The sequence below is a fragment of the Epargyreus clarus genome, unplaced genomic scaffold (genome assembly GCF_041222505.1).
Source record: "Epargyreus clarus isolate Ecla_fem2 unplaced genomic scaffold, WU_Ecla_fem_2.2 ptg000017l, whole genome shotgun sequence".
In the NCBI taxonomy this organism is placed as follows: domain Eukaryota; kingdom Metazoa; phylum Arthropoda; class Insecta; order Lepidoptera; family Hesperiidae; genus Epargyreus; species Epargyreus clarus.
Genome location: NW_027332225.1, coordinates 2,769,013 through 2,841,101, shown reverse-complemented (window position 1 = coordinate 2,841,101; position 72,089 = coordinate 2,769,013). Strand labels below are relative to the sequence as shown.

The following is a 72,089-nucleotide window of genomic DNA, read 5'->3' as shown; positions in this document are numbered from 1 at the left end:
TGGCTACTGCCGCCCATGAACATTTGTAATCAACCCTAGATAGGATTAGATATTCCTACCTGATGTCGGCCACAAATGCGCCGCTACCCCTGAGGACTAAGCTGGAACGCCTCGGAAAAGTATGTCTCCCTTGCCACACCCTTCAAACCAGACCACAGCAGCGCTTAACACTGCTGTTATAAGGCAGAAATAGGTGTGGCGGTGGTGCCGCCGGAGTCGAACCACAAAGGGTTCTACCACCTCCTAGTGATAAAAATATGGATAAAATCGTTTTCCAACCATTTCTTATTGACTCTGATAGATACAAACTCAAGTGTTTTGATCAATATTTCCAATAACACATAAGTAAGTAATAAATGTCCCAAGGGTTTCATTTTGCACTATATGCTACATTCTCATAAATATTATACCGAATGAGGTCAAACGCGGTCAATCTAAGCGTGGCTTATTGAATAGTGAACAGGTGTCGACTATAGCGGTATTGATTGATAGCGCCTAGCACTAGCTACGCGCTACCGATGTGTAGTGATTGTTCCCTTACAAGGTGTATAGATAGATAAATAGAATACTCTTTATTGCACACTTACAGATGAATTTAAATAATAGCAAAATACATACACAGGTCAAACAGTATGCAATAGGCGGTCTTATCGCTAAGTAGCGATTTCTTCCAGACAACCTATGCATGAAAAGAAAAAAGAGACAAGCGGAGGAAGAAGGTTAGTGTGCGCGAAGTTAGAGAAGGAATAGGTTATGAAGGACAGGATACATGTAGTATATTAGTGTTAAAACAATAAAATGTGAAATGAAATGTGAAACAATTAAATACAAGCAACAGAAAATGATAAAAAAGCACACATACAAACTGATATATAGTGTAAGCCATACGCGATACGGTGCACCGGAGAGGTCTACCTGTTCAGGTATGCCTGCGCGAGGTACACCTGACTGTGTGTGGGAATAGACCTTGACAGTTTTTTGAACCTGTACTCGTACAAGGGAACCTGTGCAGGATAACTCTCCGGTAGACTGAAAGCAATACACGTTCTACCGGTTTACCTGCGCAGGTTTGCCCGTAGGTACATGTCAACCGCACATCGGTAGCGTCTATGGGGACGTTCCGATGTACCGTATGGTGTTCAGTTCTGTAGCGATGGCATCGATTAAAGACGATGACACGCCGTATGGTGTCACAAGAAAGAATTGATTTTTGATCTTGCGCCGGTCGCCTGCACAGGTTCAAGAAACTGCACAGGCCTATTCACACACACAGTACGATCCACCTGCGCAGACATACCTGAACAGGTTGACTTCTCCGGTCCACCGTCATGTGTATGGCAGGCGTAAGGTAGCTGTTGTAACATTTATCTTGTGTTGAATGAAATACGATATTTATTATGATTAAATTATACAGAAAGATGTAGCGTATGGTAGCGTAACAGAAAAATATAACAAAGTGCGCATAGCCCCGTTTGTTCTGTAGATCTTTACCGATCTACAAAGTTTAACTATATGGCCGTGGTTAGTTGGATGGGTGACGGGTAGTAATTAAATTTTATGCACGTTCCTTTGTTTTGGAGGGCTCGTTTAGTTGTTAGGTCTTAGGGCTCGAACACAAAACTGCGATGCGACGCGATGCGAATTCGCAACGCAGAAAATTGCGATGCGAATTGCTGCGATGCGATATCGTGCGGCGTAGCGTCTCTCAGGGTGACCAACAACAACAACCACTGTGCGATGCGAATCAATTCGCAAGTTCTTGCGATGCGTCGAGGGAGCTCGCAGATTTTTGCGATGCGACGTCGCATCGCAGTTTTGTGTACGAACCCTTAGTTGCTATGAAAGTATAGTAGTCGTTCAACCTTTTTGGAAGCCTTATAGGCGGTGTGAAAACATCTGATACGAGTTGTCCACTAGACCACTAGGCTAATACGCATGTAAGCAGCATTATGGAGTCTGCCCTATCTATGGGGAGAGACGCTTGCCCACATGGTACATAAAAACTTACCACCGAAGAGGAAAAAGTGCAAATGTCAAAATATATAGAAAAATGAACGAGTTATTTAATATACGCTAAAGTCATTTGTTAAAGGAAAATGGGTTTCATAGAAGCTTGGTCAATCAGGCTTATTGAATAACGTACAGGTGTTGCCAGCGCCGACGTTGATTAATGGAGCTTTGACTTACCATTGATCTAAACTAAACAGTTTTTATATAAATATTAGGTTTTAAAGCGACTTTGCTCACGATCAGAGGTTGATTACAATAGTTGTTTTTATCTATCTCCGCAGAACAGTACGTATTTCGGGAGAAGTTATAAGGATAAAAGGTCTTTTCTGGGCCCCTGACAACGTGTGTACAAAATGACATGACAATCGGTTTGGTCTTTGAGACCCGACAGCGTGGCAAACAAAAAATCGAACTCATTATCGGATTTATAATAAGAAATATAATAACTGTTTATGCCGTATGAAATTAGTCCTCTGAAGTAGCGACCTATCTAGTCTTTAGACTGAATTCGAAAAAATTGCGATGGTCGTAGTATGACACAAAACAACTTTCATTAGTAACATAAAGCTAAATCAAACAAAGAGCAATGAAATTCTTATTTTAACATACTACAAACTTCAGACATGAAAATAAAACTTAACTACCACACACTTGAATAAATTTACACATTTAAACCTTACGTCTAACACGAAAGCGAATTTGGCCAAAATTTTCACAAAACTCACAACACTAAAAACTTTGCAGCTCACAATCAATTCACTGAAATGCGATCCGGTGATTCCAGAAAATGGTTGATTATGGAAATGTGAACAAATCCAACGTGAATAGCAAACGAACAGGTGTCGATAGACCTGACCCGTTGATTGATTGCCAACTGGTTCACGAGCGGTTACACTAATGACTGTTTTAGTTCGAGAGTTCGAGAGTATTGAGAGAAAATGAAAATAGTAACGCAAAAGTCAAGTTTCTAAGCGAAGTTTGTATTTCTAGTTTTTACAATGTGAATGTGAATTTGTTAGTTGATAGTGTTTATAAAGAGGTTATTGGAAGTAAAGAAATGTAAATAATATTACTTACCTTATTTTATTATCTACATTAAATAACCAACCAATTAAATAAAAAGGTATATTCTTGTTTATTAAACTGAAGTAACAATAGGGCGTACAGTTTACCGGACGGTATGTGGCCTGTACCGCTAAAGGACCACAAATAAAGTCTCCACCAATATCACTCACAAGACTTCCACCAGATTAGGTCGATCACAAATATTGTGCTGTCCCTGATTACAACCTTACGATACTTTCGAACCAGAGCAGTGCAACGATTACCATTTAGAGTATTTTTTGTGACAATGGTGCCGCCATAGTGCCAACTAGGCATAAACCAAGGTACCAATCCAATGTGAATAGCAAACAAACAGGTGTCGATAAACCTGACCCGTTGATTGATTGCCAACAGCTGCTTCACGAAAGGTTACACTAATGCACAGATTAATAAATAGACTAATGACTGTTTTAGTTCGAGAGGGTTCGAGAGTATTGAGAGAATGAAAATAGTAAAGCGAAAGCCAAGTTTCTAGCCAAACTTATTTCTAATGTTAACGTTAACTGAGTTTAAACGGAGTATGTGTTTGTAGATAATGGAATATCAATCTCGTTTTTGACAAAGCAATGTAAGTAGTAGATATACCGACTTCACATCGTGTTAAGGGATTGGGACATATTGGTATTGTGGTGACTTCCCGCTACTCGTCAAGAGATGGCGCTGCACGTGTGAATCACGCTATCGAAGTTTTCTCAACATCGTGTATACAAGCTCTGTACCCTTACCATGAGTTTTCAAAACAACCCACAACTTTACGTTAGTTTTACTTAATCCATCATTTTGTTCCGTTTACTTCATTAGACTGAGTAAACGTAACAATAAGTAAGTGCTCAAGTCTTTTTGTCTACCTCACACGTTCGTAAAAAAGAGAGACAAAACATAAAGCGCCATTTTGTCAATTTAGACATTTAATGTAACGTAACAAATACCAAAACAGCCATATTTGTCAAAGCGTAAAAACTCGTAACGTACAAAGGTGGTAGAACCCTTTGTGGTTCGACTCCAGCGGCACCACCGCCACACCTATTTCTACCTAATAACAGCAGTGTTAGGCGCTGCTGTGTTCCGGTTTGAAGGGTGTGGTAATGGAGACAGACTTTTTCGAGGTGTTCCAGCTTAGTCCTCAGGGGTAGCAGCGCATCTGTGACTGACCTCAGATAGGAATATCTAATCCTATCTGAGGTTGATTACAGATGTCCATGGGCGGCAGTAGCCACTTACAATCAGGTGGACTGCATGCTCGTCTGCTACTCCTATATTATAAAAAAAAAAAAAACTCATGGTAAGGGTACTGAACTGAGACTGCCGGAGCACGGCCGCTCCCCGAGCATGATCACTTAGCCCACAGGGAGATCTCCCTTTACCAAGTATAAACTATTCCAACAGCTGCTATTTATTAACAATCTACAGTTTAAGCTTACATCATCATCATCATCAACCCATTACTGTCCCACTGCTGGGCACGGGTCTCCTCTCAGAATGAGAAGGATTACGGACGCGAAGTACTTCACATACCTTGGATTTTTTTTTAGTCTCTCAGGTATGCAGGTTTCCTCACGATGTTTTCCTTCACCATTTTTTAGCTAGTGATAATTAATTTCTAATACGCACGATTATTTTTGAAAAACCAGAGGTACATACATGCCTGGGATTTGAACCTCGACCCCCCGATCGAGAGCCCGAGTTTCTTAACCACTAGGCTCCTAAGCCTACATAATCAACCTCAAGTAAAATTTGAGTCTTACCTTAAGTTACGTTACTGCCCCCTAATGCTTAGGTTAAAAGCATCGTGTTTATCGTATGACCTTTAAATTAAGACACAGCTTTTAAAACTTCCTTCTACAAAAGGTTAATGATTTATAAAGACTTAATGACTAGTGGATGGATCCATAACCATATGACATGATGATATACTCATACCATGAAAACAGAAGTACAAATTTATATAGTTGTATGTTTATTATTGTTGGAGTTTACTCCTTAAGAAACGATTTGAGTTATAAGGCCCGGTACGGAAATTTTATGAGGAGTAAAATCAAGTGTAACACGAAAAGTTGAGGCGTAACGTAGAAAGAGACAAACATATATATCTGTAGGATTGAACGTGTAAAAGAATGAGATGGAATACATTACACAGCGTATCTCATTCTCGGGGTCTCCTCTTTGCGCGATACTTCGTAGTCTCACTGTACAGTTCACTACCTCCAGTCTGAGAGTTGAATGTGTGCGTATGTTTGTACGTGTGTGTTGCGCGCCTGCGTATTACGAAGTTCTGCCACAACTAATTCAAAGTGAAAGAAATCAATCATCCTAAAATTGGATTTGTATAAATTGAACACAATTATTATTATTATTTATATTATTTTGTAACATACTTTATGTAATACGCATTATTGAAGTAATATAAATAATCCGAATAATTACAGATATATGTTTGTTACACTTATCATTTTAGCAGATGCGTTCATTTACCCTTTTTTTCTATTCGATATATATCATAATTATCGTTCGTAAGGAGTAAACTCCAATCGTGCGTCGTAGCTGACACACACACACTTTTTTTTTATTTATTTACATTTATATAGATATAGTAGTCATGGTTATCTATTGTATAATACTATTTTTAACTTATTGTCTTTCGATATATTTTACGTTATACATTATTTTCTTTATTGTTTCGTCTCGAAATTTCCTCAGCTTCTTCAATGGTATCTGGTAGTTTAACGTTGATCGTTTCAGGCAGTTTATAAATAAGTATGCTGGCGATGAGAGCAACGCTGCCGAAGAATATTGCTGGTAAATTATCGTAGTACAGACCCTGTGAAATAAAACATTCATGATTATCATTAACCCTTTATTGTCCTAATTCGCTGGCATCTTAGAGTGAGTAAGGTTTAGGCAATAGTTCTCCACGCTTGTCAAGCGCTTATTGATAGACTTCACTTATTATATTTGAAAACTATTTTTAAGGACTCTCAAGTATGAAGTAATGTGAAGAAATAAATAACTCTTCTTTATATAACGTCGTTAAAGCAAATTGTAATGAATTTCTATGTAAAATCAAATGTGCCTGCTTGAGATTTGAATCCTGGATTCGCAGAGTATGACTCCAAAATGTTAACGATTGCTTATATTTTTACTAATAAAATGTTATTTTCATAAAATTAGAGGAATAATCTACCATCATGTACTCAGCTTAGAGGATATTAAATCCTGTAATCTTCTTACGTTGGTTTAAAACGCATATTATATTGATGTATGAACTTATTGAGAGTGCCTATTCAATTTATTGTACAGTACTAAATTATTTTATAATAATATGCTCCAATAGGTATTTTTTTTATTTACTGGAAACTTTCTAGGGTTCCGTACCCAAAGGGTAAAAAAGGAACCCTATTACTAAGACTCCGCTGTCTGTCCGTCTGTCCGTCTGTCACTCTATCTTTTGAACCGACGATATAGATGGACACTTGAATTTTTTATTTTTTAGCAATAATAACAAATACTAAAAATAAAAACCAATACAACTAATGTGTTATTGTGATAAAACTTTACTTACAAGCAAAGGTGTTAGGGGTGCCAAAGTGGTACCAAATCGTCCCATCGTCGAACAAAATCCCAGAAGTGATTGCCTCACGGTGGTAGGAAACACCTCCGATACGTAAATATAGGTAGAGCTGTAAGTAACTGTGATGCAGAACTTTCCACTCAGATACAATACAAATGACCACCAGACTTGATCTGCAAAGAATCATTTAGTTAAATTTTTAATGGTAATACTTGGGGTAACATGGGGTAATGCAATTATTGAAAGATGATCGGCACGTTCATCTATTCGTTTAGTAACGTGTAATGTTTGGTCAAGTTTTTAATATAGGTTGTGTGATCTTTTTAAAATATACAATACAACTAAGAGTAATAAACTTTATCATTTTTTCGCACCTTTAGGCAATGTTGATAAGCTGATGCACAAACATCCACTCAGCACGTATGTGACCGTGATCACTCGTTTCCTCCCAAACCTGTCCAACACTATCAGACACATTATGTTCGCCGGGATTTCCACCATCGCTACCAGCATGAAATTCAAATACTTGTTCCCGGCGAGAGAAACCGAATTAATTGATAATCCATAATAAATAAATGTGCAACTCATCCACATGTACGAACATATGACTAATCTTGTTACTATTATTCTGGATTTTATTACTTGCATAAACAGAGATGGTTTCTTTTCTATTTCGTCCTTATTATCACTTGTTTTGGTATCTTCTTGAGTATTCTTAACAAAATTTTGGGGTTTTAGCATTTCTTCTGGTATGTCAACTCTGTTCATCTTAGCTGCGTTCCTTAAAACTGCAATGGCTTCTTCATACCTCCCTTTACTAATCAACCATCGAGGACTTTCTTTGAGAAATAAGAAGTAGGAGACAACGAAAAACGCTGGCGTGAATATTACTCTCAGGAGATGCCTCCAATTCTGTAAGTACCAAGCCAGGCCAGCGAGGGTCACCATACCAGATACGTAGACAAAATTTATCATCGTGTTTCCGAAAACCCTTCCCCTTGGACCCACTAACTCCATTGCTGAAAATTAAATCATAGTTACATATTAAAATTTACCATATACGGAAATAAATAACATTTACATATTTAATGGAAATGTTCAACGCTGCTAAAATATAAATAATCATCATCAGTGTTAAATTTTTTTTTTTTTGTTAATCGAAGGCAGTAAATATATATTTTTGAAGTTTTTTACTTACCCATCACGAAAGAAGTTGTAAAATGCCCCGCACCCAGCGACGCTTCCAGAAATTCAAAAACCAGCAACATTGTATAACTGGTTGAGAACGATCGGGCGATTCCAAATATTCCATTCATTAATGACGCTATTGATAAGGCGATTGTCCTTCCATATTTATCGGAAATGAACCCTGTCAGTGGTAAGGCGACGAAAAATCCAGCGTTATGTATTGAGCCTATAAGCGTTCGTTTCCAATTCTGACACCCGAGATCAAACTGAAATATAATATTAATTTATAAGCACATATAGTAATTAATTATAGGCAATTCGTAGATCATCAAGATCTATTATTTTACTATATAGTATAATTAGATGGTGTATCATGCCCGCTATTAAAAATTATTTGCTTATTCAATCCTTACTAATATTATAAATCCGAAAGTAACTCTGTCTGTCTGTCTGTCTGTCTGGTTGTCTTTTCTTCACGCCTAAACCACTGAACCGATTTTAATGAAATTTTGTAGAAAGATAGTCTGAGACCCGAGAAAGGACATAGGATAGTTTTTATCCCGGAAATCCCACGGGAACTAGGGATGGCGATCTAAGGTCGATTAATCGGAGAATCGATCTTTTGGACCCAAAAGTCGATTATTTTAATCGATATCCTTACTAATATTATAAATGCGAAATTAACTTCGATTCGAATCGAAGTGCAATAAATCGATTCACAAAAAAATCGAGGCCCTAAGAATCGATTCTATCTTCGATCTTTTTTCGAGGATAGCGAAAAAAAGGTTATCAGGATCAAACAAATTATGTATCCGTCAGCAAATCCTTACTTCCTTACTAATATTATAAATGTGGAAGTAACTCTGTCTGTCTGTCTCTTCTTCACGGCTAAACCACTGAACCGATTTGAAAGGAATTTTGTACAAAGATAGTCTGAGACCCGAGAAAGGACATAGGATAGTTTTTATCCCGGGAATCCCACGGGAACTACGGATCGATCATCTATCTATTTATATAAAAATGAATATTTGTCTATATATATTTTATATCAATCGGAAACTATGCATTTGATCAAGTGATGATCTTTTGCAAAGTTGTTGTCCAAGAGCCCACGAAGGTTTGGGAGTTGGTAAAACCGACAGATGGCACCACTGTCATTCCAATGAAGGTACGAATTTTCTGTTTTATGTATGTCATATTATATCTTTAAAATGCGGGCGAAGCCGCGGGCACCACTAGTATATTATAATACGCACATAATTTCTAAATATTAGAGGTGCGTGCCTGGGATTTGAACCTCGGACCCCTCGATCGAGAGGCCGAATTTCTTAACCACTAGACTATCACTGCATAGTGGTTAAGAAACTATCACTTTGGTAGACAAAAATTAAATATATTATTAATATTGTCAATTAATCTAGATATAACGTTAAGGGTCTTATCAGCCCTTAGATTATCAGATTTGCTTACGTGTAGATGCAAACAGATGAGTGCGATAAAACCTTCAACATTTGACATAACATGCAAATTTTGACATATTCACATTGTACACGTCTTGATAAGTATTTTGTATGTGATACGAATGTCAAGTTTGTATGCATTGTCATTGCAACTCATCTACTATATTAAAATTGTAAATGAATTTTGATGTTGGTTGATCCAATTTTACTTCGACTCCGAGAGCACCACCGTTACTGTCCCTGTAGTTCCGGGACCAGAATAGGGATACGGTATCCCCTGCCTGTCGTAAGAGGCGAATAAAAGGGGGCTTCCGGGGAAGCGGGCGGCAAGAGTGGAAGCTCGAACCACCGGTCAACCTATTGTATTGCAGTTCTTCCTAAAGATCTTACTTGAATTCGCACCGCAGATTATAATTCGGTTTTTCACTAAGAAGCCGTGAAAGACCGAATTCAATCTATTTCAACTCACCTCTTTAACTACTGATCCTTGATCAGTATAAACATAAGAATCACATTCTTGCACCACCGACGTATTAAATGCACCTGCAGAGCAGCTGTCATCACCATTTATGTACTGGTACATTTTGCACCTCGACAATTCACCCTTTTCCTGGGGTATAGCATTTTCCAACCATAATGTATGGTTGAGACCTTCGCACTCTGGTATTTCACATCTGAAAATTTTAAAGTTGTCACTAAATAATCAGTAAATGATCTTATTGGTGTGTGCCTATTTGGTAGCACTTCTTTTTAAGCGATTGCAGAGGGTAATGTTTTTTGAGCGTATGTATAATAATGCATGCTTGTTGTATGAGTATGTCTCATTTTTTGGCACGCTCTAGATCTCTAACGGTTTAACTTATTTTAACATAAATAAGATGATGTTGTTTTTTTATTATTTTTAAGCATTGAGTTTGTTATTGTGTTTTTATAATAACTGTTTGTTATAACATTATCTTTAGTCCAAAACAAAAAAATGCTCCTCTAGGTACATTTTTATAACCACTTTATCATATTTATTCTTTCGTAGAATTTTGTGGATGTCTTCCTGTATATTTAGATATATGTATTGAGTGTGTAAACAAAGACCCTCAAATGATAAGATTTTTTCATTATATCATTGTTAGTTAGTTATTTTAACTCGACACTAAACAATTACTTACTTTTTATGCTTAATTATTGTTAAAATATTAAGTAACAAAAGAATTAAAATTCAATACTAAAATATTTAAATATTGAAAGAATTATTTACCTGTACTTAATATCCAGAGCTTCGAAATTGTACGCCGATCCAAAAAAGCCCGCCAAAAAAACGGGTACCAACACAAACGCATAGTTGAACACTGTATACCTTCCAAAGGGTCCCAACTTTTTCAACACTTCATCTAAACCAACCTCCTTTTCGTTCGCCATTGTTAAATATTTTTAAAGTTAAATGATATATTTTTAAAGTTAATAAAATTAAATTCTAATTCTATTGTTATTATATTTTTGCGTCATTCTTCGCAATTTTTTTTTTTACATTTTTATTATTATTGTTTAAATCATTGTCATATTGTTCTGTTCAAGTAATTTTTAACACAAAAAAAGTTTTAAAACTTTACAAATTCGAATTTTAAAATTGTATATAACTTTTGAATTGAATTTAACAACAACACCGAATAAATTTTTCAAACGAGTATTATTATTTACGTCCGGCACGACTTTATATCGCCTTATCGTTTCAAAAACGACAGTGATGACAGTGATGAACGTCGCAACGTCACGTGGAATCTAAATTGTTTAAACTTGATGAGTGACCGAGAAACGTGCAAGTGGAACGAGTAGCAAAAGGTTCAGTGGCTGTTCACACGTACCAGACGCCCGACAACTACAACAACAACAACAAAATATCGGCAAACGGTGCTTTCATGTGAATAGCAAAAGTACCTTCTAATAGTTGCGTTGTGGTAGTAGGCGTATCTATGCAATATGGTGGTCACTTATCTATACAAATGCACGGTGTTGCTTGTAGTGGCCAGTATAATCTATAGCCGCGTTTCCCAACCTCTGGTCCGCGGATCCCTAGGGGTCCGCGAGTATATGTATGGGGGACCGCGGTGTTATCTCTGGACCATACATAAATCGCTCCTTAAATGCAAAAGAGTCTTAAAACGTAAAATCAGCAAACCAGTTTTAATAGAATTTTTTTTTTCATATTTTTCATAATAAACAGTTATAATTACCTTTTGTATTTGTTTTTTTTAGTATCTGTAATAACTAAAATAAATACCTAATCCGGTATTTTTGCTGTTTATTTTAAGGGGATCCGTGAAAACTGTGCTTGATTTTCTATGGATCCGTGGACTGAAAAAGGCTGGGAAACGCTGATCTATAGTGTTGATTCGTGCCCATTATTAATAAGCAATTTATCCAATGATTTACAAACCAAAGATCGACATTTAAAAATATCTGCTTTGCAAAAATCAAATATCGATCTTTAGTGAGCAAAAAATTATTATTAATAACGGACGCTGCACAACAAAATGTGACTCACGCGAATAACGCTATTTATTTTGTTTTGTTGATCGTTTGTTATGATCTGATCGTGGTACGTGTGAATAGGCACTACACGACAATGATTCTATCAGAGAGAGAAATGACGGCTCCTGAATACCTCTTTATCCATTAACAAATATACAACTGATTGTGGATTATAACGGATGAAAGGATAAATTGACTAACAATGGAACAAATCAGAGTCACACTGAATCACACTTACTGTTCATGCACATTGTATGCACAAAACTAACACTAGTCACGGTAAGATACTAAACTGTGATTCACTTAACACGATCTTTTGTTATTTTATTATGATTTTATTACTTTACTATCAGAGAATGTTGTGTTTTTTCGACTGCAAATGATAATGTTTTTTTAACATAATATGTCCCTTTCTTTGGCCCTGCAGCCTAAACGATTCTATGTAAATTCTATGAATTCGTTTAAATTATGGGAAAGATATAGATTTTTAAGTTGTCGAATATTTTTTGATTTTGTTTTATCTTTCTCTAATTATGTTATTTGGGAGTTCGAACATTCAAATAAGGACACGTGTTTAAATCATACATTTTTATTTTCATAATTATCAAAAATGTTCTAGTTTAGTCCTTGTAAAATTTATGAAGATATTTCTGATTTTTTCTTTTGGGAAATTTCTTCAGCCTCCTCAACTGTGTCTGGTAGTTTAACATTAACAGTCTCTCAATAGCTAGCAAAAAAATGGTACTAAAGTATTTATTCTTGGCCTATTTAAATATATATATTGATAATATAGTAATTTAACTTACCAATAAAGGTGTAAGAGGTGCTAAAGTAGACCCAATTCGGCCTGTAGTAGAACATATAGCCAAGAGTGACTGTCTAGCATTCGTAGGAAATACTTCTGATACATAGATATAGACTGAACTATAAGCAACAGTAATGGAAAACTTTCCACATAAATACAGTATAAGAGGACCCCATATGTGATCTGTAATAAATATGACAGAAATAATGATATATTTAATAAAGACGATACCGATGTTCTATGAAACTAATTATTAGTTATTGATGAATGAAACAAAAATGCGATTAATTTCGTGGCAAGTGATCACGGTGTTGCCATAGATGCAATCAACCCAAAATAGCATTAAAACCAAAGTCTAGAAACAGACGCATTGTTATTCTTTAGATTAGGCTGGAACGCCTCATGTAAGTGTATCTGCCTTAACACACGTTTTGAACTAGAGCGCAGAATATCTGAAAATGTAAATAACTAATGGTAAACAAAAAAATCCAACCTTTAGGTAACATTGACAGACTTATGCACAGGCATCCACTAAGTACATAAGTTATAATGATGATCCGTTTTCTCCCAAATCTGTTCAATACCAGAAGACATACAGCATTAGCTGGCATTTCTACAAAGCCTACCAACATGAAGTTGAGATATCTGTTTCCAGCCAATGAAACCGAATTTATAGATAGCCCATAGTAGACAAATGTACAAGTAATCCACATGTAGGAACATATTACCAATCTTGTTCTTATTGTTGGGGATTTAATTACTCTCATGAACGTATAAAACGATTTCTTATCATCATTATCTTCATCTGTTTCTCTTTTTATGAAATTTTGTGGATTTAACTTATCTTCTGCTATTGTAACTTTATTCATCTTTGCTGCTTTCTTGAGAATGTCGACGCCTTCTTGTAGACGGCCTTTGCTGAATAACCATCTTGGACTTTCATTTAAGATAAATAAATATGACAGGATTAGAAGTGGTGGAGTGTAAATAATCCTCAAAAGATATCTCCAGTTCTGTAACCACCATGAAAGACCGGCCAGCGTCATGAGACCAAAAACGAACACGAAGTTGATTAAAGTATTTCCGAAGACTCTTCCTTTGGGTTCCACTAATTCCATTGCTAAAAAATGTAAGAAAAAGGAAAGTCAGTATTGAGATTTTCATTCTGAAAGGAGACCAGTACCCAGCAGTGGGACATGAATGGGTTGATGATGATGAATAAAATTAACTAAATAAATAAATTATTCCCTGCATTGTTGATGATATTCTGCCTGGGCAAAAATCGATATCGTAAACTTGTACGGTAACCCAGAGCTACGCATTCATCAAACCGTAAATATTTATCAGTTATAAAAAGAAAAAAAAACAAGAAATATTAAACGGTCTTGTACTTACCCAAAACAAATGCAGTACAATAAGCACCACCTCCGAGTGCTGCCTCAGCAAATTCCAAACCAATAAACATTATATAACTAGTCGAGAAAGACCTGGCAATGCCACATATTCCATTCAGCAAAGAGGCCACCGATATAGCTATTTTCCTGCCAAATTTATCAGACAGGATCCCAGTAAGTGGTAAGGATATAAAGAAACCGGCATTGTGAATTGAGCCCACGAGAGTTCTCTTCCAGTTTTGACAGCCGAGATCGAACTAGAAAACAAAAAGAGTCACATTCGTACATGTTTTTCATAATACTCAAGTGGTAAGTAGTAATGGAGCAAACAGTTCTCGTGATGGTAAAAGATTACTGGCCCATGAACTTCTGTAATTAACTTTAAATAGGGCTGAAGTCAGCCATAAATATGTTCGCTCCGATGACAGAATTTGCATACTTCGTAAAAGTATTTTTTCTTTAGAGACAACCTTCAATCCAAAACACAGCAGGGCTTAACAATTCTTTTACAGAGCATAAAGTTTGTTTGTTTATTACGTAGAGAAGTAATCAACAAACAAATGTGGATGTAATTATTCGTTTGTTTTTTCATAGAAGTGAAGTTTAATAATAATAAAGTTCGATCAAAGTGCAAAGAACCTAGTGAAAAGAATTTAAAGTTTTATCAGCATCATTGAAGTGTAAAACTCAAAATTTATCAAATCTAACTTTAAGATTTTGCACCGCCTATAATCAAGCGTCATAAACGTGAACAAAGTGTGATCCACAAAGATATGCCATTTAAATGATAAAATAGATAAGAGAATTTTGCACTCAATTTTCCTCAAGCTGATAAATAATCACAAATTTACCAACAATGTTGCATCGATTTATAACTATTGGTTGTCTCTACAACCAGCAAATTCCAAATTATTAAAAAAATAAGACCTTTAAATGATCATGCATCAACTAAATGTACAAAATATGTATATATTTTTATATATAAGTTATTCAAGCCTGAATTAAATAGGATTTTAAACCAGGTCATCAGTCTCAAACAAAGGTTTTTATGTCTAGCTGTCAAAAACGTGATCTGTGGTATCAATCGAATGAAATGGTAATCCATAAAGATAAACAGAAGGAAAGATAAGTTTATCTTATTGCGATAAGGATCTAACGTGCATTGTAGTTATTCCACGTGCAATACTGCACTGATAGTTCTCAAGGATGAGACCTTGCCTTATTTAAAATTATAGGCCTTTAAAGACACTGAAGTAGTGAACCAGCATGCAGACCAATTGATGGTAAATGAATAAGATTGGAGTCCTACATGAGACTAGCCACAGATGCATTGCTAAGATTAAGAACTATTCTGGATCCTCTCATGTAAGTATATTTACAGCAATCTACAAGCTAAAACACGACTGCTATTTCAGCAACAAGCAACTGAAATACTTTCTTCTTCCAGTAGGAATTCTGTCTCACTTTAATTTCATACCAGATCTATTAGGTGTATGGTAAAATTTTCGTTTACTACTATCATAATAAAAACTTACATCTACAACCACAGAATCGTCGTCACTATACACATATCGATCGCATTCTCTTATTGTTGATCTGTTGAACGCTTCTTTGGTACATCCTTCAGCACCATCTATATATTGATACATTTTGCACTTCGAAAATTCACCATTTTCTGTCGGTATAGCATATTGTAGCCATAGCGTTTCGTTAATGCTTTCACATTGTGGAACTTCACATCTGATAGTTTAAATATAATACACAAATAAATAATAAATTAGGTTTTAAATTTATTCATATTTTAAATCTTTATTTTTCTCTCTCTAGTTCGCTTAAACGGCCCACTTTCCCTTCTCTCTCCTGTCTACACTGCGCTTTCCTCTTACCTAGGTATTTTTAATTTCATGTATGTTTGTTGTAGCAAGTTAATTACATGCGTAAAAATGATTGTGTTGAATTCATATTGTAGGTAGAAACCTCTGAGGGATATATAAAATACGGACTTAATTAAAACTAGTTAAAATTGGACCTACCATACATTTTAATCCAGAATTAGGCAAATACAGTAATATACTACTTAATCCACAAATATTAAAAGAGAGAGGGATTTTTTATACATATATAAGGTCCTCAAGTTAACTAAAAATTAGGATAATTAATTATATTGAAGTAAATTAAAATAAACATTACCTGTAACTTATATCCAAAGCCTCGAAGTTGAACACTGAACCATACAATGCCGCCAAATAACATGGGAACAACAGCAAGGCATAGTTAACTACGTTATATCTCCCGAACGGACCTAACTCTTTGAAAATTGAGTCAATAGTTACTGTGTCCTTTGACATTTTGGAATCAAGATCTATGTTATCTTCCTAGTGTTATTTATGATATTGAATTTTTCTATGACGATATTAGAATATGTAAAAATTTTTGGCGGTATCATGGCCTCCCATGAAAAAAATTGGAAGCCGAAAATTTATTGAAATAATTAACACTTATGTAAGTAATGGTCTTTGTATTTACTTGTCCCCAAAGTTTATTGATTAAAAAAAATTGTCCTCTCAGAGAAATAAAACTTGTTAAATGGAACACACCAATATATTTCAACGTATTATCCTTTCAGGCATAAACCAAAATTTCTTTCACCGAAATACTAATAACACTTCATATCTGCACTTAAATATTAATTTGTTAATTAATTTGAAACTAATTAAACTTTATCAACATTACCAAAACAATGATTACCAATTTCACTAACTTACACAAGTAGAATGATGTTAAATTTTCCTAAACAAAGTCAATAACAGTTAAGACTAATGTTATCAATAGAAGTAGGAAAAGATACACTTATTTAGACACTGATATCAAAATCATGTTCAAGGAAAACTGTAAACTGTTTCCACTAGGATGAAGCAATTACACAACTAAACTAGCTATCATAAGATAGGACGACTTATGATTTTATCTCACATTGATAGATTTAAGAATACTAACTGAAGGTTTATCTGCGTTTATACGTAAGCTATCATGAACCCTGTTCCGCGTGGTATTTCTGTAAAGCTTGTAACTGGATTAGTTAAGTAGATGACCATGACTTGTGATACTTAGCTCGTGCCTTTTGCTCGTGTTGTGGGGGAACCTTGAAGAGCAACGCTCCATTGCCTCTACTTCTTCTTCTTAGTCGTTCCTTCACGGTTGAAGCTCGTGCCTGCTTTGGAAGTCTTTGGAAGCAGTCAATCTCCCCGGCGTGCCTCTACAGGTATATATATAGCCTCTACAGATATATGTATAGTCTTACGACGCGACTAAGAATTTAAACCAGAAAATGAGATACTTCCGAAATACAATCGGAAGCCATTCAAAACTAAGTCATCAGATATTCCTGAGGTCGGCCACAGCACCATAATATGCTACGGCCATTTCCAACAAAATTCTTTTGCTTTTTCCCAAAATTGTGTTATAAACGTTATAGATGTGGAAACAAAAGCCCTCGTTGTCTCTAAGCGGCGCTGCGCTGGTCAGCAAAGTCAGGAAAAGCCGACCTCAGCAGGTGTACAAAGGCTCGTTAGTCCGATTTCAGGGTTGAGCGGATTTCATGTACACTTTACAAAAATTTGCCTAGAATTTTTAATTTAGCGCTGCTAATCATTTATTTAAGTGTCGTTTGGAGATCAAATTAATATAATATATTCTCCTATTCAGCTCATATATCTTTACAAAGAAGTCTTACGAGCAGACACATATGCTCACAATGTTTTCTTTCGCCACTTAAGAAATAAATAATTATTTTTTTATATACAATTTTATACACATAGGAATAAGTTTGTGGCGTATGCTCCAGATCTCTCGTAAAGAACGTGACGTACCCGTCCCTTACCCGTTTATTCGATTTTCAAAATATTTTCAAAAATTCGAACCTAGTCTTAGAAGACTGAATGCTGCATAGCCCTTTCAAATCGACAAAATAGTCGAAAAAGTCAAGTTTAATAGCGCCAGGGAATTCTCGTAGCACTAACGAAGGGCTTTGTTATAGCCAACGAAATGTTTTTGGTTTTGCTGACTGGTCTTTTCCAAAATTTGGATCTGTCTTCGTTCACATGCACACGAACTTCTTAAAAAATGACACTTTTTTATTAGTTTTATAAATAGGCACTAAATAACATTTATTTTAAAATTTGACCTAAATTACATTGTTTTTCCAATTTAAATCAATGTCAAAAGCAAAGAGACGAACCCTTTTAATTTCTTGTCTGATCTCAATTGAGATCGTTATACGATCCACCGCTCCTGTAACCCAATACATAATAATATTTCACATTTCATTCCATTACGTCTCATTTCGTTTCGTTACGTTTCGATCCGTCTCGTTTCATTCCACTCTCGGTCGTTACTTAATATACTAGTTTAGAACTTACAAGATAGATGATCATTTAACAAAATTACATAATCTGTAAAGTTTTAAGTCGATTATAAATTTTATAGCCACAACTTGTGGTAATATATTTTGAACTACAAAACAACGTTCAAGTTGCGAAAGCTCATTATAGTGGCGATTAATTTGCGGCAAACATCTGCTACAAAATCGATATATCAACAATAACAACGAAATAAAGTGTCCGTTTGTAAATTGCTTAATTTTTAGCAAATATTTTTCGATGTTAATAGCAAACTTTTGAAGGTGGTAGAACCCTTTGTGGTTCGACTCCAGCGGCACCACCGCCACACCTATTTCTACGTAATAAGAGCAGTGTTAGGCGCTGCTGTGTTCCGGTTTGAAGGGTGTGGTAAGGGAGACAGACATTTCCGAGGCGTTCCAGCTTAGTTCTCAGGAGTAGCGGCGCATCTGTGGCCCACCTCAGGTAGTAATATCTAATCCTATCTGGGGTTGATTTCAGATGTCCATGGGCGGCAGTAGCCACTTACCATCAGGTGGCCTGCATGCTCGTCTGCTACTCTAATATTATAAAAAAAAACTTCTATTTATGGGGTAGCAAACGAGCATGAAGTTCACCTGATCGTAAGTGATAACTGTCACCGACGGTTAATCTGTAATCAATACCAGATCTTTACTACCTACTTAGTTTCAGCCAAAAATACATGGAACCCTGAGAACTAAACTAGAATTCCTTAAATGTCTCTTCATGTTTTCAAACTTGCTTTTCTAAATAGAACACAGAACGCTGCTACTATTTCTACCTCTGTTAAGCGCTACTGTGATTAATGATGACTTAATCATCATGGACAAGTGCCCATGGACATCCGGGATCAACTGTGGTTGATCCCGGATGTCCATGGGCAACACTAGCCACTTACCATTTGCTGGATTGCATGCTCGTCTACTATCCCTATACAGGGTGTTTTTTCAAAGGGTACCCAAATTTTTTTACCATATTCTAGACATCAATAATGTTATGTACAAAATGTCAAAACTTTAAAATCCCTTTTAATTATTTAATTACATTAATTCTAAGTTATTCCAAATTCTGCGTACATTATGGACAACCATTGCATAGTACGCGCAGTCATTGATAATGACACTAGCACTAACGCACACAAACTCGTAATACAAGTATGCCGACGCGCGGTTCTTCATTGAGACTGACACGCACACAAGGCCTTAGGACCATAATTAACAAATACACACTACCCACATTACGACTTTATTGTTTTAAAACGAATGTGCATGTTTAATTTTTACGGGGTATTAAAAAAAATTGGAATCAACTATTTACAACAAATTAACTTACCTAATTACATAATTATAGAACTTTCTTTAAGTCCCTTTGTAAAACACACTGGTATTTACATTGTCTACATATCACTGATATTTCAAAAACTGTTCAAAGTGGAGTCCATTTCTCTCAATACAAAGCTGAGCACGCTTTCTAAAATTGTTTTTTAACATTATTTGTGTCTGAACACTTTTCACTTCACTAAAAGCTGTGATTATTTTATTGCGTAGGTCCTCATAACTCTGCACTTCCTTAACGTAAACAAGTCTTTAATTGCTCCCCATAAATAAAAGTCTAACGGAGCTAACGGAGTCTAACGGAGCTGCTAAAATCGTCCTCGTATTAGGTACTCTTAAGTTATTTCCATGCATTTGTTGTAAACGCGGTAAAGAGTTACTTTCATAAAGTCTTTGCGCACCATGTAAACTTTCACCATTTAAAATGTAGCACCGTACCATCTCATAATACTCGCGGTTCGTATAACTTATTTGATTTTGTGCCGCCATTTTCACTCATAAAAAATAGCAAACGCATTCAAAAATCGGTCACGGTCGACTGGCCGGCGGGCGGCGGTTGCGCATCACAGGTGTCTGCGAGGGCGAGGGGGAAAGGGGTTGTGCGAAACTAGGCGATCGCTAGCCGAATATTACCGATATCTCCCTGCATAGTTTTTATGTTTGTGTGCGAGCGCTCAGAGTAGTGTGTGATAATAAATAGCAGAACTTATGAATGAAAGTTTTCGTTGTTGAAATCATGTCCATGAGTTCTGTATTTAGGGGATAAAATGGTTCAATATTTCTTAATATTTTTTTTATTTTTTTATTTCAAAAATCGGTTATATTACCGCTTCTGAACCATCTGTGTCAATTTGGGTACCCTTTGAAAAAACACCCTGTATAAATCCTATGTAAAAAATCTTACTCGTAACCAATATTAAGATTAAGTGTCACGTACCTGGGGCGGTCGCGACTTGTCTTGCAAGAAACGATTGTAAAGTTTGTTGCGTGACCCCTACCAATGTACATTAACTCGATAGCAATGAATGAGCTAATGTATTTTACATATTTCACCTTATCCTGCAATCAAGGACGGCGGTATGTGTGGTCGCATACAGTCGTACGCACCAGACGGTGTGGCGAGCGTTAAGCTCACCTGGGCGGAGCCCGAAGTGAATAAACAAGTATTTCGAATATTTTTAGCACAGAGATGTGGTAAAACTTTTTTACGCAACTATTTCAATTCTCAAAACCAAAAAGAAAATGTAACCAACATTTTCTTGTTAGGAGTGAGTAATCTTTACTAATCTATGATTACAACATATACAACGTGAATCGTGGTAAGGGCCACCCAAAAGTTGAAAACTCGTTCCGAAACTAACTTCCCCGAATAAATGTACCAGAAACCTTTGAAGGTTTAATCGAAAATCGCGGCCTGCGGACTGCTTTTCGAGATAAAGGGAAAATTTTAAACAAGTGCTAGAATACGATTATGTCGAACGCTATTCAAAGTGTCTAAGTAATTCCATTGGAAAGTTTGAGTGGAAAAAATATTTAGACTTTACTCTGCTTATACTTGACAATAATGCTTTGTGACGTAAACTTGATATTGAATATGAAAATTGTTCTTGTATTGTGGCGGGGATTCAGATTTAGTCCATTTTTTCCCAACTGCGTTACGTATGTATGTGTGTATGCATACATGTTTGTGTCATTAGTAATAATTAATTTATCAATATGTACGTTATCATTAAGAGGGAGAGAGTGAGAAGACTATGAGCGACTGTATGTCTGGCTTACTACCATTTTCAATTAATTGGTTTCGCTGGCTATTTACTTTTAAAAAAATTAAAAGGAATATTTATTTATTTAAAATTTGATTATACCTTAGAAATTCGTAAAAAGGCGGACTTAATGCTAGAAGCATCCTCTACAAGTCTACCTATGGGTTAAGCAGAAAAATATGCAAGGCGGCATTTATATGTAAAATAATAATTAATATAAGTTATAGGAATACTACATTCTACGTCATACATTATACGTTCCAGGAATAGGTTACATTTGGTGCTAAGGTCTACGGAAACAAAAAACCTTTGTAACATAAAATTAAAAAAAAAATCTCCATAAATGTCGCGATCACAATGTGCCGTCTTATAAAATGTGCATAGAATTATCCAAAGGAATTTTGCAATACAGTCGCAGTCCCGGGAATTTAATAACATCTGCTTCGGATTCAAGAGATCATCTCCGCTCACATTCTGCAGTTACTGTTATAAAATTTCTTCAACAAGTTTCTAAGTAAAAAAAAAACATTCTAAGTGACATTCTATTTTAAGAAGAATATTTGACAGAATGCCGTGTGCCGTGTGGTGTCGGCCTCGAATAGCACCACACCCTCTCTTCCCGTGGATGTCGTAAGAGCCGACTAAGGGACAATACCAGGAGATGGGCAGCAGCATCTTCCTGTGTAAAAATAACATCTACTGCGGTCACCAACACGCATGCCAGGCGCGGTGACTATGGCAAAAGCCCCCATGATAAGTGCAGAAAAGCCACGGCCCCCAGTCCCCGGCGGCCCCGCTATTTCGGGCTATGGTAGCGGCCAAGGTAACGGCGGAGCAGGGGGTGCTAAGAATCCCCGGAATTTGACAGAATGTCTTCAACCAATTTCGGGCCCATTGCTGGGCATGGGTTTACACTTATAGTGTTTAGATCATGGTCCGCCAGTCATAGGTTAAATGCGAATTGGTATACCTTCACACTTAATTGGTTTTAAGGTTTTCTCAGGATGTTGAAAGAACGTAGGTGCGTGATGCTTAGGTTTGTACTTTAGACTTTTCGAATGAAAAGCTGAATTTCTATCCACTTATCATCTGGTACCATTTCCATAAAATAATAACCTAGATTGACGGTGAAATTATAATTCATTCGTAAAAATAGTATAGGCACCTACCGTAGTATTATAGGAAGAAATAATTCAATGTAATATGTATTATATTGTGCCAACCAAATTTTTTAAGTATGTCAATGTTATTTCTGATTTATTTTTCATCGGAATATACAAATTGTTACGAAAGTTTTCAATCAATATAACAAAAGAAAGGTAGATAAGGTCGAAGGGATAATTATAAATCCCTTAAACTCCCCATAAATCAGTGAAACGTATTTAATTGTCTAACGCGTTTTCTAATTAACGTAACAATGGATATCAACTCAAATTACTCTCGTAATTAACTTGCCATATAATTGTGTCTAAATGGGTAACCTTGAGATGTGTTCGAATCCTTACGATCTTATAGCGGAAGGCGGATTTTATACATGCAAGTGCCAAAACGAAATACATAATAAAGTATTTCGTTTTGGTTTTTAGGATAGTGTGGTTTCGGTATCAAAAATGTATCAAATGTATCAAAAAAATCCAGGGTATGTGAGGTCAGCACGATGGGCTATGGTCTAATCCTAATCATTCTGAGCGGAGACCCGTGCCCAGCAACCCATTCCTGTCCCACGATAGTAATGATGATGATCAAAGAGCGTTTTACTGACTGCATTAACACTGAAAAATACAGGATTTTTCAGTGTCCAAAAGCTGCCACCGGTGCTCAAATGTGTGTGGGGCAATTAATAACCGCCTGGATTTGAAGGTAGTAGAATCCTTTGTGGTTCGACTTCACTACCTCCACATATTCTATCTAACTAAGCGAAACTTATTAGACAGAAACTGCTGTATTCCACGCTGAAGAGAATACAGCAGTGTACTTATTCGTATGTCCATGGGTGACAGTAACTTCTTACCATTAGACAGCATGCTTGATGCTACTTCCATCTTATATATAAAATTCTCGTGTCACAATGTTAGTTACCGTACTCCTCCGAAACGGCTTTACCGATTTTCACCAAATTTTTTATGCATATTCAATAGGTCTGAGAATCGGCTACTATCTGCTTTTCATACCCCTAAGTGATAAGAGTTGTTCACTCTTAACATTTTTTTATTCATATGGCAACACAACGTTTGCCATCAGCTAGTGTTATATAAAATACTAATGATCGAAATATGACATTTACTAGTATGAAGCGTCAGTCAAGTTGCATAAATGCAAAACGTTGGATAGATTGAATATTAATAAGCCGAAGCGTAAAACAATCGTAGCATCGAACGCCGCCCAAATGGCAATTTTTAACGACTCTATCAAAGAACAAAACGTTATGTTCTAGTTTTCCCAAGAAGCCTATAAATAAGGTAGCGGAGGCTAATTTTACGCACAATTTACTTAACACGGTCATCTGAAATCACCTCTTAGGCATATCTCCATCTCATAAATAACTTTTTTCAGAACCATTACTGAAATGGTCTTGTCTTGAAAATATTCGTTTTTATTACTCTCTGCGAACTGTTGAATAGTTTGGGTGGTATAGACTAATCTAGTTGTATGTTGACCCACTTGCGAAGGTTTTTTGGTTTTTCAGCGTATGTGTGTATGTGTATGTATAAGTATATATGTACAGACGTATGTACATAGGTATGTATCTATTTTTTTATAATATAGGAGTAGCAGACGAGCATGCAGTCCACCTGATGGTAAGTGGCTACTGCCGTCCATGGACATATGTAATCAACCCCAGATAGGACTACATATTTCTACCGGAGGTCGGCCACATATGTGCTGCTACCCCTGAGGACTAAGCTGGAACGCCTCGGAAAATGTCTCGCTTACCACACCCTTCAAAACGGAACACAGCAGCGCCTAACACCGGTGTTATTAGCCAGATATAGGTGTAGCGGTGGTGCCGCCGGTCGAATCACAAAGGGTTCTACTACCTTCAAAATTTATTGTGGTTATGGATATATGTATCATTCTATGGCACAGCGTTGGGTGTTGAATGTTGTTCTTCATAAGTTAAATTCGTCTAGCCGTTTGGGCTGCAGGTCGTGCCAAAAAGTTGGACACACATACATACATACATACATACATACATACATACATACATACATACATACATACATACATACATACATACATACATACATACATACATACATACATACATACATACATACATACATACATACATACATACATACATATATCTCTGCTTGACCTAAAGTTGACTGGTAGAGAATGCCCATAGCATTAAGTCCGCCTTAGTAACATATTTTAGGTATATGAAGAATAAATAAATAAATACACAAAAAAATACCCTCCGGAATCGGGTAGAAGGTTATCCTTTACATTAATTGAGTTAATTGGGTTTCTTTATTATGACTTGCAAAGGTTACGTTATGGCATACACTCGAAAATTTGCTTAAAAATTAAATCTTTTACTTACGCACTTATATTTCTAGTATGTGACTAGTTCATGTTATTTTATTGATAAGCAAACCCTTTACGGTTTTCAGTTAGTACTCCCTTTATCTAGAGCGATGCTCGATTGAGCGACTAGTGTAGCTGAACACAGTCAATGCTGCACAGATCATGTGACGTCACGGTGCAAATCTCGCACACAATCGGGGACTACAATTGACGTGCTGAGGCGAGGGACTGTTGCTGGAACCACTCAAACTGTGGAGTTTGACAGTTTTTTAATTGATTTATCAAATTAATATAAGAGGCTATGTCAACCTGTGTGGTTAGACTTCGGCGGAACTACAGCCATACCTATTTCGGCCTAACAGCATGTTAAGAGCTACTGTATTTTGGTTTAAAAGGTGTGGAAAGATAAACTTTTCGCTAAATTTGTTTGGTACAATTTGATACATAAATCAATTGAAACACTATCGTGACGTCATAACACTAATTACGGCTTTCTAAGTGTGTGCTGCATTATAGTCGTAATGTACTTATACCAATCCTATTTTGAGATAAGTTTAACTAAACAATCTAGCATAAATTTTGGTCACTGGCCTTTGCCCACGGCTCCGTCCGTGGTCCTTGGTCGATTACTGCAGTTGTTTTCATTTATCATTTGGAAACAGTACTTTTTCGAGATAAAAGGTACCCTATGTCTTTTTCTGGATCTCTAACAACGTGGGTACAAAATTTAATGTCAATCGATTTGGCAGTTAAAAAGTGAAAGCACAACAAACAAACAAACTCACTTTCGCATAATTATATAATATAAAAATTAGAATTGGCTGAATTCCAAAGCTTACGTGGTCCCCATTCAGTATGGTTCCATATGTTATAGATGTGACCCCGAAGACCTCAATTCGGAGCTAATACGAGATTCCACCATGACATCCTAGAGTTATGGTCCGTGATTTAATATAACGCATAATTGAATCACTATAAGATTGTTATACGAGTAGAATAGGTGGCTATATACTACAGATATGTAGTGCATGCTACATGCAGTGATAGCTTAGTCGTTAAATCTAGATTTCTGAGTCAAGAAGTCCGAGATTCAAATCCTAGGCACGCATCTCTTGTCCCTGTAGTCCCGGGACTAGACTATGGCTACGGTATCCCCTGCCTGTCGTAAAAGGCGACTAAAAGGGGGCTTCTGGGATTGCGGGCGGCTAGAGTGGGAGCTCGAACCGTCCAACAAGCAACCCCGGGAAGGACGGCGGTGTGTGTGGCCGCATACCGTCGTAAACACCAGGTGTGCGGGAGGAGCGTAAATTGCTCCCCCAAGGACAGAGCCCGATAGGGGCATCGCGCTCGGAGGACTCCGGTTGTGTGCCATCGGAGATCCCAGAGTTCTCCGCCAAGCGCTGAGGACGGCTACCGGGGGGGTTTTAGTGCGGTAAAAGTCCCACATAACCCGGCGTCGCTCCCACGTCGTCGGGTACCTTTTGAAGGTTTCCCCCTCGTAAACAAACAAAAAAAAAAGGCACGCATCTCTGATTTATCAAAGTTATGTGCGTATTAAAAATTAATTATCACTTGCTTTAACATTGAAAGAAACATCGTGAGGAAACCTGCATATCTGAGACATCTTAAAAGCTTTCGGAGGTATGTGAAGTCCACCAATTCGCACATAGCCAGCGCGTTGGACTATGGCCTAATCCTTGTCATTCTGAGAGGAGAGCCATGCCCAGTAGTGGAACAGTAATGAATGAATAATAATGATACAACAAGTAATTATGAATTTGAAGCTGTTTTAAAATTAACAAATACTAAGATTTTTAACAGGACAAAAAAGTTCAAAATCCTCTTTATAAAATTGCGTATTATAGTTTGCAGCCTACCTAATAATAAATGGACACTACCGCCCATCGACATCTGCTAAAGCCCCATTTATCAGTATAGAAAACCTCCTTGAAGATTTGTAAAGTACAGGACATAGTAAAATAGTTCATTGTCAAATGATAATAGAACAAACTTCCCCTAGAACTTCGTCCATCATAAATTATCTGCAAACGTTAGTTTTATCTGTTGCTGTCCATAGCTACTTGGAAGGTGTCTTTACAGTGTCAGACTTTTTAGAACACGGATCAGCATCGCATTTCATATAGGGGTTTAAAATGTTTCAATCGAATTTCAAGAAAATAATGCGAAGTATAACATTTCGCTTTGTAAGCTATTTTTAACACGCTTTTATTAGCTTGGGTTGTACGTATGTATGTATGTACGTATGTGTGTGTAGGTATGTATATAATTAAGTAACGGAATCTTTGAACCCGATTTCTATCCACTTTGAACGTTCAGTCTAATTCAAAATTTTGAAGAATTATCAAAATCCGATGACAATACAGGATTTTAATAAATTTGTACCATTGTCCTTATCAACATCCTCAGGATTAACGATTTTCGAGGCGAGATTGTTCGAGCGCCTTAGACAAAATTCATCGCAAAGTTAGATTGCAACAATTATTGCTTTTTAGTTCTGTTATAGCGTGATTTTTAGTTTTGAATATAACAACAAATACTAAAAATTAACAAAATAAATATAGTTCAAAAAACATTAAAATTTGTTAAGAAGATTCTTCTATGACAGACTTAAATTTTAGCATAGTAGAATGTTTTATACGATTTGTACACAGCAGTAACGCTCGGCCGAACATTTATAATTTACCGGCTCAAATAGGAAGAGAATTAGAAACACAATTTTTTCAATCTATGGTGGTCTACTACTGAACTTGGGCCTCCCTTAGGGGAGTATTTAAAGGGGAGTATTAAATATAGAGTAGTATTTGAAGGTGGTTTGAATGAAGAACCCTTTGTGGTTCGACTCCGGCGGCACCACCGCCGCACCTATTTCTACCTAATAACAGCAGTGTTAGGCGTTGCTGTGTTCCGGGTTGAAAGGTGTGGTAAGGGAGACAGACTTTTCCGAGGCGTTCTAGCTTAGTCCTCAGGGGTAGCGGCGCAGCTGTGGCCGACCTCAGGTAGGTATATTTAGATAAATTTAGATATATATAGGATTAGTCCTATCTGGGGTTGATTACAGATGTCCATGGGCGGCAGTAGCAACTTACAATCAGGTGGACTGCATGCTGGTCTGCTACTCTTATATTATATAAAAAAAGTATTTAATGACTTAATATATTTTTAGGCACTGATATCACTACAAATGTTAATCAAATTCTGTTCAACGATTTTAACACATATTTTTTTCAGCGCGATAACGGATGGCGCTGTATACACTTACCAAAACGATTATAACTTTTTCTTGGAGATTTCGTTTGCAATGGTGTTTTTGTACAACTATCAATAAATTTAGTCTGTGGTTATAAAGGGGATTCGCTGTATAATAATTATCGGCAAACGCGTGTTCCCACAGATAAGCGGCGATACGTAATTTACTGCTGTAAATACGTTTATATTATCTGCAACGCGCTTACCGACTATAGTTTCACGTAATTAGTGTAATTTATTATTAATTAATCTACGAAATTAATAAATGCTTTGTGCGAAAGTTTAATTTTGAAGTAGGTTTACTTTGAGTAAATTAATACATAGAATACACTGAAAATTTAATTCTCGTGATCTTCAAATTTCAATTTTGAAATAACAGCACAGACTCATAATTTTTGTGGTTGCAAGAATATCATTAATCAATAAAAAATGCGTTATTTTGTGGTTTCAAGTCTTCTTTGAAAAACGAGATAAAGTAAAAACGATAAACTATTAGGATTGTGTAGTAAAAAGCAACATTTTATTGAGCCCTCATTACCGTGGTAACAAGCTGTCTGGTCGATTTGCGTTTTTGCTTTAAAGATAGTTGCAATCTTATAAAGTATCTACTTTTAACTGGACATTTTTTTCTTACTGATTAATTTTTGAAAATCGTTACAGTAGCAAATCATAATAAAAAGCAATGATCTATTAATCGCTCATTACCGCGGTAACAAGCTGTCTGGCTCATTTATATGTTTCTACTTTAGAGATAATTACGATAAGAATAAACTAGTAGTAGTACGATAAGAAATACATTTATAGTTTTAACTACAATTGAATTGGATTGAATTGAATTGAAATAAAAAAAAAAACAGCTCAAAAAATATAGTCTACATTACTCCCACAATTGAGACGAATCGAACGGCACCTCATAATAATATGTTAAAATCTGTCATGCGGTATGGGCTGCTCGGTGCACCAAAGAATATGTGTGTACTAAAGAAAATACATACATACATACCCTCAAAAAACATTACCCTCCGCAGTAAAACTAAACTTGAAACTTAACAAATACAAGCCAATTCGCAGAGAACAAACGCTACAGTAGGAAACAGTAAAAAGCAATGTTCTATTGATCGCTCATTACCGCGGTAACAAGCTGTCTGGCTCATTTATTTGTTTCTACTTTAGAGATGGTTACGATAGTAGCTGTAATACGAAGAGACATACATTTAGAAAATAAGCTGGAAATTAAAATCGAAAAGAAAAACATGAATGCTTAAAAATGTAGTTTACTTCCACAATTTAGACGAATCCATCGTCACTTAATATGTTAAAATTCCTCGAACCGTTTGGACTCCAGGGAGCGCCAAACAAACACTCGCTAAATGTTACCCTCTACGGTCAGATAAAACATAATATCGTAAAACTAAACTAGAAACTTAACAAATACAAACCAAGTCTCAGAAAACAAACGGTACAGTATGAAACAGTAAAAAGCAACGTTCTATTGATCGCTCATTACCGCGGTAACAAGCTGTCTGGCTCAATTATTTGTTTCTACTTTAGAGATAGTTACGATACCAATAAACTCTTCTAAAAAGTGTTTCTTAATTGGGTATCCATTTCAATATTTTTTAATAACTTTAGTACTTTAACAAAAATAAATGTTTTTTGGTAATGAAGATAATAGTTTGAATATTGAGAGAAAACAGTGAGTATATCTAGAAATATACATTTACAAAATTTATGATAACAATTGCAGTGGTAAGAGATTTTCAAGAGGAACGATAATAACGGTGCAAGAGGAAACAATAGTAATAATTGGCCAAGGAATAGTCGAATTCGTATATAAAGGATTCCGTACTTTCATTTAGTTTTTCGTATTTGTTAAATTTGTGAAATGACTGATGATGATTATATGGAAGTAAGTACACTGTGAAAATTTTAACTATCTTCCTTCTAAAGTTGAAAAGTTACTATGAAAAATGCCAAAAAACAGCATCTTTATATGATAACCCCTTGCTTTTTATTTATTTTCTATATGGCAACACAAACTCTGTGAAAATTTCAAGTATTTATCTAATACGGTTCAAGATATAAAGACTTGTAACAGACGTCCAAACTTAGTAATAGGGAGCGAATACTGTGGAGACTTAGTAATAGGGTTCCGATTTTACTTTTTTGCCACGGAGCCCTAAAAAGCAATTTATCGATCGCTCATAACCGCGGTAACAAGCTGACTGGCTCATTTATTTGTTCCTGTTCGGAAATAGCTGTATGAATAAACACTATGATCCTAATTGGTTGGTCGTTGGTTCGACTGGAACTTCTAACAAGACTATTTCGTTTTCTGAGAACTTCTAAGCTTGTTATCTGGCGAGTTACTGTATACTTCCGTTCTCCGATATAAATTTTGAGTGTTATCAAGTGATCTCCGTTAGTTCCTATAATAGTAGGGGAGCCCAGGATGCTAAATGTGTAGAAACTCGAGCGTCATTGGGACCTATACGATTGTGTAGATTAGACGTTAGAATTAAGAAAAGGTTATATGATATTTTTTGATTCAGCGGGGGCTTTTTTTATTCTGACGATTTGAAAAATTTTTTTATGAGAACGTATGAAGAATAATGTATTTTCCTAAAATTTAGCCTTTTCCTTTACTTTGTGATGCATCAATACTTCCCAGGGATTCATGCTAATAAGTGACACTATCAGATATCATAATAATACAGGATGTTTTTTTTTTTCAAAATGACTTTTTTCGCTACTTCGACGTATGGTAATTGGCAGATTATGATGTTTTCCGTTTTCTAGCATTATTTCCTTTATATTAAAAAGAAAATTGACCACGCTTGAGCATGTCCAGTGATCGATTTTTTTGATTCTGCAAACCCCCCGACATAGAAAGCTCATTTATGGCTTAGGATACTCTACAGGGTGTAAGTTATCTCCCATATCTTAGTCTGACGCGCTCTAAACACATCCGAAATCCCCTCTTGGGCTCCCCAACTATAAGTTTTATTAAGTTTCATAATATTTGCAGTTTGGTTGAACTATGTTTCTCAATTATGATTATTCCCTAAAATACTTGACCAAATGTGAATTTAAATGTTGAGTTTTGTCTAATGTTGTTTTAAAATAAAGGAAATAAATGAGTTGTCTTATGATAGTCTTATTTACGATAGTTTTAACAAAACTTTTAAATAACCATTTAGCTATAAATTAAAACACACTCCAAGATAAAATTTCGTATACAACTTATCTTCCTTATTAAGTCCTCCGTTCAGATTATAACAATGTACTTCCTAGTGGTAGGTGAGTAACTTCTTAATAAAATAACTCAGTTCCCTTATCGCACCCTCGTCCCGCTATTGTGCGCAACTAGATTATCTGTCAGCGCTATTGTTGGTCACTACCTGAGATTGCTGTTAAATTGAAGTACAGTAAAATACTTACTTATAAGGAATTAGTTAAAATAATAACAATAATAGACACTGTAATGATTATGGATGGAAATAATTGGCACAAAAGCGGAATGACTATTCACTATTTAGTTGTAAAAATAATGAAGATCAAACAGTCTATCAGATTGGGCCCATACGTTTATCTTAGTGGTGATCATACATATTTGTATTCCGGGTTTTGTGAATGTCTTTGTGTGTATAATCATGCTTTATAACATAAGTGTACATAATGTAGAAACATGTTACTAACAAAGCATTCAATTAATGGAAATTACAATTAAAATTGTAACAGAAAAAAGCGCAAAGTTAACACAACATACCAATAATAATATAGGTACAAAATAAGACACACTTTAAGATAAACTTTTGGATACGACTAACGGTAGGTGGGTAACTTCTTAATAAAATAACTCAGTTCCCTTATCGCACCCTCGTCCTCGCTATTGTGCGCAACTAGATTATCTGTCAGCGCTATTGTTGGTCACTACCTGAGATTGCTATTGAAATTGAAGTAGGTTTTACACAAAAATAAAGCAATTGGTTCAAATATGACAGAATAATAGACACTCTAGAAATTACAGATCCACAGAAGAATTTTGTTACAGGAGAAATCACAAGTTAGGCATTATATATAAACGAAAACTATACAAAGTCATGCGCAAGTATTTATGTCTATGACCCAATTACCATAATGAAAAAAATCTTTTTTATTTAATTTTCTAGTATAAAAATAAAAGCAGACTTAATTCAACGCGTCATTAATATTTTTGCTACGGAATAAGAAACACTGAAAGATAAAATTTCGTATAATACTTTTTTTTTTATATGTAACCTAACGATAAGGCAGACGGGCTGCCTGATGGAAAGCAGTCACCGTCGCCTATGGACATTTGCAACACCAAAGGAGTATACTTGTAGTAAATCCTCCATTAACATTATAACATTATATTACTAGCGGTAGGTGAGTAACTTCTTAATAAAATAACTCAATTCCCTTATCGCGCCCTCATCCCCGCTATTGTGCGCAACTAGATTATCTGTCAGCGCTATTGTTGGTCACTACCTGAGATTGCTATTGAAATTGAAGTACGTTTTACACAAAAAATGCTTAGAGGAAATGGTTAAACATGACAAGTTAATAGCCACTCGATATTTGAGAGACTGATAGAGGAATTTAAATAAAAAAATATATTTAGATCACATGTTAAGCTGCATTATGAAAAATTTCAACTGTACGAAAAATATACTTAGACGAGCTTTTGCCCGCGGCTTAGCTCGCGTTACGATGTTATATTTTCATCCCCTATTTTATCCTCTTGGGGGTAGAATTGATCAAAATCCTTTCTTAGCGGATGCCTACGTCATAACATCTACCTGCATGCCAAATTTCAGCCCGATCCGTCCAGTGGTTTTGGCTGTGCGCTGATAGATCACTATGTCAGTCAGTCACCTTTGAGTTATATATATTTAGATATTAGATAAATTATAAAAGACGCTAGCATTATGGCCACTTCACTGATTTACTGTCCACTAGTAAGGGGTTCCACAGGTTCCATAGGTGAAAGATCATATAAAACTTAGGAAAATATGCATGTGAACTCTATATTTGTACCTATTTTGATAAAAAGTATACTCTACATGAAAACTACCTACATATACTACATTTACTGATGAGTATTTTGATAAATAACATATAAATTCTACTTGATAACTATAAACATTACTAAATCCCCATAAATTAACATTTTTTCTCCATTTTTGATAATAAAACTTAATTATTAGTAGAGTTCTAAAACTTTTATGTACGTTTGATAAACACTTTCCTTATTAACTAACTAACTAAACTTGCTGACTAAAACGGGGATGCAGTTCACCTGTACCCTTACCATGAGTTTTTACATTTTGACAAATATGACTGTTTTGGTATTTCTTTACGTATTTGCCCATACAATTTCCAATCAGCGCCCCTAGCTGATTGTGTCAGTAGTTTGAAATTGTATGGGCCAATACGTAAACAAATACCAAAACAGTCATACTTGTCGAAACGTAAACTCTCATGGTAAGGGTACAGATAACATGGCGCATGGACATCTGTAACTAATTCCTTAAAGAACTCAGGCTCTACCTGAAGCCAATGACGGATGTGTTACCCTTTTGAGGACTAAGACGGTCGTCTAATATGGAAGTTAACGAGCATTCACACTTCCACCAAAACGCAGACTTGCCTCACGCAACAAATAGGCGTGATGGTGGTAAATTCCCTGTGGAATCGTGCTGGGTTTACCACCTTTCAAATCTTCATTCGTTCAAGATGGCTGATTATCGATAATCAAAATATTTTAGATGTCTACGAATTAAATTATAATCTTACATAATCTCATGATTCCAATGGTATTATTATTATTGGAATCTTAAACTTTAAACTATTTAAAAAAAAATCATAACATTTAAGAACACATCATATATTATAATTGTTAAGAAATTCATATTTGTCTCCTAATGCATTTGCTGGAAGTATTATCCAATCGTTTGTAGGTAATAGATACCTTAGTAGCTTTCTGAAACCATAATGATCTCTGCGAATCTACTATTCCTGTTAGAAATAGTCTAGACCTTGACACAAATACCTAGTAACCAAATTAGAATACACACTGAATCAATAGTGCGACCTATTTTGATTCTATTTACGTTAATTGAAATAGCTAAAACGTAATATTACGATTATTATATTTAGTCAGATTCTTCATAAACTCGACACGGGTGTTTTGCATAATATTTATTAATAACGAGGTATTAGTACCTCTATGAATTTAAATCGACTTTATAAAAAAGAGGAGGTTCTAAATATTATTATATTTCAACTACTTATATGTTCACATAAAGATATCGCAGTAATAGATAGACATTAAAATAGAAAACAGGTTTTAGTATCTCACAAATAAACAGAAAAGTGAATTTCTTTGCAATCACAAACAAATAAATATAAATTTTACTTATTTTGACTAAAATAATTGTATCTACTAATTGCGCTCATTATTTACTTTACTATTTAAGCCAAATGTGTAAGCTACATTCAAATAATTGGATTAAATTATGCAACACTACTGAAATTAACGGAACACAATACACACTAACACACAATACATAATAATATTTTAAATTAAACGCCTAACAAAAATACAATAGCAAAACGCAGAACGCGCATTTGCTATTAAATATTATTCAGTATTCACTATTATGTAGTTACACTTAAAGCTCTTAAATTGGCGATTTTCAGGTAACATTTTTACGATTCTTTTCATAGAGTGATTTGATCACACTTCAGTGTTAGTTAGGATTTTTCTCACGTAGATGCACGTGACCATTACTACACAATTTGAAGTTGAAGTGGGCATTACCGTAATAGTGCTATTATGGCCACTCCGAGGTGGCCAGCGTTTATTTGAGTTGTTTGCTGCAAATGTAAAAGTTGGATTAGTTTTGGAATAATAAAGCAAGTTTAGTAATAGATTTTTCTATGATTCGCTTTACGCACTAATAAATAATGTATAGCATAATAGTAACTTTATATTCGAAATTTAAATGAAAATAATGATATACTTAATGTGGTAGTAGTTAAATGTTTCATGCGCTTCTCAAAGTTTTTTTTTTTTTTTTACCAGATGCCCCAAATTTTACCCAAGTCCTGTCATTGTATAAAAATCAAGCTGTTTTACATGTTTTAATGAAAAATTCTTTGCTTTAATATATAGATTAATAAATTGATTGGCGCTGCTGGAAAAAACGTAGATAAATTATTATAAATCTGTGGCCATACAAATAAATATTATTATGTACCATACAAAATTTTAAATACCTTTTGTTTACTTTTTTTAAATGCAAATAATATTATTTGTTACAAATTTTCAAATAATTAAATATTTCTTCGAATTTTTAAAGTATTTACCTGTTACATATTTCATTTATTATCTAAAGTACTGATGAAATAGCCACGTTTTAAATAACCTAACACCACTCGCCTAATCTAAAAATAAGCCTTTTTACACGTAACGTGTATCAAACATTGCATAATCAATTGAACCATAACAATAGCATGAAAGCGATAACTTGACCCTTCCTACAAACTTATCATTTCTTATTCCCTGGTAGTTCATTCAAAATCACTGCAACAAACATAAGCAACATAGAGAAAATTATACTTGTCTCTTTCTCCCCATTACAATTACGAGTAAAGTTATGGTAAAATTGTTGCTGTCCTTATCTAACGGTCGTACAAAATGTTACCCAGTCGTTCTTGTTTATTTTTATGCCCGTGCATTCATACGTAGACGTCTCTTCAGTACGCGCGCTTAATTTTTAAAACGTTAAATCAAATAAGATCAATGTGTACATTTTGACGTAAATCCCATTATAATTTGGTTTCGCGCGCATGCGTGTGTGACGTCACCCAAACCGAAGATTAGCGTCAAATTCGCAACCACGTTGAAAGCGAAAGCTTTCGCGATGTTTTCTTGAAAGTTTTTGTTGTGTAGTGTAGATTTATAACTGATTGTGACTAGAAATGGGCAAGGATATAGGCCTGGACGCAATTTTGAAGGAATTGGGACCGTTTGGAAGATATAACATCATCAACTATGCTTTGCTTCTGTTTCCTATTTATTTGGCGGGAATGTATGGTTCTGTGTTCGTTTTTGAAGCCACTGATGTTAACTATCGGTAAGTTTGCGTGTTTTATTAAAATGTAGAAATATCTAAACGTGGACGTATTTTAGACATAAAATGTAAGCCGGTTTCCTTATAATTGTGTTATCAATATTCAAAGCGATATATAATGTAGTATCCATTTACAAGGCTATTATGTTTTAAAAATAATAGTTTATTTTTTATTGCAATGTGCAAATTTGAGGTTATTTTCAATGTCATAATAAGACATGCTTTATAATAATACAATGTGCGCATGCGTGAACTTTTAAGCTTCACGCGTTCCACTTGTCGATCGTGACGACTGTAGTCTTTAATTTCTTTAGTAAATATATTATGACAACTATATAGGTATTATCTAAAATATTTATTATGTAAAAGGTTACTTAAAGGTACCTTTGATCGACATATCTGGCTTGTTTACTGTAATTATATGTATATGGCTTATCATGCGATATATATTTTACGCAATGTTATTATGCAACGTGTTGATATATTATCTGTTATCGATACAAATGTAGTAAAATATAGCTCACTTGGCACTCATGTAGTCTTAAATCGCGTGAAGTAGATTTTGCGTTTCGAACATAGGTTAGGAAGAGAGGGTGTGGACTGTGGATGCCGGTTGACTTATGGTATTCTAGTCCTCAGTACACTTAGTATGAGTTTTTACGTTTTTACAAAAATGACTGTTTTTGTATTTGTTTAAGTATTTTCCATACATTTTAAGTTATGATACAGTCCGCTAGAGGCGCTGATTGAAAATGTATGGGCAAATACGTAAACAAATACAAAAACAGTCATTTTTGTAAAAACGTAAAAACTCATACTAAGTTACCAGGAGTAGCAATACATCTGTCATTGGCTTCAAATAGAATCTGCCCTATATAGAGTTGGTTGCCGATGGACTGTAGACACACTTGCCATCAGGTACTACAATACTCTTTGTAATTACAGAAGTCTAAATGCGACTGGAACTATTCAGGGTTTTTTCTGTCACGCGTCTTTCCGCTCTCACGCATGTCCCACCCGCATCCCTACTGCTTGCATCCCATGGTTATATACTTTTCTTGTTACGCGTGCTACACGCATGCGGCTCCCGATACATCGATTAGTTAATTCACGTATTAAAGGTGGTAGAACTCTCAGTGGTTCGACTGCGGCACCTATTTCTGCCTTATAACAGCAGTGACAAACGCAGGGCCGGATTTAGAGGTCTAGAGGCCTTGAGGCAACAAAGGAGTGAAGGCCCCCTGGCCCCAAATTATTTTCCGAATAAAATGAACAGTTTTTTCAGTTGAGTTTTTCAATAAATATTTTATTGTGAAACGCAGGTAGATTCTTCTAGTATTCATTTTTGTACAAAGTACTGTTAGATAAAGGTAAAACAGCAAAAAAAAATATCAAAGGAAAAGATATTTTTTTTTACTAGTGTTTACTAGTCGGAATTTAATAAAAAAATCCGTCGTCTCTATTGTGGAGGCCCCGGGGCTGCCGCCCCGGTTGCCCTGCCTTAAATCTGGCCCTGGAAAAACGTGTTGTGGTTTGATAGGTGTGGTACGGGAGACGCAGTTTTTTGAGGCATGCCAGGTTAGTCCTCAGGGATAGCATGGCATCTGTGGTCGACCTCGGGTAGGAATTTTATCTACATACATACATTTTGCATGCTTATTTGCTCCAACAAAAAACTTAGTGTCGCTGACCTGTTATGTTAATGGGCCATTAATTAAATAAATAAATTATAAAAAAAATAAATTGTATCTATATTAATTAGCATTGATATAAGACCATAATTAGTTTGAACATTCAATTTAAAAAAAGGCCTTAGGTCCTATTCATCTTGTCCCTGTAGTCCCGGGAATAGAATAGGGATACGGTATCCCCTGCCTGTCGTTAGAAGCGACTAAAAGGGGCTTGCAGGCGGCAAGAGTGGGAGCTCGAACCGCCCGGCTAGTGGCCTCGGGAAGAACGGCGGTATGTGTGGTCTCATACCGTCGTCCCACCATACGGTGTGGCGAGCGTCAAGCTCACCTGGACGGAGCCCGATGGGGCAACGCGCTAAGAGGACTCCGGTTGCGTGCCTTTGGAGATCCCGGAGTCCTATTCCCGGAAAAAAAATCCTATTCACCTGTACCAATAATGGTTACAATAAAACTATGTATTTCTTACTTTGCCCCGCCCACGGAGTTATCTTTGTAGTATATGTGAATAGGCACGTTATGTTAAAATTTTTGCATAGTAATAGCGTTTATTTAATCCGTTATCAAATAAGATACATTTGTAATGTGTTTGCAAATTTTAGTGTTTGCAAATATCAGAACACCTGTATCTACATATAATTAATCCATTGACTGCGCAATACTTACATAAACTCGAATTCGCAAATATCTCCAAATTAAATGAATTTTTATATTGCGCAAACGCACGTGTCATATTATTTATATTGACATACCGTCTGAAATAATATTTTATAAAATTTGGGCGAAGAATATTCGAAATTTCGTGAAATCTTAGAGATGCGAGGACGGCTAAAGAAACTATACTATCCTCAAATAGAACTCTTTGTGGTTCGACTCCGGTGGACCACCGCCACACCTTTTTCTATCTTATAACGGCAGTGGTAAGCTCTGCTGTTTTCTGGTTTGAAGAGTGTGGTAAGGGAGACATACTTTTCCGAGGCGTTCCAGCTTAGTATTATAAAAAAATACCTATATGTTCGAATTCTTAATTAAGCGATAGGTATGCAGGCGCAGGGCGGCAGTGACTACTTACCGTCCGTGATAAGTATCCCTGCCGCCCATGGAAATGTGTAATTGAACGTTACAGTCATCGTTGTCAACCCATTATTGTCCCAACACTACACGAGTTTCTTCTTAGACTTAGGATTAGGCCGTAATCCACTGCGCTGGCTATGTACTGGTAGACCACAAAACATCTTTTTGAAACTGGAATGAAGTCACTGTTCCTATGAGGCAGGAGTATGATGTGACGATGAGGCCGCTGCAGACGGCACTTGTCTACTACTATAGCCCTTTACACCCGAGATGATATGAGCGTGAGTTTCACTTTAAAAAAATTCCCACGTGATAGCTTCTTATTTTTCGAAACGAAACCGATGCCGATCGATCGTGAGGAGAGTATCGCACGTGCTACCGGCTAAGTGAGCGGGGTGCAGGCGGTCAGTTGTGCTAGGGACTCGTCCAAAGATGGCAGATTTTTTCGACCCGCGCACTGTCACAGGTATATAATTATTTTTGGTATTAAATGTTTAGTATCTATTATTAATTATAGCTAATTTGAAAGCTAAAAGAACACTAAATACGTGGAATTTAGTAGTTTATTCGATTAACTTGCAATTTAGATACAATTAGGTTGCAAATTTCAACTGTTACGATCGTGTGCCTACGGTTGTTGGTGCAGAATAACGTTTGATGAAAATGCTTTTATTGCTATTACCAGTTATGTATAAGTTTCGTCAATATCAATTTTGTTTGTTTCAATTTTAGGGGTACATTTAAATGACGATCAGATTTTGCCAGTGCGGGGTGAGGAGAAATGTATCGGACATTGAAGATCTTCATGAAAGTGAAGAGTCTCAACCAAACAGATTAGAAGAGTTTCAATTTGAAGAATTGTGCCCTGAAACAGATCCAGAAGCACATGCAGACCCTCAAATAGAAACTAACCTAGAATTGGATCTGGAACTTGAGCCTGAACCTCAACCATCTACTTTAAAATCATCCCTAGAAATTTCTCGCCGCCGAGCATCTTCACGTTCAACACATCGAAAAATAGCTTGGAAAAGAATACGTTTTCTGTCTTGAAAAGGTCTACACATCCCTACCAACATCTCCAGTAAAGTTTCCAAAGAAATATTTTTTTTAATATTTTAATTATGAGGCTCTTGATATGTAACCAGATGCACAAATTTATATTATCTAAGAAGAACCGGTCGAAAACTTAATTTAATTGCAATAGATATAGCTAAAATTTTCTCCATCTGCATTATCATTGGATGTATTCCCTAACCAAGAATACCTACGCCTTGGAGACCTGGATTTAAGACGGAGGCAATAGCGGAAGAAAGAAGAATGTTGATTTTCATAGAATTACGTAGTTTAGGTTTCATTGCCAAGACAGATTTTTTATAAAGACTAATGAAAATAAAGACAGTGATGTTAAATATCTCCAAATTGTATTAATTTTCTAATATTTTTTGATAAAAACCTACATTTTTTTGCAATTTTCACGATCGTGAGTGTGACAGTTCCCACCGGAGACTCACGATCGTGCGGGTCGATTTCTGGATTACGTATAAACTCTGGATTTTTTTTCATATTTTTTGTGGATCCCTTAAGCGATATAAAAAGCCGTAATAAACGTTTTGAATCGTAAATTGCGAAAAAAAATCTTCGGGTGTAAAGGGATAGAGAAACTATTCTACTATTTTATTATGACATCATCAAAACTAATTAATATTCAGAAGGTTGACTGGACAATGAAATTTAACTGTTCATTGCCAAGTAACCTTTGACCATTGACCGTTATAAAGACGAGTAGACTGTTAATAGATTTTTCGAATAACACCTTAAAATAATCATCTTCTAACCTATTACTCGTAAGACGCTCAAAAACATAAAACGCCCGAACGGCAGCGAATTGAGTAACTGTTCAGTTTTTTTTTATATATTTGAGCCTAACGATAAAGCGGACGTGCTACCTGATGGAAAGTAGTCAACGTCGCCTATGAACTTGCAACACCAGAGGAGTCGCCAATTCACCGCCGGCTTTGAAGGAGAGCTCTTTCAGAAGGAACTGTTCAGTAGTTTATGGAGCAAGATTGTAATATTCGCAAGTACCGCTCGCCATTATATACTTACAAGGGACACCTTCAAAAGGTGCTGTGCCGTTAAGAAACACCAGGTTATGTGGGATTTTTACCGGGATTTTTAGGCGTTGTAGAGTCGTCTAAATTGCAAGAGTGACATGCAAATTTTTAAGCAGTCGGGTTTTTGTTTATATAAAAAATAATGTAGTTATCATAATTTAATTAAAGTTATTTATCGGCTAGTCAACTCTGTACAACTATTTGTATGGTTTAACAACTATGTAATTATCATCTACTGTCCTTATCAATCTTACAGATATTGACTATGTCGTGATAAGACAACAGGAAGAATACACATAACATGTGTAGAAACATGTTGTGTAAATATTATGTTGTAACTGTTTTAGATAGTATATTTACTAATAATATTATGAAGGTACTCAAATAGGTAAGTGCTACACAATAAATGGTATTTATAGCAATCTTGATTTATCAATGAACAACTAAATAAATCTGATGACAGTCGGTGTAACGGTCTTCATACAGACATTACACATGCGGACAGTTCGTGGTTCGATGCTTGGTCAGATATTTAAATGCCGCAAAATTCCAAACCGCACCACCGGCACTCCTTTTCTGCCTAATAACAACAGTGTTAAGCGCTGTTGTGTTCTGGTTTGAAAGGTGTGGTAAAGAAGACATACTTCTCCGAGGCGTTCCAACTTAGTCCTCAGGGGTAGTATCGCACGCAATGACAGGACTGTAATCTTATTATACCCGCGGTTTCACCCACGTTAAAAATAAATAACGCGGGTGAAACCACGGGGCACAACCAGTTCTATAATAAAAGTAGCCGAAGTTACACCTTATTACATCAGCTACCTGTCAATAAAAGTCCCGTCAAAATCGGTTCAGCCATTTCAGAGATTAGCCAGAACAAACAGACAGGCAGACAGACAAAAATTGTAAAAAATGTTATTTTGGTGTATGTACCATATGTATATTCTTATTCATATGCATGTGTTAAAAGGTTACTTCAATATTAAAAGCAGACACTCCAAATTTATTTATATGTAAAGATATCCATGGGGGGCAGTAGCCACTTATCATTATTATGTTCTATCTCGTTTCCATAAATACTTATATCAGCATATATCATAAATATCATATCTTATATAACTCTGAATATAATAGGTAAATTTACGTTCACATAACAATATTATTCTCAATATAAAGGATATTTACTGAACACCAACGACAAGCTATTTCGATTTCCTGTTAGTAACATACCTTACTACCAAATTTGTCCCATTTTTCCTTATTTACCGTACAAAATTTTCCGGGACTACACGCTAATTCAACAAATACATAAAATATTAGTTATTATAAACATTATTATTTCAGAAAAAGACTTATTGTTGGTCTTTAAAATACATAATATTAGAGTAGCAGATGAGCAGTCCATGCAGTGACTACTGCCGCCCATGGACACCTGTAATAAATCCCAGATAGGATTAGATATTCCTACCTGAGGTCGGCTACAGTCCCTGCCCCTGAGGACTAAGCTAGAACGCCTCTGAAAAGTATCTCCCTTACCACACCCTTCAAAACGGAACACATCAGCGCCTAACACTGCTGTTATTAGGCAGAAATAGGTGTGGCGGTGGTGCCGCCGGAGTCGAACCGCAAAGGGTTCTACCACCTTCAAAGTTTAAGTAGTCCTGGTACAAACAAACGTCGGACTTGCACCACCTTTAGAAACACCTCTTAATTAATCATAGACGCATGGTCATTTAGCGCAATCCGCATGCAGATCATCACGATTTGGAAAACAAACGATGCAATGATTTGCATGCATTTGCATACAACTACATTCGTGCACGAAGAAACCAATTAGACTCCTGATGAGATATTTCCTGGTAGTATATAAGTAAAATGGTAACTGCAATTTTCTAAATTAAAATAGGCCACTTTGATCTACCACTACCACTTTTATCTCACCTCTGATTAATAAAGAATAAACAAACAAGTATGCAGTTAATCTGAAGTTAAGTAGCTACTGAAACGGTATGTGTGGTGGCATACCGTCGTACGCGCCAGACGGAGTGGCGAGCGCCAAGCTCACCTGGGCGGAGCCCGACGGGGCAACGCGCTAAGAGGACTCCGGTTGCGTTTCTTTGGAGAACCCGGAGCCCTCAACGCAGTGCCGAGGACGGCCACCGGGGGGGTTTTAGTGCGGTAAGAATCCCACATAACCCTGCGTCGCTCCCACGGCACCTGGTACCTTTTGAAGGTTTCCCCATTGTAAATAAAAAAAAGTAGCGACTGAGGACTAAGTAAGAACACCTTCGATTATTATGTGCCCCTATGTAGTATTTGCCTACCATACCCGTCAAATATGAATTAAGCAGCGCTTAACACTGCTGTTATTAGGAATAAATAAATATTGCAGCGATGTCAAATCCGGAAGATCTCAAATCCGAAGTTCTACTGCCTTTATAAGACTTACCAAACCCTATCTATTCCCTTACTTAACGAGTATTTCTTTAATCTTACCTAAATAAAACTGCAAAGTAATTTCAAATGTTTATTAATAAATGTTCGAACACTAAAGACCACGTGTCACTTCCTCCACTCGACATTTGCATGTATTTGCATACAACTACATATCTCAACGACAACATCACAACGTTATAAACAAGAACTAACATTGTTTCATATATATAAACATAGACATATTGTTTATACAGAATTGTATTAATAAATACATTACACCTGCTGGACTAGAACATGTGTCGCTCTAGTGAACGGAAGAATACAAAATGTAGATTTTTTTTTTGTGTAACCTACAAAAATAAATAATCAAAACTACATTAATGATCCATATTAGACTAGACACAGTGTCAAACTAAAGTGTGGTAGAGTGCTCTACAAATTGAAGTCATTATTTCATATGCAGTATAATTTACGTCATAAAAAAAATATTCGACCTTACAATACAGATCTATCTACTAGAGACTAGACGAAAGAATGTGTTGATCTAAAGAGCGGTAGAGCGCTCTAGGGAGTGTCGACACCCGTTCACCGCAGTATCATGTACTGAACTGAACAAATGATCAAAACCACTCGAGGAATCCTGTACCCGCAGCACACAAGTGCCTCCAGGCACCCGTTGCAGCTATTTGCATGTATTTGCATACAACTACATCTCAACAACGTTTGTTCTAACATGTCTCGTACGTGACCGTGACATACCTAGATTAACGCTTGATTTGTGGAAAACCCAACAAATTACCCGGTTAATGTAGCAATCGCAATTGGTCTTCTGTCAATATAAATTGGACTTAGAAGAATTAAAAACTGTAAGAGGGAATTAATTTATTAAGGCGTTATAGCTCTTGGCTGAAGACACTGTCATAACACTTTTCACTTTATAAGAAGCAAGATAATATCCTAGGCGGTTATTATATATCTGGTAGACAAAAATCATAGATTAGTCGTTAATGCGGTAGAATGCAAAAGTGTACGAATGATCCAAGATCTAAAAGACTAGAGTTAGAGTATGTTTCGATCTAGGGTGAGTGCTCTAGAGAGTGTCCACAACAAAACAAATGATCAAAACTCTGCACACAAGTGCCTCCAGACACTCGTAGCAGCTATTTGCATGTATTTGCATACAAGTACATCTCAACAACGTTTGTACTAACATGTCTCGCACGTGACCGTGACGTACCTAGATTAATGCTTGATTTGTGGCAAACCTAACAAATTATCCGGTTTATGTTACCATACCGGTCTGTCGTGCAAAGGGTTCCAGGTTCGATCCCCGTCCAGACAGATATCTGGATGATGAATTAAGATATCTTTTCTATGTCTGGGTGTTTTTGTATTTGTCTTTTTGTGTGTGTGTGTCCATGGCACGAATGACACAGGGAATCCTAGTGTGGGGACAGTGATTGTACGAAGCGTTTATTTATTTATTCAAATCGTATATTAAAAATTAATTCAGTAGAATGAAAAATTTCCTATTGATCCAAGATCTATAAAATAAAACGAATGATCAAAACCACTCTAGTAATCCCACTAGACACAAGTGGCTCCCGACACCCATTGCAACTATTTGCATGTATTTGCATACAACTACATCTCAACAACGTTTGTACTAACATGTCTCGCACGTGACCGTGACATACCTAGATTAACGCTTGATTTGTGGCAAACCTAACAAATTACTTATCCGCTTGACGTGGCAATCTCGATTCGTCTCCTGTCACTATAGATTGGACCTAGGCCCTTTAGTAATAATAAATGTTAACCAATTTTCGCCCACCAAAATTCGAGGTTTGACAATATTGCCTAAAAATATCAAATTTGGAAAATATGAAATCAAAGAAGGGATTAATTTCGGGGTTGTAAAAGTTTCGTGCATATCGTGCATATACGGATTTGACAAAAATGCGAAATTCAGTTTTTATCATATTGGATAACATATTGTCTAAATATTATTACTGCACGGCAGAAAAAAAATATGTATTTTAGATTTCAAATTAATCAGTCGGTATAACTACGGATTTGAAATGCGCTCATAGTAAAATGACATTTGTGAATAACTTGAAATGGTTGCCCTGTAAAGTTTGGTATTTGTTAAATCCGACTTTGTTCTACGACTATGACGATATTTTGATTTGAAACTGAATAGATATTTTATAATAACGAAGTAAAAATAAAACCTGCCGTATTAATGAGATGGGAGTCCTCCCTGAGGGCGATCACCATAATGTTAGGTATACCACTAAAGACTGGGTAGGAACGCCTAGGATAACTGTATATCGTGTAGGGCTGACTTATATATAAGGCAAACATCTTGGTATGGTATGAGGTAAGCAGCTTCAGGTAGAACCCCCGTTCCACATGAAATTGGTTACAGATGTTCATGGGCAGACGTAACCAAGCTTAAAAAATCTATCACTCCTCAAACTAAAAACTACTAAACACTTTATAGGCAGAAACACTATTAGTTAGGCATAGCAACAGTATACGCTTAGTATTAGCCGTCTTTTTTTTTATTTTTTTTATTACACTTTATTGACCAATAAAAACAAGTGGTACAATAGGCGGACTTAATGCTAAGTAGTTTTATTTGTTGATTACAAATGTCACAGTAATCAATTATCATAATTAGTAATACCATAATTGCCTACGTGCACGTATAGGCACGTGTCATAGCCATAGGTATCACATGCGGTTAAAGGCAGATCTATACACGTGATAAAAATTATACAGGCTACATATCGACGACGAATTGGCAATAACTCGTAACTCAATAAACGCTACTTTACATAAGAAGAAACGCTACTTTAAAAAGACAGAACGTATTGCCACACTTTAATATTTTGCTCAATTTTGAACCTAAGGACCGGGTGTCTTAAGGATGACCTGTGATACGTAGGATGATGCAAAAATCTCTTTTTGGTAAAAAATTGAGATACGAATTATTGCTACTACATCGTTGATATTACGTTATTAGTATACAACTTTATGTAAACGGCACTAAGGCTAAGTGGTTAACTCGGCCGCTCGATCGGAGGGTTCGAGGTTCTTCGAGGTTCAAATCCCACTCACCTGACTTAAAAAGTCAGACTTCCCAAAGATAAGTATTAAGAAATTAATCACATTTTGCTTAAACCAATATCGTTTGTCCGATTACCATGAAATTTGGCATCTAAGAATTTTTCATGGATTTTTTACGCAATAAACTTTTTATATTATATCATGGAAATAACAAACATTGGAGATATTATAAGTTGCCGGTTATAAACATAAAAATAAAATCCCAGATAGGATTAAAGTCTTATTTAAGGTTGACCAGATCCGTTACTCCTCCTGAAAACTAACCCGTAGTAATAATTTTTTTCTTGCGTAGTAATGTTCCGACTTCGTCAACTACTGCCAAGAAAAGTAAGATTTCACACTTAGACACGAAATTGTTAAGATTTATTGCTATTAAGCAGCGTATGTTGAAATGCTTCATGTCATAACGGGCCCGTTACCACACTACCAGCCAAATTACCACTTAACTGGTGACCCAAAAATCCACATTAACGAAGTCACAGCGGGAGCCAGTATAATATAATATTGGTTAGAAATGCATTGTTAGCGGACTATGAAGGGTTCACCACAAATTACTAAAGCGGATGACACAGCTATTTCATAACAATAGCTTATGGTTTATACAACACTAGTTTTTGTTCCTCCGTATGGGCTAAATTCTAAAACAAATTTGGATTTCGGTTGTCTGTATGTCTGTTGTATTAATGTTTCTTTTTTATAATATAGAAGTAGCAAACGAGCATGCAGTCTACTTGATAGGAAATCACTACTACCCCTATGGACATCTGTTATCAAGATAAGATCAGATTCCTGCGTGAGCTAAACTACAAATACATTGCTATCCTAGAGGTTTACGTTGGAACCCCTCAGATAACTGTGTCTCCCTTACACCCTTCAAACCGAAACCCAGCACCTTCAAAGGATTCGACCACTTCCCCAAAAAGGGTTCCTCATTCTTCTTTCCTCGTCTTTGTGTATCGATGACACGTACGACAAAGGGTGACCTAATTTAGGGGGACGGTGTTGAAAGCGTTTGAAACAAAAGATCGGTTTTAATTGACCTTCGTACCCTATTATGGTGTAGCGTAAGCCGAGGTCATACTAATTCTCCAGTTCCACTCAACTGATTAATCATACTGATCAAAGTATGAAACGGAATAGTATTCATTGAAATTATCATTGATGAGGAGAAATTATTAAAACTGACACTGTATTTCGTGATCCACTTTGCAATTTTCCCTGCCCATGTGGTTTTTTTGTATGAATCTTGCTCCAAAGTATTACAGATTAGTTATCCTTGCTGCCAAAGTGAAGGAAAAAGTGCTTAGGGAACCTACATGCCTGAGATTTATGAAAAAAATGTTTTCAAAGATGTGTGTTTCAAAGTCTACCAATTGGCGTTTGGCCAATTCGCCGCCAGTTCGTAGTGGAGTATAGCCTAAACACTTCTGTAAGGAGACCCGTGCCCAGCAGTGGGACAATACAGTGACGAAGAACAAATTTTCTTCACCGCCTGTTTTTCGCTCCTCTAGAAGACCGTTTTTACCAGGAGTGACCATTGTTAAGCAAATTTCCTACTTTGCTCTCTTGAAAAGATTTTTCGTTTGTGGAACATTAAGAAAGATTAATAATACACAAAACAAGATATATTTGATATGGTCTTCCACTCGTAACATTCCTTATGATTCAAGGTCTAGAAACGCTTCCCAGCGGACGTTTCCCGTATAATCTACATGCTATTCTCAGACCGAGTTCTACTCATACGTAAGATGCACTTATCTAATATTGTCTTGTTTTCAAACGAAGCTATTACTATCTGAAGATTATCCAATTCTGTCGAAATAGGGAGGTTCTTGACGTTATAGTTACTACCTATTAAAAATTGCCCTCTAAAGTCGGGTAATAACATTCCTACAAACATATTGATCTACAAAGATATTGTCTATTACGACTGCTAAAACTAGGTGGGTATGACGGTTTCACTTGTTCCAAAATTTTGAAGGCGGTTAAACCCTTTGTGATTTGGCACCACCGCCACACCTATTTCTGCCTCATAACAGCAGCGCCAGAACAAAGCAGCGCTTAGCTGCTTTGTTCTGGTTTGAAGGGTGTGTAAGGGAGACATACTTTTCCGAGGCGTTAGCTTAGTCCTCAAGGATAGTGGCGCGTCTGTGTCCGACCTCTGATATAATCAAGGCATATCTAATCAAGAATCTCTCCACAGTAAGATAAGATAGCAACGCACAATAATTAAACCGATGCGTGTATACAGATCATATCAATATTTTACAATAATTAATCTCTAATGGCTTCAGCTTGATTGATTGAGCGTTTGATCTCGAAGACGTCTGGAACAGATGGTAGTGATAGCATCTCAGCTACCATTAGAGATATCAACGTATCTGAGCTGACTGATGTATATGTGATATAAGGCAGAATTAGATATAGTGGCAAATTTTTTTCTATTGTTTTCCCCCGCATCCTTTCTACATCATCCCCAATATTTTTGTTTTTTTCATTTAACCCGCTGCACATTGCATATATTTTGATTTTAGAGTGTAATGCGTATTTTATGTCTGTTGTTATATGCATCTTGTGCGTTGGTTTCATGCGTAATGTGCATTTAATCTTAACTAAGAGAATCAAAGTTTCTTTACAATTTTGCTTTTCAAATACACCCGAAATTTAATTGTGTAAAAAAAATCTGATGTAAAACTATATTATTTATTTTTATGGGTACATTCCTTTTATATTAAACTATTTGAACAACTATTTACTACCAAAAAATACACACATGTTTTCCCGTGCATCCTCGCCACAATTCCTCCTCAAATTAATTGCGAAGCCAACCACAAACATAATCGGCTCATCGGAAATGTAACCATCGATGGCATTCGCAATAACGTAAGTAAAAATGGGATACGTATTGGTATCCCGATTGGAATATGGAAAAATATTACTCGGTTCAAAATTTCATCCACCGCGGTAATCCTTGCGGGCTTTGTCCGAATCGTGCATCGAATTACGATCGGGTAGTCCGATAGGTGCTTTACTGACAGGGTTGGCAGGTTCGTATTTTTCTGGATTAAGAAACTAACCTTTTAGTGTCAGGGTTAGGTTGAGAAACTACCAAATTAGTTTACTGTTAGAAGTTTACGCTTTTATCTCGTTTGTAGAGTGTTACAAGTATAACTTGACTCTTACTTGAACTTTGGGTAGAATTCAGTTACCTGATAAGTTACCTGATCCGACCATCATTTACAGCTTCGCCCTGGATCTCTTGTCAACTTAGTCAGTTATTATAATCTTCTGTATGGAGTAAGGAGATTTTGTCGCTATGTATCCAATAACTTTCAAGATTAGTTAGGTGTGTATGGTGAAAAGCTTATTAAACAGATTCTTACTTCCCACCATCCTGCGGATGACATAGGGGAAATATCTGAAATTATTGCCAACGTATGAACAGTAGCTTTCTCTATATTCACTATAGTCACACTGCAGCATTACGAAACGACATATTAATTATCTAGCTCTAACCTTTTAATCTTCAGTTAACCACTAAATAGATCATATTTCATAATACAACTATTATTACACTTTGTTTTTGCTACTTCGGAAATAAATACCTCTAGGTCTGTTACAGAAGTAATGATAGATAATACAGCATTATAATAAAAACCATATTCATATACGGTAAGTACGTTTTGATTTATCCTACCACCCCTTCGGTCATCTTCTGTATATCGAGAAAATTGTACTATTATCAAAATATTTCTAGGTAATTTTCGAAATTTTCAAATATAATTATACTATCGTGAAATGTATATTTATTTATTTTATTACGCCTTCTACACTCACAGCCCCACAATAAAATTCCCTGTGTCATGGGTGCCATGGACATAAACAAAGACGAATACACAAACACCCAGACCCCGAACAGATATTCAAATTCATCATTCAGATATATTAACCGGCCGGCGATCGAACCCGGAATACTTTGCGCGTCACACCGGTACGGTGACCGCCTGGCCACGCAGGTCGCCATTTACGGCTTATTAATAAATATTAGGAGGAACTAATCTATTGAGTAGGTAATAAATAATCTCATTTCAGTGTAAAAAGATGAAATAAATTATCCACGCATGTGGCAACCTTGGCTAGTTTGAGTCGATTTGAATACGCACGTTGTATACATCTATTATACAGAATGTGTAGCGGATTGGATTCAGATTTATGGCCTCACTGATTTACGCAGCCATGACGGAGACCCCGGCGACAGGTCGAAGATTTCTATTCAATATTTTCCATAGTATGTAGGTACAAAACTTTTCCGAAAAATACCTATAATATAAAATGTAATGTTGGTTAGCGTTCTTTGCCTAACAGCGGAGGGTAATGTTTTTCGAGCCGTGTGTACCAGTCTCTGGCACGCCCTGCGACTCAAACAACTTCACGAATAAAAATTATAATATATAAGGCGTTGTTAGATTGATCTAAGTTTTGCTATATTTTGAAGCATTCGGGTTTTTGTTTTTATAATATTTTTCTAATATAAAGACTACTTATCTTTAGCGCCCCAAAAAAGATGATTTCACTTTTATAACGTACGCGTTTATTATAATAAGCTAGGGAACTGGATATGCCAATCATAATGTTTCAAATATTAAAAGAAATCAAGACGGAACAACCAATAGCTAAAACGTTGGTATTGAGCGTCAAATATCAGAAATGCATTGAAGTTTGAATTGACGCAAGTCAAGGATTGACGTGCCTGACGCTATCGCCCGGAACAGCAGTCGATAGCAAGCGACAGTGAGATTTACGGCTGCAGTGCGACCAATGCGTTCCGATTGTCGGCATCCATCATTCACGATTAACTTACGATATATGACTCTATGGTACTGAATTGTGCTAACATTGTATTGCCACATTTTCCGGTTCGAAGACATTGATAGCGTCAAATTAACTGCGTTGTTTCTGTCTAGTATATGACCTCTTCTATGCTTTCTGTTAATGGTGTAAGAGTTTATTAATTATCCAGAATACAGGCATAAAGTCTACACTTGCGAAGTACTTCATCTACTGCGGTGACCAACATGTAAAACCAATCCCGGTGACTACAGCAAAATCATCTTTTCCAAAAGATGACTTCAAAAAAGTTTATATGTCAAGGACGAGCCTGACGCTATCGCCCGGAACAGCAGTCGATAGCAAGCGACAGTGAGATTTACGGCTGCAGTGCGACCAATGCGTTCCGATTGTCGGCATCCATCATTCACGATTAACTTACGATATACGAGTATTTATGTGTTACGGAAGCATGAGGAAATTGTCAAGAGACACTATTGTTACGTCTTGGTTATATGTTATAAATTCTGCCATCGCATACACATAGTCAGAAATTGCATAATATAATAATCTCTTGAAATATTAGAAGTTGTCAAGCAATAATTGATTCGCAAGTTGCCAAGAGTATTACTTAATCGATTATGCATAAATCTTTTTTGTAGGGCTAACATTTACCTCGTTGCTTTAATCATATGGCATTATTTAATTTAGTTTTAGGAACTTTTCTTCAGTTTTAGGAATCAGTATTTGACATCACTTTTTATGTCTTCAAACAATGCACTTCGAAATTTAAGGATTAAAGCATTAAAAGAATAATAAGGCTTCTTGACTAAGCTGGATTGCATTGTATGTTCATAGTAGATACTTATAATAGAGGGCATTTAGTGTAATACCTTTGATTAAAGAAAACATTATTTAAGATGAGAGCCAAAATTCTCTAAGTCAAATCCCATACCCACCGCAAGACACTCAATACGGCAGTAGTTGACGGAAATGGGGCAAACCGTTCGACCCTGTCGCACTCCACTCAGGGCTATCACGATTTATCGGTGTAACGGTGATGTGATTGCAGTCAACAGGGAGATTTACGAGCGCAGGATTCCTGCAGTTTGTCATTTGCGATTAAGTTGCGTCCCTGACGGGCAATAACGGGTAACTATGCGAATGTGTTTATGGTTCATGTCCGTATTATCGGAAGATAAAACGGATTTGACGGGTACAGCTTCTGTGAGGTCTGATGTAGATCCGAGATGGATGTTCTATTAGTGTAGGTTTCACATTGTAGTGTAGATAACACTTTTTTTACAAAGATGTGTGTTATAGAGTTTCTTTCGCCAATTTTTGTTGTTTTGCTTTCGACGTTAAAAAGAATTCTGCAAAGGATCTACTTTGAATAAAATATATTTGATTTGATAACGTTATATGTCTGTTTCGGTTTTAAAGATATCGTTGAATCTGATCTAGGACTACACGCCAATGTAACACGCGAGTCGTCAAAATTGTAACTAATACTGATGTGGATATGACAGATTGTGATAACTTATTATGAAATTGTAGTAACAAAACAGCTTCCCTTTAAATCTGAACTAGACTAGAACTACATCCAAACTAATAAGGATCCCTGTTTGAATATCATAAATATATTACTCGCTACAATACCTACAACCTTCCAGCACTTACAGATTAAGCAAATTACGTTTACCCTTTGTTACAGATGTAACGTCTCCGAATGTGAGCATCTAGACAACAACGCATGGCTGAACAATGCGATCCCTAAAGAAAACGATGAGCTGATGAAGTGCAAGAGATACGGGCCCAAGAACTACAGTGGTGAAGCATGTAGCCTTGATGCCTTCGATAGATCCACCATCCTGCCCTGCGATCAACTGGTGTATAGTGATGAAGATTCTGCTGTGGTAGATGTAAGTATTGATCTCTGTGATTCAATATAACAAGGGTTTAGGTCACTCTTTTTATAATAAATATAGGAGTAACAGACGAGCATGCAGTCCACCTGATGGTAAGTAGCTATTGTCGCCCATGGACATCTGTAAACAACCCCAGATAAGATTAGATATTCCTACCTGAGGTCAGCCACAGATGCGCCGCTACCCCTGAGGACTAAGCTGGACGCCCCAGGAAAGTATGTCTCCCTTACACCCTTCAAACCAAAACACAGCAGCGTTTACACTGCTGTTATAAGGCAGAAATAGGTGTGGTGGTGGTGCCTTCAGTGGATACCGATTTCTGTCTAATAACCGCAGTCTTAAACGCTGCTCTGTTCTGGCTTGAAGGGTGTAAGGGAGGCATACTTTTTCCGAGGCGATCAAATTTAGTCCTCAGGAAGCAACATATCAGTGTGCGACCGCATGTGGGGCTTTAATCTTATCACAGGTTGACTTCATATGGCCATAGGCGGCAGTAATTACTTACCATCAGGTAGACCGCTGAATTACTCACATTATTTTATTAATAAAACAAAACTAATTAAAATTAATTAAACTATATACAAATAATTAAATTACCTAAACATAACCTATAATTTTAAATTAAAATATAAATAATTAATAACAAAATTAAACTTATAAAATAAAAACGTCGTCCAAAACCCTTTCTTGTGGCATAGTGCCCAGAACACTGGCAGCGTTATACAGCGAGGTAACGCTGTATAACGAGACTAATTTTTTGTGCGAAATAGCTGCCAGCCCTCTGGTCACCCGATGCGAGGATAAGTCTGTGGGACATATCTTTTACATTTTTTTTCATATCAGCCGACCACGGACCCAACGTCTCAGTTGCAAGCGCCGCAAATTCATAATCATTTATAATTGAAGATTTTTTTTTTTATTTTAATTAGTATTTAATTTCATGTTTTAAATATATAATAAAGTTTTATTAAAATGTATATTTTTAGACATCTGCCCTCTTCATGATAATCATAAGAAGAGCGTTTATAACTAAACTGATATAATTAAAATCAAGGTCGTTGACCCAGATACGGTATCACTATGCTCACGGATACCGGGGCTCAAAGTACCGCATACGTATATTATACGATAAGTAGATACGGTATCGGCACGCCTCCAACACGCATCACTAGATCACTACCACTATCTGCCACGCACTCACCATTCACGATGTTGTTTAGTTTTATCTATATCTTTTTTATCTTTGACTGACTTGATATTTCAAGTTTTTAGCAGATTTTGCAATCGTTTTTCATACAAAGATTTTACTATAATCTCTTGCTAGAATCTGTCAATCATTTTTTAAGTTTTTATTTTTATATTTGAACGACTGTATATATTCTTTACGTATTCAAAAAATAAATTTATATTAAGTACTTTTATAAAGACTTATTTTTTTATCTTTCCATTAATGTTTATAGTTCCACTTTTGTATCTTACTGAAATAATAGATGGCGCTGAATAATACATTTAATTTAAACATTTACGTATCTAATAGCCTTTTACCATAATCACGTTTAACCCTTATAACGCTTCCAATATTGATTTTTTTTCTGTGTCGTGGGTACCATAGACAAAAACATAGACGAACACATAAATACTCAAAACCAGAACATAAATCTAACCTCATCATTTATTTGTCTGTCTAACCGGGGGATCGAACCCGAAACCTACGTGTCAGACGGTATCGTGACTGCTCCGTTACAAGGGTAACCAAAGAGAAATATATTTTATATCACGGCGTGCGTAAATTGACGTTTTACGCACGCTTCGCGTGCGCAAAACCCCAATTTCCGACCCCGTAATATAAAATTTTATACAACACGCGGACGAAAAATGTTTTTCTGACTCGTGTGATTGCAGTCCTCGCCTGCGGCTCGGCCTGCAAACTCACACTTGTCAGAAAAAAAATTTTCGTCCTCGTATTGTAATGTACTATTTTTAGTACAAAGCGAAAATGAAAATTTTACTATAAACAATCATCAGGGGTTGTGTTGTAATAACAAGGAAACAGGCGAATAGTTCCACGGTCTCGGTTTGTTTAGGTCCCGCGTATAGTTTAGGGTTAAACAAACAGTTAAGTGTGTGTTTATAATATAAAGTAAATTTTCGATTGGGGTCATTTTGCACAAGGGGAATACGACAGGAATAAACAAGAGTATCTACCATAGGGGTGTAAAACGGAGGGAGGGTTAAGGGTTCCGTATTCCCCTTGAGATTCCCCATAGAGTGTAAAAATCCAAATAATAGTATATTTCAACAATTTCACAATTAATAATATTTCAACTTCTTTTTTTCTTCGACGAGTTTCTGAGACTAGGTGACCTATTTTGGCCCGTACACACCATGCCACTGCTTTGCCCCACATATGCCAGTTATTAATAAATAGTTTTTATCTAAATGGATCAAAATTTGACAATATCTAGTAGACAGGAATTGCCTTGGACGAAATTTGATTAGAACATTTAATTTTAGACTTAACACAATTATGCATGTTTGACCTTAACCATAATTTATTCCACGTGGGAAATTCTTAAATAATTCTTATACCTATATGGTTACATTCCATTAATTCCAGTTGAAATGTATGAAAACGCTACAACATGTACAAAATATTAAGTAAATTAGATTATATTTTCTTCAAAATAATACTTATATTTTTGCTACTACATGACTTCCAATTAAAAAGTATGACTATAACATTTTAATCACTAAAAAATACAAAATATAAAATTGTATTTTTTGGTTTGTGGAAATTTAATTTCACGGTATTTTTTTTATTTTTTATAATTACGAATTCTATTAAAGTATACAGGATGAATTTTCTAAAACTTTAAAGATAATCGCAAATAGCTAAAAGGAGTTATATAAATATATACCTTTTTTTAGCATTTTACGCTTATCTTGAAAAAATATAAATATATAACTCCTTTCGTAAATACGAAAACGCTATTACAAAAAAATATGTTTCCTTAGCCGGTAATTCCATTAGATAGTGTCGCTTAAAAGGATCAATTTCTTGGAATTAATGACAAACGACAATACATTTGCTTATATAAGATAAAAATTTTACTAAAATACTATTTTAAATAATATTTTCTCATTTATCAAATACTTGGCTTTATACGAACGTTGTGTTGTTAAAAGTATGAAAGCAAATATTTTATCTTTATGTGATAAAGTTCAAACATGTTTAGGGTGGTGTTTCATCACAGCAAGAAAACGGAAAACTATGAAATTTATCGAAATTTGTAGATGCGCGTTTGTAACTTTCAACATTTCTTTTAAAACCAACAATATATAGGTACATAGGCTAAAAGTTTGAAGGTAGTAGAAACCGCTGTGGTTCGACTCCGGCGGCACCAACGCCACACCTATTCCTGCCAAATAACAGCATTATTAAACGCTGCTGTATTCTGCTTTGAATGGTGTAGTAAGGGACATACTTATCCGGCTATCCAACTTATTCCTTAGGGGTAGCAACGAATCTGTTGCTAACCTTAGATAGGATAATCTTATCGCGGGTTGATTACAGATGTCCATGGGCGACAGTAGCCACTTTCTATCAAGTGGACTGCATGCTTGTCTCTTACTCTTAGGTTTAAAAAAGGCTTGTTTATATTTTACGAGTTTTTGTCCGCGGCTTCTCTCGCGTTACGAAGTAATATTATTAACTAAGAAGATTTACAAAAACTTTCATCCCCTATTTTCTCCCCTTGGGGGTAGAATTGATCAAAATTCTTTCTTAACGGATGCCTACGTAATAACATCTACCTGCATGCCAAATTTCAGCCCGATCCGTCCAGTAGTTTGGGCTGTGCGTTAATAGATCACTGTGTCAGTCAGTCACCTTTGAGTTATATATATTTAGATTGCCCTGCAAGTACGTATAGGGTTCCGAAAAATATGTTTTCTCTCTTTATTGCTTCATATTTTATTTGTTCTTTAATGCGCGATGTACGACAAGTTCTTTATCACTAATAGTAAAACGTAGACACTTTATCTGTTAGTGACAATATTGTTATTTGATAAGTCAACGTAATTACACTTATCCAGAAAATTTTGTTCGTTACGAAGATGAGAACGGATTATAAATACACCTACACCCTAAACTTAGTAAATAAGGAACTTTCTTCAACAATTAACTAAGTAGTTATTCTAAAAGTTTGACGCTGTCATTTTTTCAATTAAATTTTTTTAGACATTTAAGCCTCATTATGACCTCATACATACCATCATCGTCAGCATCAACGTATTGCTGTTCCAGTGCCGAGCTCGGGTCTGATTTCAGAATGACAAGAACCAGGCCATGGTTCACCACTGGTCAAATGCGTTGGTAGACCTTTTTTTTTAAAGATATTTTGAGTTGGTCAATTTAGCAATTGATAAATAATTTATATCACTTTGAAAAATTTGTATGCCGAGGATTCAAACCTCGGACCACTTGTTATAGGCTGCGTTTCAACCACTAGGCAATCACTGCTTATTATATTTAACAATTCTCGGAAACACAGAACAGTTGCCACTAGTGGCCTGACCATTCGTTAACTCTCCACATTTTGTTCCAGTTCAACCTCGGCTGCCAGGATTGGAAGACGCGATTGATTGGCGCTATCCACAACTCTGGTCTTTTCATCTCCTTGCCTCTCACTGGGATCATATCTGACAAGTATGGACGGAAGCTAGCGCTGTCAGTTGCGTCTCTCATGAACGGCGTGTGCGGTGTGATCAGGTCCTTCTCAGTCAACTACCCGATGATGTTGGCTTTCGAGTTCCTTGAAGCTGCGTTGGGGGCTGGCGCGTACAGTACTGCTTTTGTTATTGGTAAGTATTAACTGTCTATATGTTTTATTAGACAAGTTTTTTATGCTTGATTACTGAAATATTCGATTTTAATCTAAAGTCTTCGTTTTAAGGATGTCATAAAGGGTATATGGTTATATGAAGCATTGTTATACGTCCTAAAGGACAGCGTCCATGTAATATGTAAATTTATTTTTTTGAGAGGTATTATTATTTTATTAAAGCAGCTAAGTAAGTACAATGAAATTTGAACTTAACGAGATTTTATATACTTAATGTGCTCAACAACAACAACTCACCCAACAACAAACTCAACAATAACTTGCCCGTGGTTAGGATGTAATACAACACTTTTGTTTATTTCATTACAATAAAATAAGCTCTTCTAATTTATCATAACCTTGCAAAAGGTTAGTTTGAACTATGAAGGTATTTGCTCTACGAACTATATCAAGTGTCACCTTATGTATAATTTCTTTTAGCAATGGAGCTTGTTGGACCAAAAGGAAGGGTCTTTGGCAACACCCTGATAAATGTGTTATACGTCATGGGCCTGATGTCGCTGTCTGGTTTCTCCTGGTGGTTCCAGAGCTGGAGAACGCTTCTGAGAGTCATCTACACGCCAGCCATATTCGTAATCTCATACCTCTGGATACTAAACGAAAGTGTCCGATGGCTCCTTAGCAAAGGAAGACACCAGGAAGCGTCAGCGATATTGAAGAAAGCTGCTAAAATGAACAAAGTGGATTTATCAGACCAAGCCTTAGCTCCTCTGTACGAACTAGATAAACTAGGCGTAGGAGACGGAGATGAAAAGGGAAATGTTCCAAATGAAGTGAAAGATGATAAAGAACAATCGAATTTCAAGAAAGTGTTACAATCCAGTATTATTAGGAAGAGAGTGTTAGTGTGTTCGTTCTTATGGATAACGTGTACGTTTGTGTATAATGGCCTGTCCATAAACTCGGTTTTATTAGCAGGGAACAAGTATGTGAACTTCATGCTGGTCGCGTTTGTGGAGATACCAGCTAACTTTGTGTGTTTGTTAGTGTTGGACAAGTTCGGGAGGAAGAAAGTGTTAGTCACCACGTATGTACTAAGTGCCTGCCTCTGTATGAGTCTGTCGTTCGTGCCAAAGGGTAAGTTAAGACAATATTTCTTGTATCGCTAATAAGAAGTACAAATAGGTATCAAATGTAGATTTGCATTTCGATTCTGAAGACACCACCGCCACACCTATGTCAGCCTTATAACAGCAGTGTTAGGCGCTGCTGTGTTTTAGTTTGAATCCTTACTAGTTAGTCCTTACTAATATTATAAATCCGAAAGTAACTCTGTCAGTCTGTCTGGTTGTCTGGTTTTCTCTTCTTCACGCCTAAACCACTGTACCGATTTTAATGAAATTTTGTAGAAAGATAGTCTGAAACCCGAGAAAGGACATATGATAGTTTTTATCCCGGAAATCCCACGGGAACTAGGGATGGCGATCTAAGATCGATTAATCGGAGAATCGATCATTTGGACCCAAAACATCGATTATTTTAATCTATGAATTTGATCAAGTGATGATCTTTAGCAAAGTTGAAGGTACGAATTTTCAGTTTTATGTATGTTCGTATGTCATATTATTTTCTTTTAAACGCGGGCGAAGCCGCGAGCAAAAACTAGTGGTATGATAAGGGACACAGTCATATCCGAAGCGTTCCACTTTAGACTTGACGAGTAGCAACGCACCTGTGACCGACCATAGGTAAGACTCTAATCTCATCTGGGATTAATAACAAATGTCGGGGTGGCATTGACCGCTTATCATTTGCATGTTCGTTAATTACTTCAGTCAAAAGTAGTGAGCATGGAAAAGGAACATTGTAAACTCAAATCATATCTCAGTAGTGTTTCTACAATAATGATTAAGTTTCAGTCCTACCAAAGAGTTCTACTATATTTGTTAATTTGTTCAACTCCGTAGTACTATAATTGTTTTCGTTCAAAGTGAAGGCTGTAATGAATATTATAACAATATTTCAATTTCAATTTAAAGTTTTCCTAACTATCGACCCCTCAAATGTCAATTAGGACAATTAGTAATAGAAGTAGCAAATGGACACGCAATTCACTGAATGATGACTGATGCCTGAACGAACATCTTAATCTTACCTAAGATCTCTTAAAAGTCCCGAGGACTAAGTTGAAACGCCTTCAATAAGTATGTCTTTCTTACCACATCCTTAAACCTAGAAAACTGCAGCGGCTGTTATTAGGCAGAAATAGTGGTGCCTACAGTATTTAACCACAAAGAGTTCTACTACCTTTTAACAAATTAAAATTATTTAACACTAGTTTTTGCCCGCGGCTTTGCCCGCGTTAAAAAGAAAATAATATGACATACTAACATACATAAAACTGAAAATTCGTACATTCATTGGAATGGCAGTGGCGCCATCTGGCGAAAATTGGTCGTACCAACTCTGAAACCTTCGTGGGCTCATGGACAACTTTGCTAAACATCATCACTTGATCAAATGCATAGTTTCCGATTCAATTCTTACTAATATCGATTAAAATAATCAATTGTTTTGATCCAAAAGACCGATTCTCCGTTTAATCGATCTTAGAACGCCATCCCTACTTCCCGTGGGATTTCCGGGATAAAAACTATCCTATGTCCTTTCTCGGGTCTCAGACTATCTTTGTACAAAATTTCATTACAATCGATTCAGTGGTTTAGGCGTGAAGAAGAGACAACCAGACAGACAGACAGAGTAACTTTTGGATTTATAATATTAGTAAGGATTTACTTGGCCAAGAGTCGAATCCTGGTACTAACATGACCAGGACTCCACGTCGTAAATAAACACGAAACTATCTTAGTAGACACCCAAAATTTAACAAGGACATTGGACAAACATCACACTCAAGATCTCGGGATGTAGACGCGATTAGGCACGGCGAAGACTTTGATAATCCCAAACCGTTTACGATAAATGGAAACTTCTCCGAACGAGTGTTGTGGGTTCCTGTTTATTTAGCTGTTTGCGCCTGGATTAATGGAATATTCAACTTGAGCGGATTTGGTAGACTGGGCCGAGGTGGATTTGCAATTGTGGGCTTGTAATTACTACAGTTCATAGTTTCATGTGCAAAGTGTGCAGTTGATGGTACGATAGGTCTGTCACAGTTTTTTATAGAGGAATATTTAGGAACTACTGTTGTCATGCACGTTTTTAATAGTAACATATCAATAAATCAGTAGATAGTAAAAATTTACATTCAATATACGTTATAGTCCGGCGCCAAATTGCTAGTCCGCTCTGAAGTTGTTGCGAGCAGGTGTAGTCATACAATTTGCTAAGACGATGCGATTCATTTCTATATTCAGAGCGGACTAGCAGTTTTACGCGGACCATACCTGACAACAACAATAAACTCAATGGATTTGGAATAAATTTGAATGAATACGATCTGTTTTTCTGATCTGTGATAAAATGGACAAAAATATGCAATAGATATATAATTTCTACCAAGCTGAATAGATTTCAAGAAAAGTTAAAATTGTCAACAATCGTACGCCGTAAATACATTTCCTACAATAATAATTCTGTCACTTAAGTACCAGAGCAGCATGAGTATAACAGTACATTTCTAATATAACTCACCTTACAACTACGATATGACGAGAAAGAGCTAAGGTACGAGGATTACGACTAGTTGTGGAAATGTTTAAGAAACATTGCATGAATAAATGAATGAAGTCGCCACGTTGGGGTTTCACAGTGCAATCATGGTTGATTCAGTAGATTCAAGAAAAATATATCTAATAGTACTTTGTCGTCAAGCCCATAAACATCTTTTCTCGTAGAAGTAGAAAACAAGCAGACCATCGCACTGTAAGTGGCTTCTGCCCATGGATACTAGATATCCTACGTGAGATTAGATTCCTACCTGAGGTTAGCTACCGATGCCATGTTACCCCTGCGGACTAAGCTAGCCTCGGAAAAGTATGTCTCCCTTACCACACCCTTCAAACCAAAACACAGCATCGTTTAACACTGCTGTTATTAGCTAGAAATAAGTATGGTGGTGGTGCCATTGGAGTCGAATCACAAAGGGTTCTACTACTTATCAGAATATTAAATTAGTAATGCGAATGGCTTCAATAAGTGGATACTTATGCTGTTTGTCCACCGCCGCCGTCAGCGAGCCGATACCGATATTAATGACGGCGCCGAAGTAGCGTACATACATTTACTACAGGCGATTGTCCACCGCACGTCCGTCACCCGAGCACCGTCACCCGGCCGCCGATACTTTGAGTAGATCGGCATGACCGCTTAATCGGCACCGAGATTTTGACGGGCCGATGAGCCAGCAATATAAAACACGTTGGATCCATACACTGCCGTCACACGTCAATATCGATGGAACAATATAAACCGCCGATATCGGTTGCGGTGCACAAACTATCGCCGTCTCGACATATTAAAAATCGGCCCGAAATAATCTCGTTCTCGGTATCGGCTCGGTGACGGTGCGGTGGACAAACGACCTTAGAGTTTAACCACTACAAGTCCAACTTTCGGTGTTGCTTAACATTGCAGAGCATATGATCCACATAATGCGGTCAAATATAGCGCTTCCTGATAACATTATCGTATTCTAAATCCTCATGTCATTATACTCTGCACTTGTAAACGCTGATGGCCGACATTTGAAATTTTAATGGGAATTTGCATTTATTCAGTAAATTTAGTCCCAATTGAATTGAATTGTTTGTAGGAATAATTCCATTCCGCCTGTTTTAATATTCACATAGACAATTTAGGGATTTGTTAGAATAAATTGACATTTAAATGGTGGCTGTTTTAATATATCATGTTCATTATTTTATTTTGAAACTTGTTTTCTATTTTACATACTACCTAAGTACCTAACTTTAATGTTCCCTGAGGTACCACCATCACACCCATTTCTGTCTAATAATAGCAGCCTTAAGCGCTTTTGTGTTCTGATTTGAAGGCTGTGGTAAGAGAGAAATACATTTCAGAGGCATTACAGCTTAGTCTTCAAAAGTAGCGGCGCAACTGAGGCCGACAGATGGGAATCTGGTCTTGTCTGGGGATGCTTGCAGATGTCGCCACTTAGCATCAGGTGGACTGCATCCTCATCTATTACTTCGCAATAGCAAACAAGCTTTCAGTCCATCTGATGTTAAGTGTTCGAACCTCAATTGGTAATCGAAACTCAGACTTTCCACTAAGAGGCCAAGTTTACCTAGGCTATCACTGTTTACGATATAAAATATAAAATGTAACTGTTCAGAATTCTAGAGAAATAAAGAATAAGACATCTCTTTTTCTTTTCTAACATCTTCATCACCTTCCAGACCAGAAATGGTGGTCTCTATTCCTGTTCCTCTGCGGCAAGTTCTCCATCACGGTGGCGTACAGCTCAGTCTACATCTACGTGTCTGAGGTGTTTCCTACCAGCGCTCGCCAGTCGCTTCTAGCTATATGTTCGTCTGTTGGACGCGTTGGGTCCACGATGGCCCCCTTGACGCCATTGCTGGTAAGTAGTCTGTAACTTCTATTAGTTTGAAGGAATCTCGTAGTGCAGTCTACATCTACGTGTCAGGTATTTCCTACCAGCGCTCGCCAGTCGCTTCTGGCTATATGCTCTTCTGTTGGACGCGTTGGGTCCACGATGGCCCCCTTAACGCCATTGCTGGTGTGGCGACTTCCCGCTACTCGTCAAGAGATGGCGCCACGAGTATTCTGAATCACGCTATCGAAGTTTTCTAAATATCTGGCATATATACAAGTTCCGAACTGAGACTGTTGGAGCGCGGCCGCTCCCCGGGCATGATCACCTAGCCCGGCGGGAGATCTCCCTTTGCCAAACTGGTAAGTAGTCTGTAACTTCTATTAGTTTGAAGGAATCTCGTAGTGAAGTCTACATCTACGTGTGTATTTCCTACCAGCGCTCGCCAGTCGCTTCTGGCTATATGCTCTTCCGTTGGACGCGTTGTGTCCACTATGGCGCCGTTGATACCATTGCTGGTAAGTACGCGGTAGAGTCCGTGCCAAGCTTCTAGTCCGCTCTGAACACAGAAGCTAGTCGCGTCGCACAGCAAATTGTAGGTATCAGCGGGACGAAGACAGCGCGGGACAAATGTTGAACCATGGAGGAAAATTTAATCACCTTCACCGGTTTACTTCTGTAATAGGCATTAATATCGTGCATATTCTAGAGATCTTGTATTTCATATTAATTATTGTAGATAATATTACCTACGCAGGTATCAATATTACATTGAGTAGCTAATAATGATCGGTTCACTAATATTTGACTAATACCCAGTAATAGGTATGGTATAATAATATACGATAGCTAATATATTCAATATTAGGATTACCTAAAAATAACCCTAATATAACATCTCTCGGGTACATAGCACTTTTAGTGTGTTCTTAACGTTGCTACGGAGTATATGCTTGTAGTTGTGTTCGATCGCATTGGCTCTCTGACTACCCCTGCGCGCAACAACTTCTGAGCGCACTAGGAGTTTGGTGCAGACTATAACTGTTATACGTTTGAAAGAATCTCGTAGGGCTGTCTACATCTATGTATCTGAGGTATTTCCTACCAGCGCTCGCCAGTATCTTCTGGCAATAAGTTCGTCTGTTGGACGCTTTGGGTCCACGATGGCCCCGTTGCCGGTATTGCTGGTAAGTAATGAATAACGCTTATTAGTTTGAAAGAATCTTGTAAGCTCACAAATCAATCGATATGTTATCGATAATTCAATGCCGATATTCAGTTTGTTGTCACACCAATCGATTATTGCTATCGATTGACTATAAGTTCAGTCGTCGGTCTTGGTAACATATAATCGATTGACGACTTTTATCAATAATCGACGACGGCTCATCGATCGATTGGTGTGTAAACATCTTTAAGGTTTCTACACTGAAGCTAAACCTACATCTACATATATTTGTTGCAAATCTTTTTATATTCCACTGCTGGGCCCACTTCTCTTCACACGACTGAAGGAAGTCAGGATCATACACCATCACGCTACTCCAATATATTAAAGAAAAAATCTACCATAATAATCTTCCATCTTCGCATCAGTAGTGTAGTAACATAGCATACAAAGAGTCAAAAGCCCGATATCGTGAGTACCAGGAATTTGCTCTTATGTTCCACTAAGATCATGTAATTGTGTTTCAACAAACTGACAACTCTATTACCGCTAACTGTTCATATCCGCATGTTAGTAAGGCCAAGTGGCTTCAAAGTTAACATAATTTACTCAATGACTGTTAACTAAATTAATTGTATGCTTACGATGTACTTCGCTGCAAATCTGTCTCAATTTTAACTGTTACTGGTTTCTTTAGGAGATACACAATTATCTTTGGATAATAATACGTTCAATTATTGCCAAATGTTTGCCAAAATTCAGGTATAGCAAATAACAAAATAAAGATCAAACTTGGAATAATAAATTGAACCAAATTGAGCACATTCTTATCACCTGAATTTGGCCTTTAGCAGTTTACGAAACATAATAATAATAATTAACGTTCTTATTAGTGATCGAAGTAATTAACCTATAATTTTTCAAATTTGTGTGCGTATTAGAAACTTATTGTCACTTGCTTTAACGGCGAAAGAAAACATCGTGAGGAAACCTGTATACCTGAGATCTAAAAAGAAGTCTACCAATACTCACTTGGCCAGCGCGGTGGACTACGGCCTAATCCTTCTTATTCAAAGAGGAGACTGATACTCAGCAGTAGGACAGTATAAGTTGACGACGAAAAATTGAAGAAGTACAAGAACTAAATAACAATTTTCTTCCCCAGAAATCGTATTACCACAACTTGCCAGCGATAGCGTTTGGGAGTCTAGCATTACTTGCCAGTCTTCTGGTCTTCACTCTCCCAGAGACCATCAATATACCCCTACCTGACACCATAGAGGAAGCGGAGATGCTATCTCGAAGAAAGAAAACCAATGAATTTACGTAACGTTTGAAGCAGAGATTCTAGGTAGTCCAATGAGGGAAAATTTTCAGGAATGTGTGGATCACGAAACTATGAGGTTTAGCGAAATTTGCTGAAAGGATATACGAGGTTAATTTGGTAAAAACTACAATTAAGTACATCATTAAATAGAAAAAATCTTTTTGCCTGGGCAGGAGTCAAAATAAATTTATTTTGAAAAAAATAAATAAAAAGAAGTTCTTTATTATTCCACCATCGGATAGTGTCGCTTATTAAGATTAAATTCTGAAAGTAATGATAAATGTCATACTAAAGGAAAAGTCTCATTTTCAAGAAAATATATTATTTTTACAACCAGTACCTACGCCTTACAGAAAACTTTCGCTATTCCTTATAATTTCCTATATGGTCATCTAGACATACTTGGAAAATTAACTAATATTTTAAATCTGTTTTTTCTCTTGTTGTTAAATTTCTACAGATTACGAGAAGCGTAATTAGCATTTAAAAACTTATTTATTCTTATAGTAACCGGAATATTAGGTACCGCGAATGCGAAATCGGGCTTCATGCAAATTAGCAGTTGTATTCAAATAAAATAGATTAGTAAAGATTACTCACTCCTAACTAGAAAATGTAACCGGTTTTGAGAATAGAATTAGTTGCATAAAAAAGTTTTGCCACGTCTCCGTGCTAAAATGTCCCTAAAATATTTGAAATAATTATTTATTTATTATGTAAATTACGCAGTATTAGTTATTTTTTCGTAATTTTTCTCTAAAAATGTTTTTATTTGTCAAGAATTAAAAAAAAGAACTTACTAATAAGCCGTTTGTGGCTTCATTCAATTTCAAGGCGGCGAAGTATCTTTACTAATCTATGTCAAATAACGGTATAACATCTTATTGTACCTAAAATTACTTTACGAAATACTTTTTATTAGTAAACAGATTCCGCATTTACGCGGGAACATAACAAGAAGTAATAATTTAAAAATATTTCGAAAGTATTCTATACATTTTGACGTGCCATTTTTAAATTTGAGAAACACTTTCTAGTTTTACGGACCAGTTAGATTTTTTATTTAATAATTTATTAGGTACGAGTATAAAAAAAAAAGTAAGTAAGTGTAAGGAATCGCACATTATTTATAATTAACATTATGATAATCGCTCAAATATATACTACCGTATATTATTGTAATTTGAATTTTATATTAGATATTTATCAGCAAAGTGGGATCTTCCGCCATACTTGTATTAAAATGTGTAGGTACTGAACTTTAAAATTATAAATTATTTACAATGTAACCAAAAATGTTAAAATATACCTAAGAAATATTAGATAAATTTGTCATATTTTATTTGATATTATTATATTGCTTTATAATATAAGCGTACAAATGAATTTCACAGCTGTAAAGTTTCGCAGTTAACATCAAAAATAAAGACTATTATAAGTATGCAAATACATTTGATATTGCTTTACTATTTCGACTCATTAGTGTGAATTCCAATTTTCAACCTAATATTATCTTCTAAATAGGTATATATAACTCAAAGGTGACTGACTGACATAGTGATCTATCAACGCATAGCCCAAACCACTGGACGGATCGGGCTGAAATTTGGCATGCAGGTAGATGTTATGACGTAGGCATCCGCTAAGAAAGGATTTTGATCAATTCTACCCCCAAGGGGATAAAATAGGGGATGAAAATATTACTTCGTAACGCGAGCAAAGCCGCGGGCAAAGGCTCGTTTATATATATGAGACAAATAAAATCCAAATAAGTACCAACCAACCAAGTAATGTAATATTATTAAACTAATGTCATTATAACTCCTTTTTATAAACTACACTTTTTATGTTGTCTTGTGAGTGTGTTTTGAATGTATTTCGATATTAAACTTTTTTTGCAACAATTCTATACGTTTGTTTTATTTCCTTGAACCATAGATTGCCAATCTATGCCTTGAACAATGAAAGTTCGCGCCATCTTAGCAACGCCTACAAGAAGATATACTGCAATATTTTGACGGATTAAAACTTTAGTAATTTATTTTGTCAGGCGTATACTAAAGCTATAAAATGACATGACTGAAACTCAGTTAATGCAATATTGTATTAAATATACATACAAATATAAAGACAATGCCTAAATAACATGCACTCAATAAATCATACACTCATCATGCACTCAACAAGTCATATTTGAGCATTACAGTCTCTAGTATATTTTGTTGAGCCTTAGTTTTAGCAAAAGCACTGTTATTATGGCAGCCCTCGCATTTATCAATTTGCTATATAGAAGTCGCCAAAAATCCCTGTATGATGTGAAAGGTTGTTGTGCAATACTGATATAAATATAAAGAACAGAAGACCATAAGCAGTATAATGAGTAATCTTAATTCGTTTCGTATCGTTTCATCGAACTGCTCGCGTGCGGTATTTTATTTATGTGGTTGTAATAAACGATTTCGGGTGAAACTACATTTGCTTAATTTTAATAATTATTTTATTATTAAGTTAAGATTAAAACTACTTCGCAACAATCCGCTACAAATATGTATGACGGTATATATTTTAACCCTTAAAGTGACTTTGTATAGAATAGTATACGTCTAACTTTAAAAAAATATTGTCCAATTTAATTTCATTTTATCTGTAATATTTCACCATAAATCACATTTCTGAACGTTTTTTTCTAAGTCAATATGACAAAACTTTTTTAAACTGTGGTAAATTCAAATCAGTTGTGAAAAATAACGAACGAGTCGCAGCCAGAAATTATTATCAAGGTGAGTTTTGGTTATTTTAGTGTTTTTATTACTAATTATAGATTTCCAATGCATAAAATGTAAAGGTGAACAATTATTCTAATAATTTTGCTAGATGAATAACTTGGAAAATGTGGTGTTTGTATTATTTTGACTAGTTTATAAACATGTATAGTATACTATACAATACTACAGTTGCTTACATTTACCACTATTTTTATTTGTATAGCATACTATACAACGCCACAATTGCTACTATGTGATGAAACTAAATTTTTTTTTATATTTTGATATGATACGAGTTCTATAGAGTGCATAAATAACGTCTTGGCTTTTATTTGGGTGGTGGTTGACTTGCATGTTTGCTTTATGTTGTTTTAGACCACAATGAACGGAAGAGGTAGACGAATATTGGCTTTGGTTCCTGCACTAAATGCTAATTCTGATGCTAGTGATGAATCGAGCAGTGGTGATGAAGCGAGAACAGCTGAGAGTTCACCAGCACCGTCACTAGAATCGTCATTTGAAAGGCTCGACATTCTAGGCAGCCCAGTTTCGCCAGCTAACCCTTCAGAGGGCGAGGTACAATCAAACGTAGAAGCCCTTTCTGATGTTGAACAAGAAAATGCTCAAGTTCCCCTCACACCAATTCTGAACGCTGTATTTCCGAGCCCTACGCAATGCAACTATGATGCAATCCCTTCAATTTCTTCTATTGGTTCTTTGGCGTCTGGTCAACCTTCTACTGCCATGGCAACTAACACACCTTTGAGGACACGTGGACAAAGAAAACGTACTGGGCCTTCTATAGCCATTAATAGAGTCAAAAGACGCTGTATCAAAAAACTAAACTTACGTTTTCGTTGGAAGAAAGTGTCATTTCAACACAGGGCTGACATATCTAATCCTACTTTTGAAGATGCAGTACCTACTGATTGGTCACCCTTAGACTATTTTTATCGGTTTTTTCCCAGAGTAATGGTGAGTGATATAATGACGAATACCAATTTGTACAGCGTTCAAGAAACTGGCAAATCAATCAAAGTTACAGAAGAGGAAATATTAGATTTTTTGGCCATCAACATTCTTATGGGTATAGTAGTTTTACCTTCTTACAAAGACTACTGGAAATCGTCGTTTAGATATCCAAAAATTGCAGATGTCATGTCCTTGAAGCGTTTTCAGCAACTAAGAAGATATTTACATTTCACTGACAACACCCAAGCTAATGTTTCTGACAGGTATTATAAACTGCGACCCCTAATTGAATGTATTCGGTTTCAATGTTTATCCCTCGAAGAAGAAAATACTTTTAGTATAGATGAGATGGTAGTACCATATAAGGGTAAAAAAGCAGGCAGTCGTCGTCAATATAACCCAAACAAGCCAAGCAAGTGGGGCTTTAAAAATTTGGTTCGAGCTGGTGTTTCTGGAATCATCTACGATTTTATACTCTACGCTGGCGATGATACGTTTAGAGGTGTGGAATTTACCGATGAAGAAGAATCCTTGGGTGTTGGAGGAAAAATAGTTTTAGCGTTATGCAAAACTATAAGAAATCAAGCATGTAGTGTCGTTTACTTTGACAACTATTTTACGTCTTTAGAGCTAATATATATATTACGAGAAAACTATGGTATATTTAGTTTAGGGACTGTTAGGAAAAATAGATTGAAGGATGCAGAGAGCAAAATGATTGACGATAAATCGCTACAGAAGAAAGGAAGAGGAGCTTTTACTCAGGTGGTTTGCAATGAAACCAAACTGAGTGTGGTCAAGTGGTTTGACAATAAGCATGTGAGGTTAGTAAGCTCTTATGTTGACGCTTTTCCCCTTGAGAATATCAAACGTTTTAGCAAAGAGTCTAAAAGTCGCATCGATATACAATGTCCACAAATTGTGAAGCATTATAATCGCCACATGGGAGGTGTGGATTTGGCGGATATGCTAATAGCATTATACCGCACAGGTATAAAATCTCACAGATGGTACATGAATATTTTTTCCCAGCTTTTGGACATATGTGTAAATAATGCTTGGCTGTTACGTCGTAGACATGACAGACAAATAAATAAGAAGAGGAAGCTAGATCGTTTGAAAGACTTTCGATACGAAATCTACGCTGGACTTCTGAAGCGTGATAGAACCGTGCCTGTAAAGGACGTTGAATCTGTACCTGAGAGGCAAAAGATAAAGAAACCATTGGCCGAGAGGCCTTTTGATGATGTGAGGTATGATAAATACGATCATTGGCCTCAGTTAACCGGGTATCAGAGATGTAAATATTGTAAAGGAGGTCAAGCAAGTACAATGTGCACTAAATGCAAAATACATTTATGTTATGTCAAAGGCAGAAACTGTTTTTTGGCTTACCACACGAAGCACTAAAATAGCGCAACGTATAGTATACTATACATTACTGATTTCTTATTGTTTCGAGCAAAAGTGGCACTGTATAGTATACTATACATAGGTTTTTCCAAAAAATATCAGCTCAAGATTTTTTTTTGTATTTTTTGTAACTTTTTTATATGTCTAATAAACCATTAAAATTAATTTTACTTGTTTTCATTAACAAAAATCATCATGCGACTTTAAGGGTTAAACTATGCAGTATGTTTAAATATATATACCATTGTACATATTTGTAGCGGATTGTTGCGAAGTAGTTTTAATCTTAACTTAATAGCATGGATTTCCGCAAAGTAACGCCTGATACAATTAAC

General features: G+C 36.2%; 3 protein-coding genes across 3 annotated transcripts; 1 reads left to right on the top strand and 2 right to left on the bottom strand.

The window, feature by feature from the left end:
• Positions 1-5,080: 5,080 nt before the first annotated feature.
• LOC140749271 (organic cation transporter protein-like) lies at positions 5,081-11,139 on the bottom strand. The gene is made up of 6 exons (XM_073082313.1): positions 10,583-11,139; positions 9,800-10,004; positions 7,881-8,136; positions 7,057-7,701; positions 6,674-6,855; positions 5,081-5,932 (listed from the first exon to the last, which is right to left on the bottom strand). Exons 1-6 carry the CDS (start codon positions 10,741-10,743, stop codon positions 5,768-5,770), a joined length of 1,614 nt encoding a protein of 537 aa, XP_072938414.1. The 5' UTR covers positions 10,744-11,139; the 3' UTR covers positions 5,081-5,767.
• A 1,467-nt stretch (positions 11,140-12,606) lies between these two features.
• Positions 12,607-16,400, bottom strand: LOC140749292 (organic cation transporter protein-like). Its single transcript, XM_073082349.1, has 6 exons — positions 16,243-16,400; positions 15,588-15,792; positions 14,054-14,309; positions 13,152-13,778; positions 12,656-12,841; positions 12,607-12,617 (listed from the first exon to the last, which is right to left on the bottom strand). The coding sequence occupies exons 1-6, from the start codon at positions 16,398-16,400 to the stop codon at positions 12,607-12,609; spliced, it is 1,443 nt and encodes a 480-aa protein (XP_072938450.1).
• Positions 16,401-36,121: 19,721 nt separating this feature from the next.
• LOC140748989 (organic cation transporter protein) lies at positions 36,122-66,632 on the top strand. Its single transcript, XM_073081987.1, has 6 exons — positions 36,122-36,530; positions 53,516-53,723; positions 58,337-58,592; positions 59,054-59,710; positions 63,955-64,136; positions 66,443-66,632. The coding sequence occupies exons 1-6, from the start codon at positions 36,376-36,378 to the stop codon at positions 66,605-66,607; spliced, it is 1,623 nt and encodes a 540-aa protein (XP_072938088.1). The 5' UTR covers positions 36,122-36,375; the 3' UTR covers positions 66,608-66,632.
• Positions 66,633-72,089: the final 5,457 nt, after the last annotated feature.

Excerpts from the sequence above, each read along its gene's own strand:
- LOC140748989 (XM_073081987.1), top strand. The coding sequence starts at position 36,376 with ATGGGCAAGGATATAGGCCTGGACGCAATTTTGAAGGAATTGGGACCG. Across the intron at positions 36,531-53,515 it reads GCCACTGATGTTAACTATCG|ATGTAACGTCTCCGAATGTG; the intron begins GTAAGTTTGCGT and ends CCTTTGTTACAG. Across the intron at positions 58,593-59,053 it reads CAGTACTGCTTTTGTTATTG|CAATGGAGCTTGTTGGACCA; the intron begins GTAAGTATTAAC and ends AATTTCTTTTAG.
- LOC140749271 (XM_073082313.1), bottom strand. The coding sequence starts at position 10,743 with ATGGCGAACGAAAAGGAGGTTGGTTTAGATGAAGTGTTGAAAAAGTTG. Across the intron at positions 8,137-9,799 it reads AAGGATCAGTAGTTAAAGAG|TTTGATCTCGGGTGTCAGAA; the intron begins GTGAGTTGAAAT and ends ATTATATTTCAG. Across the intron at positions 6,856-7,056 it reads CTTATCAACATTGCCTAAAG|ATCAAGTCTGGTGGTCATTT; the intron begins GTGCGAAAAAAT and ends GATTCTTTGCAG.
- LOC140749292 (XM_073082349.1), bottom strand. The coding sequence starts at position 16,400 with ATGTCAAAGGACACAGTAACTATTGACTCAATTTTCAAAGAGTTAGGT. Across the intron at positions 14,310-15,587 it reads ACGATTCTGTGGTTGTAGAT|TTCGATCTCGGCTGTCAAAA; the intron begins GTAAGTTTTTAT and ends TTTGTTTTCTAG. Across the intron at positions 13,779-14,053 it reads TTGTACTGCATTTGTTTTGG|CAATGGAATTAGTGGAACCC; the intron begins GTAAGTACAAGA and ends TACATTTTTTAG.